Below are 60,948 nucleotides of genomic sequence, written 5' to 3' on the forward strand. Positions count from 1 at the left end.
ATCAAAATACAAAAAATGGCAGCGTTGCTAAGTTAATGCGCCCGGCTCCACGACTTCTCGGACCAGAAATTTTTCGGTTTTTAGCGTGTAGTATCCGAATCATTCGCAGGCTATTCAAAGCGTAATTTAGAGATGACATCTCAATATTGATACGGAACGATCTTTGAAGATTTGTTCCAAAAGCTTACTACGGTGCTTGGTTTTGCGAGGTGATCACATATGTTGGTAGGAACCTCTTATGGTAAGACCCGGTGAACTTTATTCTCTCGGCACTTGCATCTTATTTTTATATATAGCTGCATTTTCTTTGAGACCGGATGGAGAACAAGTGTTCTCCATCAACATTGACAATGAACCAATGGAGATTACGGGTTCTTGCTAGCATTTGTTCTTGGACTTGCTATGCGTGAGATACAAGACCCATGGTGCTATTAGATTCGATAATATGCATGTCTACACCTATGAGTCTTTTGCACGGGAGGCTTATGGGGCAGGCATTTTCCATATTGAGGACCAAAGGGGACTATAGCGTTGCCGCTTGGTAGCTTTGTCCATGAACATAGGAAAGGCATTATGTTTTGGATAATGCTAAACATTTTTAGGGAATGGCGTTTTTCTTCGTGAATGGCGCCACTTGCGGCGTTTTCCTTGCTTTAGCCAATGGGCCTTGGTTCTATGACCTTCCCGGGACTTTGATGTCTAGTTTATACGAGCCTATACTATGAGGCATAAGTACCTTCTTATGCACATTCTAATTTCACGTATTATGCTATGTTTCTTTCTGTTTTTGTACCGTTTCGCGGATTGGATTAAGGTAGACGGTGCGACCCACCAATAGTATTATCCGATCTTTCAGGTGCAATGACTTGGCATGGGTGGCGGATACAACCTCACCGGTTGCACCCTACACCCCGGACCAAGTGGCACTTAATAGGTTAGCAACCATAGATGATAAATGGCGTGAAGAAGCCGGCAAATTATCATAGCATGGCGGGGCCTTGAAGGAACCTCACTTCTTTATAGAAGTAGAGGATGGCGAATGAATCGAATATGGCGGGAAGTGGAGGTAAGTTTTAGTTTCGGGTTAGTATGCGCTTATGTCCCGAAGCAATTTAATTATTTAACCCGTAATGGGTGGAACTCTTATAGAGTTCGCGTCGGTTTTTATTTCATATATTAGTACGTTGTATGTTTTAACCTTGTTTTGCGGATGTTCACGAAATTCAGCGTTTCAATGGTATTTTCCTACACTCTTTTATTTAAATGCTTTGAGGGACAAAGCATGCTTTTTGTTTGGGGGGCATAGAATCGCGTGTAATTAAGATTATCTGTTAGGATATAGATATATATATAATATGCATTTGTTTTCTAGTTAAAATTTCAAAAATTTAAAAATATAAATAAATAAGTTTATGCTATACACTTAGGAATATTGGTATTGTTTTCTTTCTCCATGCTCTTAACAATCTAGAAGTCTCATATAGGCACATTTGCATCGAGGAATAATTGTTAGAAACTTAGGTTATCGTAGGTAATAATCTTTGCATCTATCTATAAATATATTACATGAGTAGTGTCATGATTATTATTGATAAGTTTCGAAATCTAGGCTAGAGTACTTATTCTACAAATCCTGTGAGAATATAGCCTAAAGCCTTTATATGAGTGAAACATTTGAGAAATGACACAAGGAGAAGTAAAATCCGGGATAGAAATCACCGTCCACTTGCTTGATCACTAAACCATATCTAAGTGAGAATTTAGGCGCTCTTTGGATCGATATAGCGAAATTCAAACTATGAATTATTTTCCGCTAGTCACCACTCTGAGCCTTTTCTTTAGCCTTCCATACACCACAATTCCTTTACCTGTTACAAAACAAAAAAAAAAAAAAAAAAAAGAATAAATCAACTACCCCGATTTAGAATAAGTCCGAGGAATAGAATGAGTGAAGAAGAAGAAAGAGAAAAACACGGGTAAACAAAAATTGTTACTTGCTTGAGAAAATAAAGAAAGAAGTTTCCATCCAAAGAAATAAAAAAATAGAAATAAAATAAAAAAAAAAAACTCGAAAAAAAAAATAGAATAAAAAAGGAGTCAAAAGCCAAAAGAAAGAAAAAAAAAAAAATATGGCTGGGATGGAAACAAAGTATAGAAGCAAAAGAAAATAACAAGGTTTTCTCTAAGTTACATAATCTGAAGACTCTATTATTATCTCGGACTTGTCCTTTTGAATATCCATTTCCTTCCTTCTTAAACCATCTCCTAATCCTCGTAACACCTAATAAAGACCTCAAGCTCGATTAGGAATAGGTTAGTGTGATAGTAAGTGGCGGATGTGTTTGATTTGACCCGAACTTCCTTGTTGTCATTGAGATTGTAAGGTAAAGTGTGCCCTGTGTACTTTGGAGTAGCGAAACTTGAGTGCAAAAAATCGGAGTGTTGTTTCTTGACTATTATTGTGAGAACCTACTTGGGGCCGCTATTTAGGAGTTACCGAAACAAACACGCTAAACATTTGATAGTACTACTCATTGTATATATATGTTTATTGTAGATGATTGATTATTATGCATATATTAACTTAGGGTTTTGGTGGTTATTCTTATGTAATTGCTAGAGATGTATAGATAGTTGAGCATGAATAAAGGAAACAATAGTTTTATTTTCTTAGTCGTTGTAGTATAGATGAAGTTTGTGAGTACGCTTCTTTGGAAAAACTCTCGCGAGGCTATAACTTCGTCCACTAGGGAATTCCTAGTGGTTTAAAGCGCCTTGTTGCATATGGTCAATGCAATCGCTCAGTGAAACGAGATTAGGTAGAACTCCATTTTTGGTCACTTATTCTAATTTTCTCATCTTTGCTTGAGGACAAGCAAAATCTTTGTTTTGGGGTGGTTTGATAAGAGCCCAAACTGTAGTTTTAACCCCTAATAATCATCTTGTTAGACCAATTATGTGAATAATAAGTAAGAGTTAACACGATTCACGCGTTTTTATGCATTTCGGGCTTCAAAGTCCATTATAATGCGAAATGTACCACTTTAAGCGAGATAAAGGAGCAAAAGTCGTGAGAACTTCAAAGCCGTATCTTTGGACTCGGACCACCGAATTGGGCATACCTTATGTCAAAACGACCGGCTCGGAAAGAGCTTTGCAATGGTCAAGCCTTGACCCAATCAGAGGAGCAGAAGTGGACGAAAAGTCTGTGGAAGTCAACTGCAGCTGAAGAGGCCTTTTTGAATTTGAAAGAATTGGGTTTTGGGCACGATTCTCGGCCCAAAACATGGCTCCAAGCCCATGCACGAATTTTGGATCTGAATGTATAAGAACAAAAGCTTAAGTCTTTGTTAATGGTAGCATATGGTAGATAGTTAGGTTAGAAGATAGATTAGATTAGTTAGCTCCATTAAACCTTAATTCTAGATCTAGTTTTCATTAGATTAATTAAGTTTAATTTCATTTCAATTCGGTTTTAGATTAAAAATCTACGAATCATTGTTCTTGATTGATTAGATAAATAAAGTAGTATTCTTTATCCATTTCGATTTTTGTCAATTCCGATTCTAGATCAATTTCAATTCATGTCCTTGGTTGATTTAGTCATTAAATTAGATTTCATTATTGTTTAATTAAATAAATTTCAATGCTTTATATTATGTTTAGTTTTAATATAAATGGAAATGATTGCGGAATGATTCAAGGCTAAACCTCCATTAGAGGGGTTGTGAAGCCTTGATGAAAGCTCGAGTCCGATTATCGTAAATTAGGTAATTATTTTCTATTCCACTCTAGAAATGATTAGTTCACCATGAGAATGGGTTTAATTGTTCACATGCTAGTTATAAATTGGTAGAAATGCCATATATAATTAGGGATTAGGAATAACCAATTGTTTGCTGACCCATGGCGATTCAATTCGGATTCTGACGATTCGTGCGTTAGTGGATTAAGTTGAGTTAAGGTGGAATCAATCCCCCTAACTCCTTATCATAGAATCAACGTAGCATTCCCTTAGTTGGTGATAAAGCGACTAGTTGCATCTTGTGGGTAGTTGCATCGTAGTCTAATTTCCCTTCGTAAAACTCTCATAGACTTAAAAACGACTAGTTAGATTAGAAAACATCCATGCTAGAGCACTAGGAGTGGAACGAACTTATCTACTCCACTATATCTCAATTGGTTGAGAGTAGAAATAAATCTTTGATAAAGAAGAGAGCATCAAGTAAAAAGTTTAGTTTACTTACGTTGTGGATTCGTAGTTCATTTCGTAGGTAGACTATACATTTTACGTTTATCATTGACGAAGGGAGTCCTAGAGCCTAAAAAATTTCACAGCTGACGACCGATGTGAATAGGTCTTTGGATTCTCAATTTTTTTTTTTTAGTAGGAAATTCAGCAGGAACCATCTGTAAGGAGGAAATTCAGTAGGAACTATCTATCTCAATTCTTGAATATGTAGAGAAAGGTTAAAAAAATATCTTATTATAGTTCGAAGAATAGTAGTTGATACAATATTTGAGTTTCTATAAATAAATGAATGATCACTAGTACTCTTTAAAAGTTAAGATCATGTTCGACATTGTTCTTTCTTATCTTAATGAAATAAGTTCTTCAAAGAATTTACTTATGTTAGGTTGCTTTTGTTAATTGGTGTTAATGTTTATGAATATGAAAGGGAATATATGTGGTGGTTTGGGACAGGTTTTTATTTGCTGATTAATTGTCCAACAAAAAATGACAAAGGGTGGGATAAAAGGTTGTCTAACAATCTCTTTTTGACAAAGGGTGAGATAAAAGGTTGTCTAACAATCTCTTTTTGACAAAGGGTGAGATAAAAGGTTGTCTAACAATCTCCCTTTTCAAAAGATTTTATCACGGTTATTTTTTAATAATATCTCGATTTCAATAAAAAAAATATCTCAGTTTTCTTCTATACTAATTGGTTTCAATCAACAATTTATCTCGGTTTTATTCTATATAATATCGGTTTTATTTAGAAAATGGAGATAATATATTTAGATAAGATGTCAAACTTCTGAGATAATTTAGTAGTTTATTATCTCGGTTTTATAGAACTTTATTATCTCAGTGGGTTTTACCTCAGTTGTTTTTTCCTAGAAGACCGAGGTAAAAACTCGAACATCTCACATTTTAACTGAGCTTATAAACAATTTTTTTAGTAGTGTATAGAGATAAAAAGATTATGAAAATAATTAATTAACTGAGAAATAGAAGAAGAAATCTTCACCTTGTATCGATAAGTTCATATTGATATTTTTTTTTTGCTTCTTCTTCTGCCTACTTGTTTTGACCTTTTGCTGATTTCATGGATTAAGTCGCACGAAGGAGATTGGAGATAGCCCAACAAAAAAAAAGTAAAATGTTAGATTTCGAGGTTAGAGAAAAGTGGATGAATGGTTGTGTTTAGGGAAGAGTCCGATATTTCATTATTTTATTTCTTTCTTTAGGAAAACTGCTAATTAAGCATATTTTCTTGTAATTGGAATTAGTGTTTTGAAAAGTTGGAGACTCTGTGAAGCCTTGAAAAATAAAGCCAAGAGGGTATACCTATAATATATATCTAATGATTTAAATTGTTTCTTTAGAATAAAAATAACTCGTGTATTTTGGGCTTTTTTTACTTAACCCCTCAAAGTATGTACCCCTTTTTGTGAAAACCCTCCATTTCGGAAATCATTACAGATTGCACGCCATTATGTTTTTTTATCTATTACCCAAATGTTGATATTTTACATATTGACAATTTTACCCATATTTTACACATTGACAATTTTACCCTTATAATTGTATTTTTTTCCCCCTGCTAGTATTTAAGACCAAACTTGGACTAAACTTATACCAAACTCTTGCTCTCAAAACTGTCGTCTTCTCCAACAAGATCTTTCTACTTTTATGTCTAATTCATCTTCCTCCATACCTTTATCTCTTTCTTTTAAGTTTGGCTAAATGGTCAAATGTGCGTGTAAAAAAAATAGTGGGTTTAGACAAAAAACATGGTTAAATTATGGCACGTGTTTTAATAACTCTAAGTTTATTGGATTTTTTTTGGTAACTGTATTTATTTATGTATCAAACATTACGAAATGTACATATATCAGTAAGATCGTTAAATAATAACCTAGTTATACATAAAGGTGGTTGTTGAAACCATATAGACATAACATCTAAAGATATACTAAGAAGATTATCAGAAAGATTTAGTAGATAAATTGTTGGATGAAACCACTTTTCTGGATTAGCAGCCTGGTTAGAAGCCATCTTTGCAAAAACGTCAGCCACAAAATTGCCTTTTGTATATGTCCATTAAAGTTGAAAATTAAGTGGAAAGTGGAGTACTATACTGATGTAACAATTATTTGATATCAGAAATAAGAGTAACTTTAAGTTTATTGTTATAATAGCATCTTTAGGTGAGATACTATCCTAGCATCAAATACCAAATTTTCAAGAATTTGGTGTTTTTTCATCTTCAGGAGAGACACATGTTGATGAAAACACCAAAAAAACACCAAACCAAACACCAAATTGGCCAAAATTTGGTGTTTGCTTTGGTGTTGTATCAAATCTCTATCGCGGTTTTTCCAACACCGCATGGGCTTGGGCTAGACAGTGAGCTTCTATGGCGCGGTTTTGCGAAAATCGCGCGAGAGATTTGAAAAGAGAAAAAAAAAAAAAGTTGATGTGCGACACATCGCGCTGTTTCTGGAAAACCGCGTGGGCTTGGGCTTCAGTGACGCGGTTTTGAAGAAAGCCGCGTGGGCTATTCAGCGCGATTTATCTAAAATTGCATCATTTGATGTCAACTATTTGATATCGCTCCCGAAGTTGGTTGGTGTTTTTTTGGTTTGGTATTTGTTTGGTTAAAAAATTTGATATTTTCTTGGTTTCTCTCTTAAAGATGCTCTAAGAGATACTTTATCATCATAGACGCACCTAATTACCTAAAGTCTATATTAGGGGTATTATATTCTCATAATCATATAGATTAACCTGACAAAAATCACCGCCATTATTATAAAATAAAATTTTAAGCCTATGAAGTGAAGATGAATGGCACATACAATTAGATTATAAATTGATTTCTCGGGTGCTAATGATCTCTACATCTACACTAATCCTGCCAAACGAAACATGTCTATATGCACCCAGTTGTTTTGACTCCCTCACAAATTGTTTAGATATCTATATCTTAATATTAAAGCTTCCACAAGGGGTATTTTTCGAACTCTATTAAAATTCAACGTCATCTCCTATTAAAACGAAAATTTCCCTCCTATTTGAAAAACGAGATTTATTTTTTTACAACTGGAATTCATCTCCTATTATAATGGGAATTATTTTCTTATTAAAACAAATTATAACATTTCTAATTAAAGCGGGAATCATTCTCCTATTAAAATGGAAATTCCTCCCTTATTGAAAAGAGAAAATCTAGTATATATAATTAAAACGGAAATTATTCTCCTATTAAAACAGAATCTCTCTCCCAATTGAAAAAACAGGTTTTTAAAATTTAATTAAAACTTCATTTAAAACAATTTGTTAGAAAATTAAAACGGGTTAGCGACTAAAACAGTAGTCCCAATTTTCTAAAAAAGATCTAAATATTTTCAAAATAGTCGGTGCGTATGCACGGGCTTACAAGCTAGTCTTAATATTAAAGCTCCCACAAGGGGTATTTTTCGAGCTCTATTAAAACTCCACGTCATCATCTCATATTAAAATGGGAATTCCTCTCCTATTGAAAAAATAAATTTTTGGCACTTCTAATTAAAATGGGAATCATTTTCTTATTAAAACGGAAATTCCTCCTCTATTAGAAAAGATAAATTTTAGCACTTCTGATTAAAATAAGAATATTTCTCCTATTAAAACGGAATCACACTTTTAAATTAAATCAACTATTAAAACGGGATCCCTATCCCAATTAAAAAATAGGGTTTTAAAACTTAATTAAAATAATTTGTTGAGAGATTAAAATTGATTTTTAAGACTTGATTAAAACAATTTGTTAGAAAATTAAAACTCCCACAAGGAGTATTTTTTTTAGCTCTATCAAAATTCCACATCATCAATTCCTATTAAAATGAGAATTCCTCCTCTATTAGAAAAGATAAATTCTAGCACTTCTGATTAAAACAATAATCATTATCCTATTAAAACGGAATCACACTTTTAAATTAAATCAACTATTAAAACGGGATCTCTATCCCAATTAAAAAATGGGTTTTTAAAACTTAATTAAAATAATTTGTTGAGAGATTAAAATAAATTTTTAAGGCTTGATAAAAACAATTTGTTAGGAAATTAAAGCTCCCACAAGGAGTATTATTTTTAGCTCTCTTAAAATTATACGTCATCAATTCCTATTAAAACGGAAAATTCTCTCCTATTGAAAAGAGAAATTTTAACACTTATAATTAAAACGGGAATCATAATTCTAAATTAAAATCGGATCCCTCTCCCAATTAAAAAATGGGTTTTTAAAACTTAATTAAAACAATTTGTTGAGAAATTAAAACGGGTTTTTAAAACTTGATTAAAATAATTTGTTATGAAATTAAAACCGGTTAGCAACGAAAACAGAAATTACGAATTAATTAGTTAATTATAAAATATCTATATGTATAGTTATGATTGTTGGGTAAGTTTTTAAAAACAAGAAATTGGGCCTAACACCCAATTTTGGAGAAAATAAAGTCTAGAGAACACGATTTTTGGTGAGTAACTCACAAGGACAAATTCTAGCAATTAGTAACTCACGAACCCACGATTTTAAATTTAGTAACCCTCAAGGACAAAATAAGTTGGCCCGACCATTTTACTTTTTTTAAATGCCAGTTATACCCTTTCGTGAAAATAACCCTCAAAGACAAATGACCCGTATTTAAAATAAATATTTTCCAATTTTACTCTTTCTGTCATTTTACTATGAACAATGAGTGTTCATATCTTCTGCTGGTGTATGAACAATGATTGTTCATATCCAAATAGGTGAATGTACCTTATACAATATATTGAAGTATGAACATTGATGTTGGGGACTATGAACATTGATGTTAAATACCCAAAGACTACTTTTAACATTCAATGTTCATACCCTATCAATGTTCATACCAAAAGACTATGAACATTCAATGTTCATCAAAATTTATGAGCGTTGAATGTTACATACAAACAACGAAAAGTATGAGCGTTAACATCAAAATGTTCAGAAATTATGAACATTGAATGTTCATAATGGCGACTATAAACGTGAATGTTCATATTTTAAATTATGAACATTGAATGTTCATACCCAATCAATATTCATGCGATCATTGTGAACATTGAATGTTCATACCGAAAAATTTATAAATATTGAATGTTCATACTTAATCAATGTTAAATGCCGAATATCCACTATGAACATTCAATGTTCATGCTAAATACGTGGTGGTTTTAGATGCGGGCGGCACTAATTATTTTTGTCGAGGAGTATCTTGACATTTCATCTACCCGATCCATTTTTATTTTCGCGTCGAGGGTATACTTGAACTTTCATCTATCCGGTCCTTGAGAGTTACAAAAATATAAAGGTGTCCTTGAGAGTTACTTTTTCGGCATTTTTGTCCTTGAGAGTCACTCCCTGTTTTAAAAATGCCGGGGTCTAATTTCTAGTATATATGTATGAAAGTAATAAAAATCTTATTTTCTCGTCTACACGATCATCATTATCACATCCTCATGAGTGTATATCCAAAATTAGCATTCCACTTATCTCTAATCTGTAAACCCAATTAAGAGAGCACGGGGGGCATATCTGTAACTTGACCTAAAATTAACGTCAATTAAATTTGAGGCGTCAACTAAATACAGCCCGCTGAAAATTTCCTCATCCGTGTTTTGGAAACCCTAACAACAATTTTTTTTTTCAAAATTGGAGAATTAAAACATTGAATTCGTTACACGGAACTTGCCATGCGACTTTGGTCCACTTTAATTTCCCTCTGCAGAGAGGAATTTTATAAAAATCAGACATCTACTCAAAATTTCATTAATAATAATAATGCCTGGAGGAGGACATCATGGGCCTAGTTCTAAAGGTCTTCTTTGCAACGCTGGTGCTGGTGCTGCCGCTGGTACTGTTTAAATTTTATACCTTTTTCAGTATTTGACCTGTATTTTTTTACTGTATAATTTGATTGATGGAATTGGGGGTTTTTGTGTAGGAGTTATTGCTGCCACGTTTGTTTGTCCATTGGATGTAATTAAAACTAGATTTCAGGTTCATGGTTTGCCTAAACTTGGTGATGGAGCTGTTAAAGGTTTGCTCTTTATCTGTAGTTACATAATAATTGGTACTATAAGTTCAAATAATATGAGTTAATAGAAAAATGGTATTAGGTGCCCTGTTTTGTTGGTATATTTTATTTTGTGCTATGGAACAGTTATATGGGGAATAAAAAAGAAACGTGAGCAACGTGTTCATGTAGCAGAAATGAGGTTGTTAAGATGGATGATAGGAGTAACTAGAAGAGATAAGGATGAGGGAAAGGCTAATAGGCGGATAAGAGAAAGTAGGCTTAGATGGTCTGGACATGTACACAGTAGACCTAGTAATGCACCGGTATAGAGAGGAAGTTAGTGTGCATAGATGGTAAGAGGCAATGAGAGCGACCAACAATTTAACGATGGACGGAGTTGTTAGGAATGATGTAAAAAAGTTAAACATAATAGGTGAGATGGCTCAAAATAGAAAAGATTGGAAATTGAGAATTCATGTGACCAACCCTATTCATATGGGATAAAGGGAATGATGATGGAACTCTAAACTATCTCCAAGTATACACAAGTTATTGTTGTTTGGTTTTAAAAGCAAGTATACATGAGACCTGCTGGTCAAGCGTTGGGTACAATTCACACCTTCGCCTGGGTGTTGGGATGTTAAGGTTTAAGAATTATGATAACTCCTACCAATATAATAAAACTTGAGAAAATGGAATTCGGCCGTGTGGGATTGTTGAGAACTGCTTAAAAACTTGGGGGAACCAGATATTGTTTGTGAAAAACTAATTACTGTTCTCATAAGTGCGGCATTTATATTTATAGTTATCTTGAACTCAAGGCAGTACTACCATTGAATTATAAATGGCAGTGCACTGTGATTTAGAAGAAAAGGTACTACTATGATATCTTCTGAGTATTTTGTTTAGAAGAAAAGGTGTTATAATGCGCTGAAGTTCTTAATACATCTGTCATACTGCTTACAGTGAGGGTTTTATTTTCCATGTAACCAGGAAGTCTCATTATTGGGAGTCTGCAACAAATATTTCACAAAGAGGGGATACGTGGCATGTACAGGGGATTATCTCCCACAGTTTTGGCATTACTCCCAAACTGGGCAGTGAGTCACTAATCTTCTGTTAGTTCTGTATTCTTTTTATGTTGAGCATTAATACTGAACACTTGGTTCTGGGTAAATTTCTTAGCAGGCTGTTAATTAATTATATCGGTCTGCAGTGGAATCCATCTGTGAAGTTCGATATAGTATTTGTTTATTTTTACTGTAACAAGTATGGATTGTAGATAATTTGTTGAAACAAAATTTCTGACAAATAATCTCTTTATTATTAGTTTTTTTTAAAAGATTCTTAAGCATATAGGTGATCTTATGTTAAAATCTTGACTGACAAGTCAGCTGTCGTTAATTTTGCAGGTTTATTTCACAATGTATGAGCAGCTAAAAAGTCTGCTTTCTTCAGATGGTTAGTTAAAAGCTGTGTGTGTGTGTGTGTGTGTGTGTGTGTGTGTGTGTGTGTGTGTGTGTGTGTGTGTGCTTATCTATATACTGGGTAATATTATCATAAATTCAGAATTATATGGCGTCTATATAATTTGAATATTGCTTCTTGAAATAGCTTTCTCCATATTCTTAAAATATCTCATACTTCAAAGCTTTCGACGCACTTTGATGTTTTGTAGATGGGAACCACCAGCTTTCGGTAGGGGCAAACATTATAGCTGCTGCTGGTGCTGGAGCTGCAACAACCATTGTGACAAACCCTCTTTGGGTTGTCAAGACAAGATTTCAAGTATGTTACTCATGAACTGATTTGGATTGTTTGGCATGGTCAGCCGACAAAACTAGGAAGTAATATAACACTGGGTTTAAGAAAAAGACAATGAGAAAAGGACCGAGTTAAACTATTTTTTCTGAAATTCCTCTTGTAATCTAAGAGCACTTCTTCCACAGAATCTCTTCTCATGAATTACTGGTTTTTGTTTGGATATGCCCGAGAATTATCTATTAAGTATTAACCACTATTCCCCTTCTTTGGCTTGTAAAAGGTGTTCTAGCATTTACCAGTTCTGTTACCTAATTGTTGTCACATTCCATGGTGCAGACATGCCGACACAGACCCACAAAAGTTGATTCTTGAATAAGCGTATGGTTTTGATTATTGGATGTTAAAAATCTGAAGTGTACGGTTGTATTTAATAATAATAGAAAGGATTTTTTTTTTTAAAACAAGGCACCCATGTTTTATTCAACTAAAATACGTTAGCAATCCTAGCAAATAGTTTTGACTATTGTCAGATTATTGTTCGCAATCGTAAGTGGCAACTTCTGCATCATACGTTATATCTACTCATGTTCTCTGTATTGGTTATCCGAAGATGTTTTAAGATTTTAAATGTTCTTATCTGTATAACAGTGTGCATTTAGGTGCACTTATAAAACATCTTTCAAGAGTGGAATTGATATTACAGCTAATAATGCCCATATAAATAAAGTTTAAATGCCAAGTAGTTAAAGCTAGACATATGCATCTTCACCTACGATTTTGTTAAAGATTGGAGTTATGATGAACTAGTTAAAGCTAGACATAACTCCGTAATTTATATACTTCTTCTCTTTCTGATTTACATATTCTAGCTAATCTTATTTCCAATCATAAACTTTACGATAAAACATTTTTTGAGTCGTAGTGGACGCAGAACTTGAATCTGTATTACAGTTGATTAAATTGTACCACTTCCTGCATGGATTAGCTGCAGATAGCATTTGGAGTTGGGGAGTTTTGTATTTCCTTCTGTAGGCTCATGGTTGTATTTGCAGTCCTAAATATTTTGGTTCCTCCACGCATTTTTCTTTGTGGTGTCATTTGTTAAGTGATGTCCTAAATATTTTGGTTCCTGCATGCATTTTTCTTTGCGGTGTCATTTGTTTAAGTGTGACATATCTTAGTTCTCCTAAGATTATATCTTGTGTTTGGTCTTTCTTTTGTAGACCCAAGGAATGAGGGCAGGGGTGGTTCCATATAGGAGTACACTGTCTGCTTTAAGGAGAATAGCTCAGCAGGAGGGTATTCGTGGATTATACAGGTGTACTCTCTATTCCCAAAGATCAGCTGGTAACCTACCAATGTAATTTGTAAAACTGTCTAACTTTTGTGTTGGCCTATAGTGGTCTTGTGCCTGCATTGGCGGGAGTCAGCCACGTTGCTATTCAATTTCCGACGTATGAGAAGATCAAAATCTATCTGGCGAAGCGAGGTATATATCTTTTGTTTGGTGTAGTTGTTGGTTATTGATTTTTTGTGTTTGTTTTTATTTCCCCTATTTTGGTACCCCTCCTTCTCTGTTGCGCGGGTGCTTCATATTTTGTGTCGTGTCCTGTGTCCCACGCCGACATGGACACACGATTCAGATACGGCACCGACGCTTCTAGATGAAGAGGTGGATGATAATGTATACCTTAAATAAGATATGAGCCAAAGAAACATAAAATATTAAAATCGGAATCCTGTAACCACCAAACTATACGTATCTTTTCTATAACCTTCTTGTCAAATAGTTCTTTAAAAAAACAAGTTAAAATTAAATTGAATGTGTCTACGAACCTGATTTTCAATTTTTTAGACGATGCGTGTCCGAATCTCCACCGGTGTCTAGATCGGACTCTCGTACCCGTACCCATGCTCCCTTTGTACCTTATTTTTATAGTTTTTTCATGTAATTTCTTCCTCTTTTTATTATCAAGATGTTTACTTCTTGAGTTCTGTGATGGATACAGATAATAAAACCCCTGATACACTCGGTGCACGTGATGTTGCTCTTGCCTCTTCAGTCTCCAAAATAGCTGCATCTACATTGACGTATCCACATGAGGTATGCATTCATAGGAACTCCCGTGTTGTTTCACTCTCTTTATGTTTTGATTGTCTCTTGTGTAAGACTATAGTCCATATGGCAGTTATTACTACTGTGACCTCTTGTCACTATTGCTTGGATATCACGCTTTCTGCATCCAATAAAGCACACGCCAACACATATTTTGTACCAAACCTTTTTTATAATCTTAATAAAGATTTCCTTTTTCTGTATACTTTAGTATTGTGTTAGTGTTGTTGGTATCTCTGTAGCGTTGGACCTCCTTTTCTCCAGTTATTAGTTTTAGTGTGAGAATATTTTTCTATACTGTATGAGCTGAAACAATATGGATAGTTGAATTGTATGCTTGTGCATACAGCATGCATGAGTTGCTTGACCATAAAATGGGTTTTTATTTTTATTTGATTCTAAGTTATGCTGAAGCAAAAGGTTGTCTTCTCTTTCTGCTTGTTCTTCAGTACTCCGACAACTTCTTTTTTAAGTTAGGAGTAGCATACGTTAATGTAAAGAGCTAAAAGCTGTTCTTGTAGTTGTGTTTTGATTCTCTCTATTTTTCCCTTTAATTTTATTTTTTAACTTGTTGAGAGTTAATTCATTTATACAGAGTAAGTGATGTCCTTTACCACCTCAGGCAAAGTGCAGTAAAAGCGTTTTCCTTTATTATTATTTTTCCCTTTTAATTTGTTTTAAATAACTTTTTATGTGCAACAAAATTCAAATCCTTTCAGAACATTATAAATGTCATTTTATAATTTTAGTTGTGATCATCTGAAGCGGTGCTTTGATCAGATAATTAAAAAGGAACCCCCTGAAAGGGAAATATAATTTTCGTAGATGGCTTCCAAGTTATGTAATTCTGCAGAATGTTTCCCCTTGGGTTGTTAGTCACACTCCCACATCCTTGTTGATTTAATAGTTCAATTTCATTTTTCACTGTTTATCAGCATTTTTCATCACTGTAATTCTGACATCTTACTCTTGATTTTCTTCAGGTTGTGCGTTCAAGGCTTCAAGAACAGGGTCACTACTCTGAGAAACGGTATTTGGGCGTTATTGACTGCACTAAGAAAGTTTTTCAGAAAGAGGGCCTTTCAGGATTTTACCGTGGTTGTGCCACCAATCTGCTCAGAACCACCCCTGCTGCTGTAATTACGTTTACCAGCTTTGAGATGATTCACAGGTTTCTTATTTCATCATTCCCTCCTGAACCACAGCCTCACACGCTATAGAGATAGATGGAAATCCTTTCTCGAACCACATATGCATTGTAGTGTGGGTCAATGCATCCTTGCACCACACAATCATAAGAAGGCAAGGTATTCAGACCGGCCTTTGTTTGTTCCAATTGATGATTGAAATTGAAGACTGGATTTACATATTGATTGTGATAAGATAGTCAACAGCAAGCTCAACAGAATATTTCCCCCCTTCAGATTACCAGAAGTGGGGTGTGATCTTCTGTATCATTGAGGAATAGAGTATTTTTTGCTCGTGCAAAGGGTCAACACAATGCAAAGTGATAATGACGATAATGCAAAGTTTTGATGTCAGTTGACATTTGATTATTGTACAACAATTGTTAGTATGGACTGGCAATATCATATTTTTCACGACTATGAAGATTCTTCTTGGATGATTCTTAATTTCTTATCTTGTTCAGTTTCTTTTCTGTCTTTGGTTTCGGACTTTTGACTCATGCATTAACTGTCGAACAATAATATAGTTAACAGTAGCATTGGTCAACTTTTATGCAGTTGAAATTGTTCATGAAACGATGAAAGGGAATCCCCTCTTGCTTCAAGCTGTCAATGGCTTGGGATGTAATTGGTCATTGGCTGCTCTGGTTTGCTCTTGAAGAGCTTTATATGGATTAGCAGGAAGTTTGACGGGGATGCTCATCAGCTTGCTGGCTGGGTAAACCACCAACAACCTATGCGTGATCTTCCAAAGTGTATGCAAGATGTTGAACTGGTTCCTTATTTTCTTATCTATTTTCTTTAGGTCTGATCTGTCCTTTTTTCACAAACTACGTTGGTTCCCCACTATATATCTTCATGAGAGCAACTTACACCTTTTGTTCGTATGGAATTCAAATTGGCCATTACAAAAGTTAAAGTAGTTTCTAGGTCCATTTATCAATTTGACTTCTTCACTCTGGATTCTTCCTAGTGAGAATACCATTTTAAACTAACAAACTACTGCTCTAAATGGTATAAATCAGAACGACAGAGTTGTAATTCATGTTGATGTCCCCTTCTGATATATAACTATATAAGTAGCACAATCAATTGCTCATAGTTCAATCCACAGCTTCTGCCTTTTCCGTGATTTTAACGTGCATACCATTTGGAAATATTAGACCAGGTCTTCTGGCTATCTTTCACCTGATAATTGAAAATAATTTAGAGTTGAGACCTTCTGTTTGAGTCTAGTCTGTTACAGTGTGATACTGTGATGTGTACATTTGCCATCTTTATTTGCAAAGATGTTAATACCTATACTTGGTGACCAAGCAATGGAAAAATATTGCCATCTGTAGCTTTGCCATGTCTGCTCCTACACAATATCTCAAGCCACCACCGAAAGCAATAAAGTTTTTAGAACCGCCAGTTAATTCTACACCCTGCTGCAGTTATCAACGACAACAATTTGTGACATCATAGTTGGAAATCAAAACCTGAAACGTCTTCAACAATTTAAGTGTTTCTAATGTAAGTACTATTTCACTTACATCCCATCTCCATGGATTGAAACAAAGAGGATCTTCATACTTTAAGGGGTTCAGATGAACTGCAGGAGGACAGACCATGACGGCCCACCCTTCTGGGATTGTATATCCTGAAAATTTTGCAATAATACTTCAGTACAAGCTGTATAAGAATTAGATCAAAGATAGGTAATGAAGGTTAGCTAGCTAAGCTAATGCATTTAGACATGCCATTTAGCTGAACATCTGTAATTGTTTTTCTGAAAACCCCTGGTACGATATTAGCCAGCCTTATTATTTCGTTGATAACCTGCAACAGATATAACAGACAGGTTTAGTTTGAATAGAGAAATGCGAGAACGATAAAATGTGTTTACATACATTATCATACTCACCATAAATGTGAAGGTCATTGATTTGTATTCTTTCCATGTGATTCCTGTGTCCATAGTTTCACGATTTCTTATAATAGACTCATGCTCTTTCTGTTCTTGAGTTAACAAAATCCGTTGGTTGGTTAATACGCTTTATGCAATAATTAATGGTCTAAAACAGGCTTTACAAACCGTTAACTCGTCCAGGACAGAAGGATGTTCAACGAGAAACTTCATGCCTAGAGTGAGAGAAGAGGAAGTTGTCTCAAAGCTAGCAAAGAGAAGCACAAACAACAAATCTAGAGCAAACCCTTCACTCAAGATGGAATCCTCTTTCTTCAACTCTTCAATGATAAGATCAAGGAAGTCGCCACAGTGCATCTCAGGTGATGAACTCCTCTCATCTAATGTAGACTTTAGGAACTTCATTGCCTTCTTCCGTCCCTAGTGAGTCAGATGAGTTTGAGACGGATAGTAAGTAGATTGTAGAAAGCTGTATATAGTTTTTCTTGTATAGAGCGCGACCTGCACTCAAGATAAAGCCTGAAGGAGCGCGACCTGCGCCTCAGGCATTACCGATGTCCAGTAGCTAGATGCTCGTCTCCAGTGCAAGCAGAGCGCGACCCGCACCCCGTGTTTCTCAAGCCACCGACTGTTTTGTTTCTTTGTTTTGTAACCTCTATATAAACACTTGTAACCACTTTAGAATTCAATCAAGTAAATATACAACTGAATTGAATTGAATCCTCTAGTTCTACATTGTATCAGAGCTAAACCATTGAAATCCGCTGCGTATTACAACCTTGAATCCTTGAATCTCAAACCCAATTTTTTTCCAAAACCTAAATCTCAAACCCAATTTTTTTTTTCTACAATGGCTGAATCTGACACCAATTCCTCAAACGTCATTCATCACCACTACACCCCACAAGACAACTCTGCGTTCCCAAAAACTCTTTCATTAGATGAGTCCAACTATACCATATGGGCTCCTCTCATGCGGATGCGTATTGGAGCACGGGGAAATATTGGTTTTTTGACTGGCACAAAGGTTGAACCGGATATGAATTCACCCAACTATGAAGTTTGGGAACAGATAATGAAAAGGTGAAAAATTGGCTTATTGATTCTATGGAGATTTCTCTTATGAATCGATATATTAAATCTTCCTACCGCAAAGAGACATTTGGGAGGTCGTGGAGAAGACCTTCTATGATGACTCGATGAAACTTGAATTTTTGAATTGAATACTTAAATGCTTTGAAGCCGAAGCGAATGGAAGACTTATTCCTTCCTATTACAACGAATTGGTGGCCATGTTCCAGGAAATTGATCAAAAGGTGACATTCCAGAATAGCAATGTTGCTGCTGTAGTTCATGAGACGTCAACAATGTCTAGATTTCAAGTTCATATGTTTTTGCGTGGACTGGATTCGGAGTATAATCAGGTGCGTGGAGAGATTTTTCGCAAGGAGCCTAAATTTTTCTTGGAGCAAAGCTATGCTTACATTCGCAAGGTGCAATCGGAGAACAGGCTATGGGGTGTTCTGTATCCACTGAATCCTCTGTCTTGGCTGTTCATAGCAAGACCAGTACTCCACCCGGTTTCGTTGGTCCTTCACGCCACCCTAAAGGTAAATCCAATCCTTATGCAGATAAAAAGTGCAGTGTTTGTGGAGAATTGGGTCATAGCAAGGAGAGATGTTATGAAGTGATTGACTACCTTGATTGGTGGGACTTCAAAAGAGGCCACGAAAAAGAATATAAGCAAGGCTATCATTGCTAATGCTGTCCATGGACATCCAGACCATGTTTCAGCAAATATAACTCAATCAGGTATGAATGGTAATGTTATTTGAATAGTACATGGATAATTGATTCAGTGCATCTAACCATATGACAAATGACCCTACCTTTGTGGAAAGTCTTAGAGTTTCACCTCAAACCGCTATTTTTACTGCAAATGGTACTCCAACTCCGGTTAGTGGAGAAGGTTCTATTATGTTATCTAAAACCCTCACTCTTGAATCTGTCTTAGTTGTTCCATCCCTTGCTTAAATCATTCTAGCACTTGCATGTACTGTGACGTTTTATCCATCCTTCTGTGTTTTTCAGGACATTCTGATTCGACAAGTCCTTGGTTATGGTGTTAGAAGGGGGAAACTGTACTATCTGGATTTGACAGAAACTGGAGAGAAACAGAAGTATTCTCTGGGGCAAGCTAATCAGGTCAATAGAGTCGAGAATGCAAAAAAAGTTGTGTGGTTATGGCATCGTCGGTTAGGTCATCTTTCGTTTAGTTATCTTAAGAGGTTGCAACCTCAGTTATTTTCAATTATTAATGATTTTGAGTTTCATTGTGACATTTGTGAACTGGCCAAGAGCTACCGTATTTCTTATTCACCAAGTATTAATAGATGTCATGTTCCTTTTATAAAAATTCACTCTGATGTTTGGGGTCCTGCCAAAGTTTCTTCATTTTCTGGAGTTCGTTATTATGTGACCTGTAACGCCCGTATTTAAAATACATATTTTTCTATTTATTAATTAATTAAATTATTTATTTAAAAATCGGCTGGATTGGATTTGAGATACGCAGGCTTGATTCTGGGCCCGAGTCTGTATTGGGCTTGGATTTCAAACCCAAGTATATAATCATATTGTTCTAGAGAATAGGGTTTTTAGAGAATAAAATAATAAAAATGGAGGCGGCTTGTTTGCTCGAGCGTTGGAGCGCGATGACTCAGACTAGAAGGAATTCGTAGGAGCTGTTAATACAGGTGAGTAGCTATTTTTGCTATTTCACCAAATTTATAGTTTTCGTGTATTGGTGTATACTGTCTAAGTTCTGCCTATTGATACTACTTATTATCTTGTTTTATTCTACGTCGTGCCTGTCGTATTATTAAACTTCGTTAAATATCGGAAATTGGGATTTAACTGTCGAAGCTTTATGGGTCGTTAATGGCGGCGAAAGCCCAATAAAGAAAGGAATCGTACTGTATATCGTTATGTATATGATTTGAACCTGTGGTATGTTTATATTGTTGTTGTTTTGGGCTGTTGGTTGATGTCGGGGGAGTAAAGAATTGATGTTGGCTGTTGGTTGATCGAGTGGGTGCTGTGAAGGTGGAAGGAGACGTTAATGGCGTCGACAGTTGTGAGCCTGGAGGTTTTGTTTGGGTGTTGATTACACTCCAAAGGTTTGGTTGTGAGGGGGATCGAAACCCAACCGTTTGGTGGTGGTTGGGGGTTGGCGGAAGTGCTGTTGGAAGCTCCCAAAACGCGTTAATGGCGGCTCGCCCAAACATCCTCTGTAAAATAATTCAAACTGTTTTTGGTTGATTTTGTTGGTTGTTTGATAATGGGTTGAAGTGGGATAGTGTAGGGTGTGTGAGGGCTGTCGGAGGTTGTAGAAGCCATTAATGGCGGCGCGAAATCTAGATCTAGTTTTGAGGAAGTATATGAATTGAATGATTTGGGGTTTTTGGTTTTGTTAAATTTGTAGGGGTTGTTAGGGGGATTACAATCGGTTGGTTGAAATGGGTGGGCGATCGGAATTGGTGGCGAGCTGGTGGTGGTGGTAACTGGTGGAGAAGATGACCGGCTAGGCTTGGGCTTTGGGCCAAAGCCTTTTGGTTTTTGTTACTTGGGCCGAAATGGTTAAGTTTTGGTTGGGCCAAAACTCTATTAGTTGTGTTGGGGCCGGACCTTAGTTTGGTTTTGTTTGGGGTCCAATAATCTATTTTAGTTTTGGGCCGGTTTTGATATTAGTTGTTGGGCCGGACCAGTTTAATTAAGTTTTGGACCAGTTTTAGTTTTAAGTTCTATGGGCCAGTTTCATTTGTTTTGATTGGGCCCGATTTTGTTTTAATTTAGGGCCAGTTCAGTTTAAAGTTTTTGGGCCGATTTCTAATATTGCTTGGGGCCAGTCCATAGGACTTAATAGAGATCCAAATGAGTCTTCCAATATTTAGACTTTTGGGTTCTAAGGTTTGGGTTTTGGGCTCTATTTAGTTGGTCCCGAACCATTACCTTAGTCATGAGCCCATGAATCATGTACTTTTGCCCTTAGCCATGAACCATGGCTATGACCCTGAACCTGTTGAACATGGAAACGACAGTTTGACTTTGACAATGATGTGTTGATTTTGACTTTGACTTTGACCATTGACCGTTGACTGTGGAATGTTGACTTTTTCCAGATTTTTCACATATTTAAGAATATGGACAAATGTAGTAATAAAATATTGTCGAAGCTTGTATAAATTTGGTTGTCATTATCTAGGAAAGATTTGACGTTGATATTAGGTATATTTTGACACGTGATGAGATAGAAACTTTAGGAGATACAATATTCCTAAAACGCTATAAAAATGTTATGCGATACGTTTGAAGCAATTGTGACATTATATAATATATAGGGATATATATATTAAATGCAATAGTTTTTGAGAAATAAATGGATATAAACGCTCCATTATTATATATGTGAGATGCTATTATGAGGTAGTATAGTATGTGTGGATATTTTCCCACGGGATTGTGGCTTAGTGCAATAATATATTGGCACGTGAAAGAATGAAAGCTGTTATGAGATGTATTGAAATAATTCTACATATATTTGGCTTAGTGCAATAATGTATTTGACATGCACGTGATATAATGATAATGTGGATTGTATTATAACGAGAAACGTTGAGCTTCAATACAATTAAGTATACTGGCATGAGATAGGATAAGAATTATTCTGAGATATAAAGGTATGACACCTGAATAAATTACGTAACGAAAATCCTAGAACCTAGCTACCACAACTTATGTGCTATGATTGGCCCTTCTGGCGTTTCAGTGAATTGGCCCCTTCGGCGTAAAGTAATTTGGCCCTTTTGAATGGCCCTTTGGCGTAAGTAATGTGATTGGCCCTTCCGGCGTTTCAAGAATCTGAATGGCCCTTCCGCATAGTGAATAATGGCTTGATTATTCCGTCAAGCAAAACTAGAACAAAACGTAGCGATATTTTATGTCAGATAATATAATACTTACATAATGGCTTTTCGCGGTGAGGGTTACCTAGTGCGCGGCATCCCGCCAGTGGTAGTTACACCACGAAAGTGGTTCATTATGTAAGGGGAGGCATGTGGATGTACATGTTCGGCGTTGGGAAGCGATTGTGGTAGCCAGGGAAACTAGGTAAGACATAGATACGACGTAATTTTAGGGACACGCAAAGAAAGCCTTAATTAATATAATTATGGTAATATGTTAGTTAATGATATATCTTTAGATAGATGATTGTATATGGTTTTGCATAAAGGTGAGTCAAACTAATTATTTGTGCAGAGACGACCCACTCTGTAATTGAGCATGAAATGCGGTAAGTATAGAATATGCTTGGCTGGTTATTAGTTTAGTTAGAACCTAAGACGCCTCGTGGAGGAACTAAATGCCTTTTTATTATGCGTATGGTTTGTTGTGTGGTTAGTGGGAAGTTAAGGCCTAAATTGGAGGAACTACCGCCTTTACTTATTGTAGTTAAGAATGTCAGATTAGTTGTTGGAAGTTAATGCTACTCGGTGGAGGAACTAACCGCCTTTATGGATTGTGTATGTATATGTATAAGTATATGTTGTATTTTAGAGCTACTCACACCAAGTATTTTTATAATGTCACCCGATTTGCATATTTGCTTATCGGGTGTGTTCATTAAATGAACATAGTTGATAAGTCTTGACAGTTTAGTGTTGAAGAAGGTTGGTTCTTTGCTTGTGGTTCATGTTAGCATTGCATTTCGTGATATGTTTTGTTTCCCTCGAGGTGATATAGATTTTTCAGTTGAGATAATGTTATTTGTATTTTCATTTGTAAATTTAAATAAAGAGTTATTGAAAGGAGATTTGTAACTTAATCAGATTTGTGAATTTTTGTAATGAAGAGGACTTTTGTTTAAGTTAAAAATTTTATTGGTTTTTAATTATCCGCATATTTAAACTGTTTATGGGTTTTTGGGAGTTGAGAGTGCGTCACACCTCGAAGATTGAAGAGTCGGGAACAAATATTGTTTTTCCGAATTCTGTCGAAATTCGGGGTGTGACATGACCTTTATTGATGATTGCACTCGCATGATCTAGGTGTCATTATTGAAACACAAAAGTGATGTATATGGGATGTTTATTGGTTTTTACAAAATGGTGGCGACACATTATCAACAATCTATCAGGGCTTTTCAGTCTGATAATGGTGGCGAATTTGTGAATGGCCTCATGTCTGAATTTTGTCGGTCAATTGGAATTCATCATCAAACCTCCAATTCTGGTACCCCCCAACAAAATGGTTTAGCAAAACGGAAGAATAGGCAGTTGTTAGAAGTTGTTCGTGCCTCCTTGTTTGGCATGAATGTACCTCGATCCTATTAGGGTGAAGCAGTGAAATTAACAGCCTATGTTATAAACCGTACTCCCTCACGGGTAATTGAGTTCCAGAATCCTTATCAGAAACTCCATACACTTTTGTCCATCCCATCCATGCTTAACTTGGAGCCTCGGGTGTTTGGATGTACAGCTTATGTCCATATCCCACAACCAGAACGAAGTAAACTTGATCCTCGTGCGAAGAAGTGTATTTTTGTGGGTTATGCAAAGTTTCAGAAAGGGTATAGGTGTTATGATCCCATTACTGACAAGATGTATATATCTCTTGATGTCTCATTCCATGAATCCGACCCGTATTACTCAAGGGGAGTTTCCCAGTCTTCCCATCAGGGGGAGAGTGAAGGTGAAGGGAATCTTGATGTCTTTGGGGAATTGGAACGATTTGAAGTTCCTGAAGCAGAAATTGATCCTATAGAAGTAGAGACAGAAACACATGATCCGGATGTATTTGAAACTGTAGCACATGAGCCGGATGTATCTGAAACGGTAGAACATGATATTTCCCCTTCTACATCAATAACTGAAGATCTCGATCAGCATGATCCACCTCAGGTACCTCCTATAACTGTTAATGAATCTGTTGGGTTAGAAAGTCTTGAACCTAGACAATCACAAAGAGTTAGTAAGGGAGTTCCTAAGAAACAATATGAACCAGAAATCAAAGCCAATGCCAAATATCCTATAACTAACTCTATATCTAACCATAGCCTTTCTGAGTCACATGCACTTGTCATAAATCAATTATCTACTGTATCTATTCCTAGTAATGTGCAGGATGCTTTAATTTGAAAGATCCAAAATGGAAGAAAGCAATGAATGAAGAATTGGAAGCCCTTCAAAAGAATGTAATATGGGAGGTAGTTGATATGCCTGTTGGAATAAAGATTGTTGGATGTCGTTGGGTGTTTACTGTGAAGCTTAATGCAGATGAAACTATTAATATATATAAGGCGAGATTGGTTGCCAAGGGATACACACAGCGTTATGGAATTGATTATGAGGAGACTTTCGCACCTGTGGAAAAAATCAATACGGTCCGAATTTTAATTTTGCTTGCAGCAAATAAAGATTGGCCCTTGCACCAGCTTGATGTGAAGAATGCATTCATAAATGGGAATTTGGAGGAAGAAGTATACATGGATATGCCTCCCGGTGTGAAGAACCATCCCAAAGATGTTGGGAAGGTGTGTAAACTGAAGAAGGCTTTGTATGGCCTGAAACAGTCTCCAAGAGCTTGGTTTGGAATACATACACAGTCAATGAGAGTTTTTGGGTACAAACAGAGCAATTCTGACCATACCTTGTTTATCAAACACAAGAATGGTAAGATTACAGCTCTAATTGTGTATGTTGATGACATGATCGTTACAGGGGATGATCCGAAGGAAATAAATGAATTGCAGAAGTATTTGTTGGAAGAATTTGAAATGAATGATTTAGGACAACTGAAGTATTTTCTGGGTATTGAAGTTACAAGGTCTAAAAAAGGGATTTCACTCTCACAGAGGAAGTATGTTCTAGATTTGCTTGCTGAAACAGGAATGTTGGATTGCAAACCAATGGAGACACCCATTGAGATGAATCATGGACTCGCAATTCATCCTGATCAAGTTCCTACTGATAAAAGAAGGGATCAGCATCTTGTAGGAAGGTTAATTTATCTCTCTCATACTAGACCTGATATTGCTTATACTGTGAGTGTGGTTAGTCAATTTATGCATTGTCCTAGTGAAGAACATATGGATGCAGTCTCTCGTATCTTGAAGTATTTGAAGGCACCTGGAAATGGTTTACTGTTTGGAAAGTATGATGTATTGGATATTGTTGAATACACAGATGCAAATTGGGCTGGTGATAAAACTGATAGACGTTCTACATCAGGATATTTCACTTTTGTCGGTGGAAATCTTGTAACTTGGCGTAGTAAGAAGCAGAAAGTTTTTGCCAGATCGAGTGCAGAAGCTGAATTTCGAGGTATGGCACAGGGAGTATGTGAATTGTTATGGATCCGTTCTGTTTTGATGGAATTGGGCTTTAAGTTTCAAAAGCCTATGGATTTACATTGTGATAATCAAGCAGCCATTCAAATTGCACATAACCCACTTCAGCATGATCGAACAAAGCATGTGGAGGTTGATCGTCATTTTATTAAAGAAAATCTTGACAGGAAGGTTATTCGTTTTCCATTCGTAACCTCAGAGGAGCAATTAGCTGATGTTTTTACCAAAGGTGTATCTCACAAGGTGTTTGAAACTCGGTTGACAAGTTGGGCATGATGACATCTATGCACCAACTTGAGGGGTCAAGATAAGCTTTTCTTGTAAGGAGCGACTGCGCCTCGAAAGCATTACTTCAAGATGTCCAAGAGTTAGACGCTCGTCTCTAGTGCAAACAGAGCACGACCCGCTCCCCGTGTTTCTCAAGCCACCGACTGTTTTGTTTATTTGTTTTGTAACCTCTATATAAACACTTGTAACCACTTTAGAATTCAATCAAGTAAATATACAACTGAATTGAATTGAATCCTCTAGTTCTACAGAGTTGAATTTCATAATTTTCGTGTTCAACGTACTTTAATTTAATGATCGAGCAAGGAATTTTCATGAGTTATGGTAAGTGCTTCAGACTTCATGAGAAGAATGTCATTGACACTGTACCTGTAAACATTTATAGTAAGCAGTCCCAGGAATGTTGAGAGGAAATGAGATTAAACCCTTAATGAAATCTACAAAATTCTCTCTTAGTTTAGCAGATGACTTTGCTTCGTCATAGCTGAGCATCTTCTTAGCAATCAAATCAAATATCATCTGTAAAAGTTAGAGAATTGTTTCAGAAAGGGAATTCAGTGGAACATAGAACCAATGACAAGAGAAACTGATCCTTAAAACAAAGTTTACAGTTGAAATTCCATCTTTTAGTTCCACGCTGTTCATGCTAGACCACAACTGCAAATATCTGCGAGATGTCTCTTCCACTTCAGGGAGAAGGTTTTTCTTTAGATTTTCAGGACCAAATAGATTCAAAATCAAGCTTCTGAAGTACTTATGAACAAAACTATGTGCAGATGGCACAGTCTGGCTACCAAAAAGCTCTGTAAAACTGTCCATGTACCAACTCTTGAATAATCGGCCTTCTTGTTGGAAAATAAATTGGTTGATCTCTGGGTCTGTCGAGACAACAACACATTGACCAACCAGGCTAGTGCGGAAGAGTGTACCATATCTGAAGAATGATATGATGCAGCTCATCAGTTAATAACTATTGTCTTTTTTACAAAATTTCAAAACTAAAATCGATAATGTGTTGTTGTCCCTACCGTTTCATCCTCTCTCTGATGAAAGGCGGAATGTCAAAAGATGAGTTTGAGGAGAAGAACTGAAGAGTTTCCCCAATCATTGGAAAACCCATTGAACCTGGTGGGAGGGTTCCGCTGCATTTGGGATTCCTCCACTTGTGAAGCCAATTTGTAGTGTATATATTAGAAGACAGCTACAATGAGCAAAACGACTGACTACATGTTTCACTTGTATATTACCTACGGATATATTGTTTTTATCAGTCTTCTAGTTATGGAAGAAAATATGCTTATGTTTGCAGGAATTCCTAGAGAAGAAGTTTGTTGAACGATGATCAGCCTTGGCTGCCTTGCGTATTCTAGTGTGGCACTTAAATACAGTAGATAGGGAAACAAAGACGGGACTAATTAACTAAATATACATAGAATTTTGGAACTTGTGTATGAGGTTGCCTTTCGATCCCTTATATACTAGAATAATTGATGTCCTAATCTCCCCATATAGTTCTATGTTTCAAAGTTTATGCCTTGTCTGTTGCAGTTGTTCTTTCTCACAAAATAATGATGCGGTGTGCCTATTTACTCGAAGCTGGAGCAATGATACTCTCTAGGTGAAGGCTTGACAAAACAGTACTAGAATCCGAGTAGAATGTGATGAATCCCAGGATAATTTTTCAATACTTGGAGGAGTCTCCAAAGCTCACATCAGTAAAAAAACACATTACAAGTAAAATCTTAGTGTCTACTGTCTACATCTTGATTTATACTAATAAACTCCAAATTTATTGGTATTCTGCTTGGCTCACTTCATCATGGTAGTTATGAGAATGGTTCTTTATAAAAAAATCAGCGTTCTTCTAATCCATCTTTCTTCCAGCATAAGCTTCTTAAAGATCTTAGCTCCATCCCCCAGTATTCATCAACTCCATCACACTCTCAGGATGCTTATCACTCCTATGCTTATTTTGCACAGCGTCATAATAAGAAAGGATCTTTTGCAGCTTCACAACCGTGTGTCCAGGCGATATTAAAACAACCAATTAGGACAATAATGATATATGGAATATGTGTCCTTCATGACAATTACTGAGGCCGAAGGCTAGTTTTAGTCTGCTTTCATGACCATATTTTCTGCATTCCTAGGAAGGAGATAGGTTAAATCATACATTATGCATTATCGATTTCCTAGTTTCTATACGGACAAACTCTGATCCATTAGTGAATTTGTAACGAGGACATTCGAGGCTTGTTCAGTTCTTGATCCTGTTGTCTGCAAAAGTCACTGACAGTGTTCCTCAGCTACCATACATATTCTTAGCAAGCCCCTTTCAGTATGGAGAATGTTGATAGGGTGAATTGCTTCATGTCCTTTCATAGGCCCCCTAACTCGAATATAACGAGCCAATACTTCCCAAAAGTCAAAGCTGTGAAGGAATAGAAAGCTATTATTACACCATGCTTCCAAAGAGCGACTTCCTCGCCCAGTCCTGCAGTCCTGCTATGATGCCAGTCCTCCTGACTCGCATATCAGTATTCAGTGATAGTAATATGCCCATGCATCATACCAATATATGTTAATCTAGCCTCAAGATTTCCCCTGTCAAGGTTCAGACCTATCCTAGGCAGTGATACCAAAAGCGTGATGTCATCTAGCCGAAAGCTAATTATTAATCAACAATCCTAAATAGCAAGGTGTCACCTAAAAATGATCAGGGGTCAACTCTTTATTAGAGTTTTTGACAGACTGACAAATTTTAGAATTGGCTAATCTTCTGCGTATAGATACCATCTCCAAGCAAAGTCAGATTATTCAGCAATTTATCCAAACCAAATTGAACCTCCTCTAATCAACGTTGAAGTGAATGGACACCGATGCTTCAATTTGTGAACAACTTTTCGTAGGGGTACAATTTCATATTTCACTTATTTTGTTATGAAAATCATTCCCACAAAGACATCAGTGGAATCCAAAATGTGCTAAAGAGAACGAGTTTGTTCATGTGTCAAATCTCCACGAACCCTAGGAAGTAGGAATCCTCGCTGTTCAGTTATTCAAAATCCTCTTCCGCAGTTCCTTAGATACTTTTTATGGATTATAGACATACCAGTATGTATGTTTTTTATGGATTATAGACAAACCAGTATGTATGTTTTTTTTTTTTTTTTTCTTCAAAGCCACATTGACATATCTAGAGCTGTGAAAAGGAAAAGTATGGAACCTTTTAATTTATTACACGTCAGAGTTCAGATCATCATATTGTATTACAAAGAATAACAACAACTAGTTTTCATGCCAAACTGCTTTTTGCTGTATATATATATAATATGGTTTTCCCTTAATACTTTGTTTATATTTTATAATACTCGTAATCTGTAATCTATAAGACGACGCAAAACATTTTCGTAAGTTGGCCAGTTTTGGATCATACAACTTATATATTAGTAACACAAACTGTTCTAGATAATAATGTACCCGTGCAGTTCATAATCATCTTCAATTCAAAATTGTGTATATCCCTCCACCTCCCCTTTCTCTCTGTCATGATATTCACACATGGTGCATAAAGTCAGTACCATGTTTCTCAATAGACAACTCACAACTCCTTTATTTCTCTAAATAGGATCTTAAGCGACTTGAGTTGTCCAACTCCAATTCAATGATGAATAACCACATGTCTCGTCATTAATATTAATTTTTCTTGTTTATGTAATGGCGGAAAATTGGAGGACCATTGTAATGCATAGTTTTTCCTCAAACAAAGGCATTAGTGGGAAGAGATGGAATAACTAAAGTTGTGATATCCCTTCATAGATTACAACTCTGCTCCAAAAAGAAGAACATCCCATTCAAAAGCTTTGGGAGTATGCCTTTAATTAGTTTGATTAGTTATCTTCTTCTTTCTTTACACTAATAATCCAATACTAAACAAAATTGACTAGTAAATAAAGGGTGAACAAGGACCTACAGTTTGGCAACTCATTATGCACAGAAAAAGGGTTCGAATTCATGCATGGAGCTTTTATCTTCTATTGGAAGATTAAGACAACCTTGTTGTCCGTTACTCCATTATATGAATATGGGGACAATCTAGAAAAAAATGTGAAATGAGTTACAGGATCTTCTGTAAAATGTAGAAAAGCAAGAAATATCTACACCATTGAGTTCATGGAAAATGATCATATGATCTTGAAATGTCTAGACACATGGGGCAACACTAGAAAGCACGGGCGAAATAATTGGAACTGTAAGATTATCCAGCAAACACGTCAGTTGTCGATGGATGCTAATGCAACATGCTTGTTTCATGGTAATAAAAGGTACCAAATTCCCCCCACTCCTCTCGACATTTTAGATGTGAAAACATACAATTGAGGGGACTAAAGGTATATAGCTGAAAAAAGAAATGTACAAGAATGAGATATTTTGATGTGGAACTATCTTTTTTACCGTACATACGGGGCCAAGGCCCCCGCACTCTCATCCCGGCCATTATACTTTGTTTAAACTTTAAAGTCATCAGGGACTGATTGGAGTTCATGATTTCTAGGTAATGACTAAGAGCTGCACTAACAAAGAGATATGATGATGGTGGTCTTCTTTTGGTTACTGTATTTTCCAAAGTTTAGTAGATTAACCAAGGAGACTTCATAGACAAACTACCAGCTTCCTGGTTTGAGGTCTCCCACTCTCCCCCATTTAGAAGTCTTTTAACTGTTAACTACCAACACTCTTAGATTTACTTCAAAGCCAAGTTTCAACTTTTCTATCCAGCTAATTTTGATGTTTGATTGCCTAACTAATTCTCAATATAGAAGAAGCTCTGCATCATTGTACACTTGTATATAAATAATTAATTATTGTCTCATAAAGTTGAATTACCACCCTTTCTTTTGAAACCAAGTTACCAACTTCTCAAGTTTATTTCAGTTTAACTGACTTATCTGATGTTTCACCGACCCCCAAACTAAGAGATTGTGCACGTCAATTTATTATTATTTTTTTTTTTTATTTATTATTATTTTTTTTGTAATAATCTAGTATTGTGTTTGCATCCCTAGAAACATAGACTTACTATCAAGCGCAGCTAACCAACATCATTCCAACTGTGTTCAAGTGTGCACAGCTCAAAATGGAACCTGCAATAATAGCTAGGCAAACAGAAATGCAAGCAGGCAAAGCTGTGCATTGAGCTGCACTCATGCCCCCACTAATCCACTTTTCATTAGGATGAAGGGGCCTGCTTATGTTATTCGCTTAACTTGCTCTGAATTTGTTGTCATATTTTTTCATTAAGTACACATCATAAGCGCAGCAATAGGTAGGTTGGTAGGGGTAGATATATGAAGATAAAAATAGTTCTTGTACGTTGTAACTCTAATTTAATCAGCAGTGTGCCAAAAAATGACAAATCTTTACTTTTGTCTTGTTTAGATTTGTAATGAAGCTAATTGCTCCGACTCCACAAGACTGCTAAAAGCATTTTTAAGACAATCTAGCGTCCTTGGATATGGAAGCCTGCAGATTTGTCCCAGTTTCATCTAGTCAACCAAATAGAGCATTTTGCTTTTGTCACGAAAATGATGATGAATTCATAGGGAAAAAGAAAATAAGTGACATAGAAGATAACCAACAGTTCGTTATCAAAGAATAAGGGGAGACCAACTTTTTGATGCTCCTAATAACTAATACTAAATATTTTCCTGAGTCGAGCTGGTGAACTTTCCTTGTTGGTACATGAACCATTCTGAAATCTATACTGAAAGTTAACACATTCCTTGTTGAACTTATGAACCATATTCATAGCATTTGATCCTTTATAACCGTGTGGACCATCTGTTTTTGAACTCCTTCAACAACAGTAATTAGAAAAAAAGAAAAAAAGAAAAAAAAAAAAAAAAAAAAAAAAATATATATATATATATATATATATATATATATATATACCCTATATATATATATATATATATACAAATTTAAAATCTCTAGAGACTGGAGCTGGATAACAAATCAGTATATATATATATTTTCATTATCGTTGGTTCAATGCGAGTAGCATACATCTGTAAGATCAGATACTAAAACCAGGCACCACGCCACAACACAATTTGCTAGTCTGGTGGTCTAGATGCAACTCTAAAAGGGATTAGTTATGAAATTCCATTAATAAAATTCGGAAACATTTGTTCCCACATCTGTTAATTGATTTGTACTTACAGTTCTACAAAGCAGTATTTGATTATTTTGGGCTTGCGGGTAAGTTCACATAGTCATGAAGGGGGCCCATTGGCTGAGTGTCTAAAAGAGGCCGGCACTAAGTATCCCATGCCGGCTTATTATGCCCTTTTTCGTGGGCCCAAGCTATAAAGGCGTGCCACGTGGGGTCCTTCTTTCTTTTATTTATTTTTATCTTTTCAGAAAGTCAGAAAATATTATACTGCCGAGCCTATGAGGTTCGGATACGAACCTATGATTTGAATCCTTTTGACCGTTGGAGTATAACAGTGACAACTTGATGACAAAAACATTCAACTAAGTTTCATTGAAATTCATCTCCTGATTTTTAACGGTATTGACATTAAAATCTGTGCAAATCAAGGGCAATTCACATAACCATCATATTTTGCGAAAATTGTTGTGTAAACTTATTTCTCGTGATAATATGACATCAAAATTTCCAAATTAGCTAGGCTCAGTTTTTACGGTGACATAGAACAAGTTTGTTGAAAGTTTTAGGTTGTCAACAAAATCTATATTTGATGCTTAAGCAATATTTTCCAAATGAGACCGGTAGACAGAATGGTTTATGTGGCACTTTCGTTCTTTGTTTTTTTTGTTTTGGTCATAAAGGGATAGACTAGCTAGCCTGTTATATGAGTAAGTCTAGTTATTGTTTTATTATATCCTAAAACTTTAGATGGCTTTCTAAGGTTTAGAAAGGAGAAGAAAAAACTAAATATATCTTAAAAACCCGTTTTCAAATAATTACTTTTAATATTTATCGTATTTAAAGCGTATTGCTCGATATGAAATATATCGTGTATCGTATTGCTCCTTGTATCGTGTGATACATGAAACTTTTGATACTCTAATGTAGTGTGATACGTATCGATTTGCTTTCGATATAATACGTATATTATATCTATACCCTCACCAATCTATTTTTTGGAGCACTCATAGAGATTGAAGTTTTTTCTAAACTCTATTACTAATTACAAAAAAGTATGATATAAATAAATAAACAATCTCATCTAGAGTTTCACAGAGTCTCAAACTTTTCCCAAACACTATAGCTAATTATGGAAAAAAAAAAAAAAAACAAAAAACAAAAAACAAAAAACAAAATTACTAAAAACAATAGTTTCAATAAAAAACGATTTTCCTAAAACCCTTACGCCACAAAGAATAGCGTACACTGGACTCGGTATTTATTTATGTTGGAGGGACGAAAGTCTCCTTGCTTAATAATATGTATGTACGTCTTCAGTGATCGACAGTAATAATGGAGAAGTAAACGAGATTATGCTTTGTCTTCAAGTTACCAAATTGTTAGGTTTAGAAGAGAGAACATCGGGAATTATTAATGATAATAAGATAAATTGTAGGCGTCTAAATGGTGAAGAATTCAAGGCAACACCTAAATGACATTTGAAAGCTATCATTGAGGAAATTTTGGAGTTACAAATGAGTCAAAATTTTCAGGTGTCATGTGAAGAAGGAAATGGGAAATATGATAGTGGATGATTTACCTGCTTTGGCTCATGAATTGAAGAAAGACGATATTATATGATATTATATAATGAAAGCAGATTTTGAGAAGTCAGTTATACCCTCACCAGTCTATTTTTTGGAGCACTAAGAGAGACTTCAGTTTTTTCTAAACTCTATTACTAATTACGAAAAAGTATGATATAAATAAAGAAACAATCACATCTAGAGTTTCACATGGTCTTAAACTTTTCCTAAACACTATAACTAATTACGGAAAACAAAAATGAGACATTAACGGATAATTAAAAAAAAAAAATCATGTTTAAGAGAAAAATAAATACACGATTTCAATTAATCCCTCAATCCCTGAGAACCCACCTCTTTATTAAACTCTTTGACAAATACTTACCCCACTCGTTACAAACAATTAAAAAAAACAAAAAATACTAAACCAACTCACAATTAAAAAACTGAAACTTTTATCTATATCTAAAAAATAAATAAAACTTCTCTGTCAAATAACAAAATCATGTCACTCGCTCTCTCTTGGATTATATTGAGTAACACAAGTAAAAAAAAATTGATAACATTAACGAATATAGGGCCACATTATATTGTCTTGCTTTAGGCCATTAAAAAGTCAGGGCCGACATTGGTTTTGGAGAAGTGGAGAACTAAGCTTTATTTATTTATAACACGTTGCTTAACTTACGTACATATGTCCATGGGCATTAGTAAGTAAATCTAATAATCTAAAGGGGATGGTTATATGAACCATAGTACAAAATATCAGGATATGAATATTTATCGATATTCAATTTTTGGATATGTATCGTGGATATATCCCTCTCTTTAGGGATATTTGGCATTGTTTCACATACAAATATCGTAGATATATCTAAAATATCGAAAAATATCGTAGATATTGTAGATATTTCTTGATATATCATGATACATTATTTATATTTATTTGAAATATAATGGTAAATATTAAATAAAATTATTATATACACAAAATATCTCCAAATATCGCAAAATATCCCAAAATATTGCAAATATCACAAATATATTTGAAATATCACCGATATTTGCAGTCGTATATATTTCTGAACATATCGTGATATTTATATATCTTTTTCTAGAATATGGATAGATATCCTCAAATATCGGGATATATCGGGATATTTTGTACTATGATATGAACTCCATTTTATAGTGACTCCAAAATGATCCACCACTAAATACAATGAATTAAAAGCTGACTTTTGGTAGAGATAATATAATATTCTCCACACAATAGATATCATCTTCACAAAAAATCTCTTCATTTGAAGATGTACAGTCTCGTAAAAAAAATTGTTTATAATGTAATTAAATTATCTAACGGTCTAGATTTTTTTAATTTTATAACAATTTTTGACAAAGTTAAGCATATTCAATTGAGCTAATTTTTTGTAGATGAGTTCTCCATCATGTAATGTATATCTCCAAAAAAAAAAAATAGCCCCCAATTCATCTCGTAATAAGGTGGAGTTTATATAACTATCCCCTAATCTAAATACACAATGTACACAAAGCTAAGGTGTTATGTTCCACTATATATATATATGAAAAAAGAGGAAAAAAAGCTAAATTCTCCATGGCGTGTATGTTGCACTGAAAATTGCCAAAAACTACCTCAAATATAATGTCATGAGTAGCGCGCGTCACGCTAGTCCGAACATGCCCTACATTTGCCTTTGATGGTGTAATGACTCACAAATAATTAGGTCTGTAAGCAGATTTGTTGAGCCATTTGTACTCTATTCCTTCATTTAGTAGGAGAGCAAATAATTGTCATCGTAAAAGCAGAAAAATAATAATAATAAAAAATAACAAAGAATTAAGAAATTCCAAAGCTCTTATTTGGATCTCAAGCAATGGCCTGATTTATTTGTTGGTCTAATTTGATCCATATAAGGTCGGCAACCATCTTTCACAACCCTATTGACTGACAATGATATTTTACCAACTTCCTGTTAGAGCTTTTTTTCACTTGATAATAATTTGAAATTTAAGTTTCGTCGAAATTTAGAAAGATTGTGTTTTTCCCATATTTTTTTAATCTTAAAATTATAAAAAAAAAAAAAATCGTCTGAAACTTGGTCCCACCTGTGTTGTGAAATATGGTTACGTAGTTTACTAGGTTCACTTGTAAATGCAAAGATGGTCTATACTCTATACTTTTGAAGAAAATGCATCTTCTGCTCCATGATTTGAAATGGTTTTACCAAACCAGGGATTTAATCAACTACTGTTAATAATAAGATATCCTAATTAAAAAAGAAGAGCCACATTGTTTGAATTACAAAAACATCTTGTATAGAATCGAAATAGACAAACTCCGTAGTCCACATAGGTCAGGCGTCAAGAGTCAAGACTAATGATATGAATTTGAATTTAAACGGAGGGATTTTGTGACTGCTGATAACAACAATGGTAAATCCTAATACAAGGACACATTACGCTGCCAGCCGTCGGATCTACAAAGTTATTTTAGGAAATTTCACGTTAAACTTGGATTTAGGAAAGCCTAAATTTTAACTTTTGCCTAAATAAGACTGAAATAGCTAGTCCGATCAATAATAATGTTTACACTCCTGTTAATTTCTATTTATATATGTTTTTCTCCTTCTCTTTGTATGGATGCGTTCTTTAAAAAATAGAAATGAGACTTTTTTCAACTCAAACATGCAATACTAATAACAAGTTCATAATTTATATACTGAGTAACTGACCGGATCATTATCCATGCTTTCAGAATCATGACATATTTCATTTTACAATATCTTTTGCATCGTTTGTTTGCTTTGCTCAAAGTTCCAACGTTACTACACATATTGGAATGGTTTGAACCGTTCAGCTGTTCCATGTACACAAGATTTCAAATATATGTCTGTTGTAGAGACAGAAAACGAGGGATTTGATTACCCGTTAAAGTCAGACCATTTATTTTGCTATCTCAACAGAGGACGTGGACTCTTTGATGATGTATGCTCCCAAGTATTTGTTATGCCTGATGTAACTTTAATTTCTTTATGGTGTACAAAATAAATTAGTTTTACAGGAAGAATGCTGTCTTCTCAAGAAATCACCATACCCACTAAAACTTTAAAAGTACAGAGACATGTAGGGTAATTAATCCTGCAAAGAGTGCCCAAAACATAGGGAGAAAACGGCGTAATACTAAAATGCATTTTGATATTGAGTGAATCTATGAACGTTTTTGAAATTAAGATTCCGTAGGCAAAAAGTCTAGTTTGCAACTTATTAGTACTACACTACTACTACAGATTTTCCCTGCCCCTGTTCTTGAAGACCCAAATTGAGTCACAAAAGGCATCAGAACCAAGCCCATTCGGTTTGCAGTTTGCACATCAGGTGTAGTCGAACTGCCAATTTGGTGAAACGCAACTCTCCAAGGGACATGAATGTAATATAAAATAAAAAAATAAAGTGACAAAAATGGGAGGGTCACTAGATTTGAAACCAGGGGGTGATGCGGCGTATCTGTGTCGTACTCTGAAAATATTAGTAGAGACGGATGTGTGTCGTACCGAGAGCGGATACGTGTCAGGGGCGCCGAAAATGCACGTATCGGGAGCGGATGCGCGTATATATGTAGCGTACGGCACGGGCAAATAGTAGTAAAGTGACAAAAATGGGAGGGTGAAACCAGGTGTCTGTCTTAAAGGATAGAAAATAATATTTGCACCAAACCAAAACCAAAAGGAGGTTCGGGGAATCAGGTTCGGTATAACCCATTAGCCCTTTTGAAAATGATATTAGAACCATTTTTTCCTGACAACAAAGAACAACAACAACAACACCACCACCACCAAAGCTAGCTCAGCTTTCCTTCTTTGGCAACCAAACAAAAGTAGCATATACACACAAAAATCACAAGATTTTTTTTTTATGTCGGATAATTGATACTAGAGGAATATAGCGTGTTAAAAAAAAAATGGCAACGAATGAAGGAGGTGTTGGAGGAATGTTGTCATTTTCAATGACGTCTGTTGTAGAAGATGTTTTACAACAACATGGTACTAGATTAAGCGATATAGATTTAGCTTCTAGAAAAGCCGAAGAAGCAGGTACTATATTTACACCAATGCATGATCTTGTGATATTGGAATGTTGGTGTGAGATTATATATTTGTTTACATTGTATATTTTTGTGTAGCTTTGAGAAGATATGAGGCAGCTGGGTGGCTTAGAAAAATGGTTGGAGTGGTTGGAGCGAAAGATTTAGCGGCGGAGCCTTCTGAGGAAGAATTTAGACTTGGTTTGAGAAGTGGACTAATTCTTTGTAATGTTCTTAATAGGGTTCAACCTGGTGCAGTCCCCAAGGTGGGTGGGATCATATCTTGTTTTTTTTTTTTTTCGTTTGGATGTTGTGTTGTGTTATGTTGACAGGGTTATTTAAATTGTGTTTTGTTTACTGATCCTAGGTTGTAGAAAGTCCGAGTGATTCGATTGTTGTTCCTGATGGAGCAGCTTTGTCTGCATATCAGTATTTTGAGAATGTGAGGAATTTCCTTGTAGCTGTGGAAGAAATGGGACTTCCCAATTTCGAAGCATCTGATCTGGAACAGGTAGACACAATTTTGAGAAATTTCGGTTTTCATGGATGTACATTGTTGCTTAGATAGCTGAATTTGGACTATGGGGGATTGGATCATTTGTTGATAATATATTTATGTGAATTTTCAGGGTGGAAAATCTGCGAGGATTGTAAATTGTGTGTTGGCGCTTAAATCCTATAGTGACAGGAAACAGACAGGCGGATGTGGTATGTCAAGATTTGGTGGGAGTCTAAAACCTAGCAATTCTGGAAAATATTTCACAAGGAAAAATTCAGAACCTTTTACGAATTCCTTGGCAAGGAATGCATCCATGAACGAGAAATCATTTGGTGCGGAACTGAATTCAAATGGTGATCTTGCCCATGATACTGATATGGTTTGTAGACTATAATTATTTTTCGGTTTGTGCTCATAGTTTTCCATGTTATGTAGTGAGTTCAAAAGTTAAAATATCTGCAAATTAAATTGGTGCAGAATAATCGTTCGTTGAACATGCTTGTCCATACTCTTCTTTCAGAGAAGAAACCAGAAGATGTCCCAATTGTAAGAGTTCTTTCTCTGGTTCAGTTATTTCCTTTCAGTATATTAGTACAACTGTTGTCAGGATTAGGAGGAAAGTTTTTCCAATGTCCTTATATGATGTTCAGTGACATGAATTTGTTGTTCAAAGAACAAATATTAAGGGGGACAAAAACAAGAATAAAAAATAGGAAAGAAAAAAGAGAAATGAGACATCTGAGCTCGTTCATTCTTTTGGATGGTATTTGAAGCATGTACCATGATTGTCAAAGCTCTTGCGAAGTGCATGTTTAATGGACATTGATAGTAGTTGATCATCTTCTAGAATGATGATTTTTTCCTGTGTCCTGCTATGAGAATTCCCAAATGCATACTACTTTCTTTATTGTGATTAATTTTTATGGATTTTTGTTGCATAATCTTCTTAAAACAGCTGGTGGAATCCATGCTAAATAAAGTCATTGAGGAGTTTGAGCGTCGTCTTGCAAGCCATAATGAATCGGTGAGTTGTTTATATATCTCTAGGCCCTACCAGTTTATAACAATGTTCTCTTCGGAACAAGTTAAAGGTGGCATACCTTGTCAATGTGTTAACGATTTAAGTTATTTGTTTATGATGCTTACAAAGTTCTTATTCAACAGATGAAAACTGCTATGAAGGACATGGTTGTATGTGAAGGCGGCAAATCCCTTCCAAGAACTGCTTCTGGTGAAATGAAAGTATGTCATTGTTTTCTAACTTCTTAATCGTGTCACTTAATGAAATATGACAAGTTAATCTACAGAATTTTGTAGATGAAGCCTTTGATTCTAAATTTTTCTTGAGGTGGTTTTGGAGCGAATTAACTGAAGTCTATTTTCCTTTATAATATGTAGAGGAAGGTAGAAGTAAAAAGTGTTAATGGGACAAGGGAAACACAATACTGTCAAGATAATTTTTCCGATGACAAGGAATCAAGTACCCGGCTCTTGAAGCAGCAAACTCTCTTTGATAAACAAAAAAGTGATATTCAGGTACTATACACACTTCCGCAACAATGGCAACATCCCTTGCTTCATATATTCCTAACACGCTAGATGCGTCAATTGGCACTTATTTATCTGTATCCTGTGTAGGAACTGAAACATACTCTTCATACTACAAAAACAGGAATGCAGTTTATGCAAATGAAATACCACGAAGAGTTCAGCAATCTTGGTAAGAATTTGAATAGTTTATCTTGATTTTTCTTGAGCTTGTTGATATCTGAAAATTTTCTCATTCTTAGTTTACTTCTTTCTTGACAGGTAAATACCTGAATGGTCTATCTCATGCTGCTTCTGGATACCATAGAGTTCTTGAGGAAAACCGCAAGCTATACAATCAAGTGCAAGACCTTAAAGGTAATGCCGCCAATAAGCAGAGATTAATGTCTTTTTCTTTAGCAATCTAATATTGGTCCTCAAGATTATTTACTTTGACCCTTTTCTACCAATTTAGGAAGTATTAGAGTCTATTGTCGAGTAAGGCCATTCTTGCCTGGGCAACCGAACCGAACAAGCAGTGTAGATCATATTGAAGAAGGTAATATTACAATCACCACTCCTGCAAAGTATGGGAAAGAAGGGCGGAGATCTTTCAACTTCAACAAAGTGTTTGGCCCGTATGCGAGTCAAGGTTATGTAATGTTTGTATTCAACTTTCATGTTCCCTCTGCATCTGTTTTTCTATTTAGCATTTTAACATTTCTTAGTTTTGATTGCAGACGAGGTCTTTTCAGATACCCAACCACTGATTCGTTCTGTTCTCGATGGTTATAATGTCTGTATATTTGCATATGGCCAGACTGGATCTGGAAAAACTTATACCATGGTAAGCTACTACTATTATTATTTATAAATTTTTACTACCAATTTACATTATAGATTCTTTGTTGCTTCTACGTACAACTTTCTCATAGCATTCTTCGATTTTCTAGTAGTATTTGTTGATTCATGTTATTTCTTATTCAGACTGGACCGAAAGAGCTCACAGAGAGAAGTCAAGGGGTAAATTACAGGGCATTGAGCGACTTGTTTCTTCTATCAGAGCAAAGAAAGAACACATTTTGCTATGATATTTCGGTTCAGATGATTGAGATTTATAATGAGCAAGTCAGAGACCTTCTTGTTACTGATGGTCTTAATAGAAGATATCCTTTATGAACTCTCTCTCTCTCTCTCTTTGTAGAGTGAGATATAGGTCATTGTATAAAAAGTGTTGTATATGGATCCCTCCCCTATTATATAGAGTTATGTATTTACACTTTTTCACTGACATCTTCAAAAATTCCTTAACTTCTAAACACATTAGAAATACGAAATAATTCACAGAATGGAGTTAATGTACCTGATGCGAACCTTGTACCCGTTTCATCAACTTCTGATGTTCTTGAACTGATGTTTATTGGACAAAAGAACCGCGCAGTTGGTGCAACAGCCCTCAATGATCGCAGTAGTCGCTCTCACAGGTAGGACCATGAATCTATTAGAGCAAATTTCTTAAAGGCTTATCATGAAAGAAGAAAATCCTGAAGGCAGCTCTAAATTCTGTTTGCATTTATTTTCAGCTGCCTGACTGTTCATGTTCAAGGAAGAGATTTAACATCTGGAACAATTCTTCGTGGGTGCATGCATTTGGTTGACCTAGCGGGAAGCGAGAGAGTTGACAAATCTGAGGTAACTGGAGATAGACTGAAGGAGGCTCAACATATTAACAGATCACTTTCAGCTTTAGGAGATGTGATCGCTTCACTTGCCCAAAAGAATTCTCATGTCCCTTACAGGAATAGTAAACTTACACAGTTGCTACAAGATTCTCTTGGTAATGATCAAACTGATGTTTACTTTCTTTTAGTAGACATGAGAATTGTTGCTATTTTTAGTTTTTATTTTAACTTGTTATTTGGATTTTGATATTCTTCAGGCGGGCAAGCCAAGACTCTGATGTTTGTTCACATAAGCCCTGAACCAGATGCTGTTGGAGAAACACTTAGTACACTCAAATTCGCTGAACGGGTTGCTACTGTTGAGCTTGGCGCTGCCAAATCAAACAAAGAGACTAGTGGAGATGTGAAAGAGCTAAAAGAACAGGTAAGAGTGAGCTTGTTGTTTCTCGTTTATGCTATGATCTTGTTAAAATCACTTCTCTTAGTCCCTCTTGCAGCTCGTTTTATCTCTTATTATGCTTAGAACACAGAGTTTCACCATGCTTGGAATGTTTGTGCAGATCAGTAGTCTTAAGGTAGCTCTTGCCAGGAAGGAAGGTGCATCAGTAAGCCTTCAACATTCCTTGTCTATCAGCCCAGAAAGACACAGAATGAGAGCTGGCGGGTCATCACCTTCACTTTCTAACAAACAAGTCGGTGGAGATGTATTGGGTTGTCTTAGCAACCAGAGGCAGCCAATGGAAGATGTAGGAAACACTGAGGTAATATCACTCTAGATGACAAGACGTTATCAACATGATCTACATACACTTTTTTGTTTCCACTTGCACAAGAATATGGTGTTTTGATACAATGAACTAATGAAGTATCATACAAAGGGGAATTAGTTTTAGGGTTGATGATCTACAAACACTTTTAATTGGGGGCGTAGATGATTTCACAAAGGAGTATGAATATATTGATAATGATTTACATTAATTTTTTGATAAAGTAATCCATATTAACCATGTGGAATATGTAAGGGAGTGTTGTATCCTTTCTGCTAAATAACCAAATCAAATACATGGTGTTGTAGGTTTGGAACAACTCTCCTTTGAGGCAGAATAGACCAAACTTTGACCTGCAAGAGCTATTGATGGACTCACCTCCTTGGCCTCCAGTCAACGGTCTTGGGTTAGATTTCCAAAAGGAGGATGAGAAAGATATGGGATATGGAGACTGGGTTGATAAGGTGATGGTGAACAAGCTAGATGGTGTAAATAGAAATGAAAAGCCATTAGGACACGTTGATGGAGAGAATGATCTTCTCTTTCAAAGGCATGTTCTCGATTCAAGAGTATATCCAGAGCAACCATATAATAAGCTCACATCAACCAAAATGGACACCCGCGCTTATGATATACAGAGAAGCCGGTTTGATATAGCTACTACAGATGACTCGGATGAACTTGAGGTTGCAACTAGTGATTCTTCCGAGCCAGATTTGCTCTGGCAGTTCAATTTACCTAAAGTTACAAGTTTATCAAATGGGGTTGGGTCAAAGATCAAGAAACCTCATTCAAAGCTTGTAAAGAGTCCAGATATAAGGTAATTTTTATGCATTAACTAGAACAGTTGATCATTCTTCAGATTTTGTTTTGCTTAGGTTTGCTAATATATTATATATATACTAATGACGTTGGAATGTTTTTAACAGTGCTGTAAATAGGAGTTCAGTACCCACTTTCGGTCCATCACCTTCACGGAAATTGTTAAATGGCGTTGCCCAATCTTCACACAGGAATGGGAGACCAGTTTCTGGCAATGTGAAGCGAAAAACTGGAAATGGGAAGTAAATTATAATATATATTTTTTTTCTTTTTTTTACGGCCAGTGAGGTTGTGGTTTTATTGTTTTACTTTGCCTTTGTTTGAAAGGAAGAGAGGGGTTTCCACTTATCCAAGACAACAATTATTCCAGTTGGTCTTGTGATCTCGAGCGGTGTTGTATCCACCTATTCGTTTGCCATTTGTTAATATGGTCATTGTATTTGTATGTTCATTATTTCAGTGTTCTTATATAAAAGAGAAAGAAACAATTGAAAGGAAAAGTAAAGATTTTGCATCTCCATTCTGCATACTTCATCTGTTATGTCCTGTGTTTTTCTACAATTTCACTTGGCTTGAAATGCTATTATACTTGAAAATGTATTCTGAATCAGTTACAACCATCCTTCAACTCATTGGGCTTGAACGTGGTTGAAGACAGGTGACCAGCCATGTGACAGTTCACCTCAAAAAGGTCATCTCCAGATACTCACTCAATATGGGTTTGTAGTTGAGTAAGCTTTTTCTCATGGTCCCCTTCTGAACAACCATTAGAAAAATGGTCTCTTTCAAAGTGCTTATTCTGAACTGGAACAAAGTAATTTGCAGGGAATGTGTATTTGTAGTGTTGCAGATTTCATTCATGGCCACTCTACTATAAAATGTACAACTATATTCGCCTTGTCGAGCATGATTACTGGGAGACGAAGATTATAAAGATGTGATGATAGTAGTGCAGTGAGACAGCAAGCTACGGGACCTCTTCTAAGTTGTATTTCCATGATGGATGTCAGCCAAGTTATGATTAAATGAAAGGTTTAAGGTCTATTAGTGTTCAAAAACAATGATACACAGACTGGAACAAGAAAATCCATGACTAAATACATAAAAATTGATCGGTCCCCTCCCCTGCATACCCCTTTTTGGACACACTTTCGGCTTACGAGATATTATGATGACTGACTACATTTGATCCTACAGTACTCGAATTTATTAGCAAAATAATTTATCCATTGGATATCCATTTGCACCCCTGAGCGCGACTACTCATCCAAGTGGCACAAAATCTCGATCTGCCAAAAGAATGTTGTTTGATGGCCGTCCAGAGAATTTTCTCTATTGGATGTCCTCAGCGTAGTCTCCAAAATATACAATATCCAGTCTGAAGATTTAATATCCACTGTTATCTCACGTCTAGGGGTGTAATACGGGGCGGGGTAGGTCAACCGCGGGTCAAATAGTGATGGGGCGGGACGGGGTTAGGGGATACAAATCCAATTAATTAAACGGGTCGGTTGAAGTACGTTTTTAAATTTCATTACCACTTTGTTTGGGTGGGAGAACTTTTCGGGTTTTTGGTAAAGGTCATCTAGTCGGATAAAAATTATCATTTTAACCCATTTTCAAAAAAAAAAACTTTCTAATTTCTCGCAGTAATATATTTCCAATTCACAAAGATAGAAAAAATGGAATCAATCAATAAAAATAAAAAAAAAAAAAAACTTGAATTTGAATCCAAAACCATATTTGTAAATTTGAAACTTATTTATTGTGATTTTACCATTTCAGAATTGATTATTTTCCATAAAGATAATAAAATGAAGATGGAAATGAGGATCTAGTGACAAAACAATAAAATATAAACTAAAAGAATTCAAAATGAATACTGAGGATGAATGATTTATCTTCTCCAAAATTCAAAAGTTGAATTTGAATTTTTGATATTTTCCCAATGTTCAAACTCAATATGTGAAATTGATATCAACTCATAAGTTTCAGATTCATATATCTCAAATTTCTACAAAAGTTAAAATAAATTATAAACAAAATACAAAAATATTAGAGTTAGAGTCTTGAAATCATGCGGTTTTTGACTTTGGCAGACGGCGGGTTAAGGCGGCTTGACGGGCGGGTTTTTGAATATAACCTACACTCCATAACCCACCCACATAAAACGGTGGTGGCTGGTCTATTTTTCGTCGGTGCGGGTTTGGATGGCGGGTGAAGACCGGGTACTTTACCGGATGATGGGTCAACGGTTTTTTTGTACACTCCTACTCACGTCCTCAACCAGCTACTTTGAACTCGTGCAAATGAGTGGCTTCACCTTAATTAGGTCCTACAAACACATGGCCACATCAGTAATGGACTAATGGTGTTCATATATATCCAAGTTGGGGTTGCGATTATAAGCTTTTTTGGTGACTACTTGAATACTTTGGAGAAAAGAACCCGGTTAATTTGGGCGTGCTTATTTTATGTGGCAAAGTCAGTTATGCCACAAAGTAGCTTCTGCCATATTAGTTCCTGTCCAAATATGTAAATTTGGTTACTAGTTTAACTTTTTTCCTTACAAATCTGTCTAAATCTTTGAAGTGTAAAGCATAACCTGTACTTGTGTACTAATTCCCCTCAGGACCATTGGGCAAGGCAGTACCAACAGGGGCGGATTCAGGATTGCCACTCAAGGGGCTGCTAGCATGTTACAACTAACATTCACTACAAATATTTTTTTAGAGTAAATTATACACTATTATAATTAGTATTTTTTTTTTTTTTGATTGGAAAGTTGGATGTGCTGCAGTACACCCCGCCCCTAGATCCGCCCTTGAGTAAATTTCCAATTAGAGTCCTGGATTAGTCGAGAGGTGCGTGTAAACTGGCCGGACACCCAGTTAACAAAAAAAAAAAAAAAAAAATAAAAATAAATAATATATATATATGCGTATATCGGTTTGTCTAGGGTGCCACTCTTAGAGTGCCACCCTTATCTCACTCTTCTCTTGAGCCGTCGGATCCGACCTCAAGATCTGAAGATCCAAACCACTGATAAACCGATATTTCAATATTTCGCGGTATTTCAAAAAAAAAAACGAAAATCACAAAAATCACGAAATTCAAAACTCTCTCTCTCTCAGTTTCTTCTTCTCCAGTTTGAACCAAGCTTCTGGATTAGGGTTTAGGGTACTCTCTCTCTCTCTCTCTGCTTCTTCTTCTCCAGTTTGAACCAAGTTTCTGGATTAAGGTATTTTTCCACTTTTAATTCGTTTGATTTGTTATTTAATTAGCTTGGATTCGTTTGATTTGTTATTTAATTAGCTTGGATTCGTTTGAAATAAACCTAGTAAACTTTAGCAGTGGTTGTTGTTTATATTGTTGTTTAAAACGCGAAATTGGGTATGAACTAACCTAGTAAACTTTATTCTTGAATGTTGTTTATATTGTTGTTTAAAACGCGAAATTGGGTATGAACTTAGACAAGTAAACAAGTTTAAAACGCTTGGTTAACGCTTGGTTCAATTGTTTATGAACTTAGACAAGTAAACAAGTATGAATTGGGTATGAAATTGTTTATATTGTTGTTTAAAACGCGATATAGTTTGGTGAACTCTGCCAGGATTCAGATTGAAGTAAACTTTGTCAGATTTCGCCGAGTTCGGTGAACTGCTGTCGAGCTTTCAACTCGTCGATTCTTCACGCCAGTGGAGTTTTGAACTCGTCGAGTTCGGTGACCTCTGTCGAGTTTTGAACTCGGCAGTAGTATTCTTCATGCCGATTCTGTTGAGTTCGTGAAGTTCGTGAACTCTATCGAGTTTTGAATCTGTCCGGATTTCGTGAAGTAGCATATTCGTTTTGAACTCGGTCGAGTTTTAAAAAGTAGCATATTAAATTGAACTCTGTCGAGTTTTGAACTCGCCGATTTTTCAATTCGTCGAGTTTTGAACTATGTCGAGTTTTAAATTCGCCGAAGTTCTAAATTCCCGAGTTTTGAATTCTGTCAAAGTTTTGAATTCGTCGAGTTTTGAACTCTGTCGAAGTTTTAAATCTGTCGAGTTCTAAATTCGTCGAGTTTTGAATTTCCGCCGAAGTTTTGAATTGTCGAGTTTTGAACTCTGTCGAGTTCTAAATTTCGTCGATTTTTGAACTTTGTCGAAGTTTTGAATTTGTCGAGTTTTGAACTCTGTCGAGTTCGTGAATTGAATTCGAGTTTTGAACTCACGTAATTTTAAATTCGTCGAGTATATTTGGTGAACTCGACAGAGTTCGTGAACTCTGCCGAGTTTCAATGTTTAAGTTATTTACACTGTTTATGTACATTGGGATTTTTGACTGTTTAAGTTATTTATATTTTTAATTTTTTCGATTTATAGAAATGGAGACAGAGACATCAATGTTATGTTTATCCAAGTTCAAAATAAATAAATTATTAAATCAAACAATGAAGTTATGAATTTATTGTCTCTCCTGTTGATATCACTAGATTTTTATTTGAGGCCATATCGACCGAGACCGCTTTGCTTTTGATTCAAAATAAATATATAGCTCGTTTTCGTAACTGTTCTATCTTTCTATTTTTTTATATATATATAATGTTATGTTTGATTCAATTCTTTTGAATTCTAGACACCCATTTTGTACTTTCCCCGTTGATATCACCCATTCGGTTGATATCACCCATTCTTAAAATGAAGTTAAAATGCATGAAAACCAAAATAAAGCTGAACCTAGCTAGTGGTCATCCATCTAACACAAGTTTCACAAGATTTCGAAAGTATAACAAAATTTATATTTTCAAGTATAGCAGATATATATAGATATCGTTCCCAGTAAGATCCACATCAAATGATATCAAGTTTTGCATTCACCAAACTCGGGAAGGATAAATCAGTTGATAATCGAGAAGTGAAGTTAGACAAGCTTTTGTGACACCATTTAGAATGGTGTAATAGGAAGTAAATACAAGCACAAACTAAGAGAAAACAAAGAACTCGTTGCCCTATGGAAATCCACCAAAGGGATAAGAGTTGTGTTACTAGAACTCACCACTTTATGGAATCCACCAAAGAGATAAGAGTTGATTCACCAAGAAGAACCACTTCTTCTCAATAAAAGTCCTATATCTTCATTCAAATACTGCTCTACTTCCATTACAAGTCTTAGAGAATTTATAGCTAAATACAAACTTCGGATGCGAAGAGACAAGCATTAAAACTATTCCTGATTTTCTTCTAAGTTCAAAGTCAAACTTGAATCTGAACAGGACGTTTCTCCATACATAACACACACCACTAGAAAGCTCATGAAGTCTAGTTTCCAACCAAATTTACGGTTCGCAAAACAAAGGTTTCTAGAGAAAGTTATGATCATTTTGTCGTATGTTGTCAAACTGGATTGCCAATCCAAATTAGACTTATTTGGGCTATATCTTGGACTTTCGATTGAATGTTTCGTCATCACTTTGGCTTATCGCGAGGAGTCAATCCTGCTACTTGGGCGTACTTCCTTATCAGGAACGGTGAATAAAGCTAGGTACTACGAGTACAACAAACCCTTATGTGAACTAATGACCAATTCATTGTCCCGAATCAAGCCAAAGCCGTCAGGCTTTATATACAACCAATATACTTAGATGCTTATTGTGTTTCAGTTAACCGATCGGCACCAATACATAGTAAATCGAACACTTCAACGCCGATAAACTCTCAAAGGTAACTAATCGAAGTTACTACTCTTCAAATTCTCATCGATTACTAGTTTTATGGTACCGATCTCAAAACTAAATTAAATCTTTAAGTTGTACAAAGTCACAAACCTTATTCCGAAATATTTCTCAAAAAGCTAACCGAATCTAAAGTCTAAATCTTCCAACAAAGATGTGATCAAGAGAAATGTAGAAACGAAACCAAATTCAACATAGAGTTCATACAGATCGATCAAAGGTGAAAAGATGACAAGACACCACTTGAGCACTAATTCGACATCACATATATTATTTATTTGGGATATTTTCAGTAATATAGGGTAACATTCTAGCAAAGCCAAGACCGACATTATAGGATGGCATTCATGGCGAGGAAGGATATCATAGAACAAAGATCCTTTTCACACACCAAATGTAAACACTCATTCTTTTATGTTAGTACATTATTAGTAAAGAAAAACGTTTGTTAAGCAAAGTAGATTTAGGTAACTCACACATAGAGAACAAGAGAAATCCAATAGCAGATCCAACTAAGCAAACACCCCAAAAATCTTATCCACACAATACAATCTTGATACATAATATCCCACTATTTAGCAACAAAGTGCAGAAAATTGAGTTTTCCAAAGTCAGTAGCTAAATACACTAATTAATAGAAGAGTTATTCGGTTTCCTTTTTCTCTTTTGTGTGTGTATGTGTATCACTAGATTTTTATTTGAGGCCATATCGACCGATCTTGCTTGCTTGATTCAAAATAAATATATAGCTCGTTTTCGTAACTTTCTATCTTTCTATTTTTTTTTTTTATATATATAATGTTATGTTTGATTCAATTTAGTTTTTGAGTTAGAGACTTAAGATCGAGTATCGACAGGTTGTTCCCCTTTGATTAGGGGTGGTCAAGTCGAGTCGAGCGAGTATTGGCATGCTCAGATTCGGCTCGTGAGTTTTCGAGTCGAGTTCGAGCCGAGGTCAAACTCAATGTCGAGCTCCACTTTGTGCTCAAACTTGACTCGATTTGAATTATAATTAGCTCGAGCTCGACTCGACTCGACTCGTTTTACAAAACGAGCTCGAGTGAAGCTCGACTGCTCGAGCTCGAGACTCGTAGGTCATGAGCTTGCATCTGGAAACAGTGGCATATATACTCAAAATTGTTGAATAAACCCCATTTTTGTATGATTTAAGTACAAAAATTCCAAAAAACGTAACCAAGGTCTGATTCTAAGTCACAGTTAGAACTGGTGCTTACACCGGGCGGTTGTCGTTGCCTTAAAGTTACTAACTACAAGTAAAAGAGAGAGTCCCCTGTGGAACTTGATGAGGATTATATTCACTTTAGCTGGGTATTGCGGACATACCAAAGATGGGGATGAAAACAAAAAGGGAAAGAGTCGTCTTACTCGGGAGCGCCAAGCCTTAGTAAAACAAGATGTGATTTGATCTCAACCTCGATCTCTATAGTTACTCATCACACTACAAAAGACCAATCTCTTGTTACTAATATTCGTAATCCGGGGACCACATCATTTATGTATGCTCTCGCCAAGAAGGGTACTACCTCTCACAACATCCCCGCGAGGGGTAGGTGGTAGTTTGGTTTAGCTTTACCCCCAACCCGCACCCGAACTTATATCTAATTTAGGCAGGGGCTGGGTAGGTGCGTAAAGTCGTCTTTCGGGGACATGCTTTGTTGAAGACATCTCTATACCCATTCAGGAGTGAAGGGCCTAGTAGGCTCCTCCTCTTGGAGAGATAAGTACTAATTGAGATAGGGCAGGTCCTTGTAGAATTGGTTGGCTTTGAGGTCCTCGTAGCTAGGCATGAAGGATCGAATCTCTTCTTGTGATGGACTTCTTCCCCGCTTCATCACCCTAGGAGAGAGCAAGATCTTCCTCCTCTGGTAGGTTTATAGGAAGCTAGGATAGATTTTAACCTATTAGATGTAGCCATCCGGTTCTTCCCCGTAATCCAAGATTGCAACTATCGAAGAGCGTAAGAAAGGAAAAGAAGTAAGAAAGGGTATGCAAGCAAGGAGAATCTCTTTATCTTCCTATAGTGCATTGTGATGAGTAGCTTCATTTCTTATCGCGATCTATTCTAGAAGGAGATGCAAGCTATCTTCCTATGGATTTTAAACTTCTTCTTTCCTGTTAGTTATTGCCCTGTAAGCTCTCTAAGGTGGTTATTCCTTCTTAAATGGATGTTCCTAGTGAGTTGTAGTACTTAGATTAACTTCCTTGAGTTCTTTGTAGTTTCTCTTTTTAAGTTTATAAAGGATAAGGAAAGACAAGAATGTATTAGATTGGGCTTTCCCTTTTGGGAAGTAGGATGTAGCCTCACTTCGTAACTAGCTTGCAGTTCTCTAAGGGGAGTGAAGCGAGGTCCCTCCTCTATCTAGAGGGAGGAGCGAACGTCTAAGAGTATGATCTACTTTTTTCTTTTGATAGCTCGATAGTGAAACCCGAGGCAAGTAGCTAACCCGCGAAAGTGCTTTCAGATTCAAATAGCCCCGGTTTCTCATTCAAGAAGTATCTTAAGCGAAGTTCGTTAAGGCGGCGAGGAGGTTGTTGTTCGTGTTGAGAGAGCTTCGACCGTCGCCATGCTTCTTAGATCGAGTCAACGCGCCTTTATTTCTTGGTGCCTATGTTATCTAGGAATCTAAGATTCCGCTTTTAACATTTATCACTTTCGCTTATGAGTCGGAGTAGACAAATGTTCCATCCATCCGATTTTGTACGGCAATGACCAAGTATAGTCCCATTCGAATTAAGAGGAATGACGATGTTGGCCGAGACCCTATTTCTTATCTTGTCTTGAAGGTCATTTTGCTACTGGCAGATGGAAGTTGCCAAGAGTTACGCTCACCATGGCGGAGTGATCCTCTTCCTATTGATCAAAAGCGCCACCTGGTTTAGAATTCTATTCTAAGGGCACCCCAAAGATCTCAAGTGATTAGGCAGGCTTTCAAAGAAATAACGAACTTCGCCCGCAGCTTTCAAAGTTGGTTTATTGATGCTTGATGACATACCTTAATTGCTAGCAAGAAGATTCCACAAAGCTTTAAAGGCTTTGAAAAAGTCCCACCCCTTAATAAAAGCTTATGGCCTAAGAAATTCTTTTAAGTTTAGATGTTGTAAAATTTCAACTCACACGCTGCATACAAACTAAAAGAGGTTACCCGACTTGCTAGTTTTCCAAATCACGATGTCTTATATTGTCTTTTCTTCTTATGCGTCGACTATTTTCGCTTTTACAAATGTGCTTCTTTTTTCGATGTTCATTATCTCCATGGCGGCTTTAAAGTTTTACATGAGTCGTTCTCGCAAAGTTTTCCTAGTCGATTTAAGATGCTTGAATTAGATTGGGTTTTTTTTGTTAGTGTGTGGAGGGGGGATTTAATAGAGGAGTATAGTTTGCCTAGATACATGCACACCTTAGATATAGATTGGCATGCATGATCTTTGCACTTTTCAGTGTTTTTAGAAGTTGACTTACTACGTGCTAAAACTCAATAATTCCTTACTCACTATTTTTTTTCTTTGAGAATGTCAGTCTAGTTCGAGTAGGGATTTCGTTCCAACTTCTAAGACAAGAATTTAAATGATCACAACTGGAATCTACACTTTGGAGAACTAAGTGAGAAGGATTTTATAGATAGATTTTTTTTTACACAAGTTATCTAAAATTTGTAAGTTTGTTTATAGTTAAATGAAAGAGAGAGAGAGAGATAGGGAAGGATTAATCCTACTCATGCAAGGCCTAGCTACAAGTCTTTTAGAAACAGGTCACTACCATCTCAAATCCCTAACATAATATACCTATCTCTAAACATATCATGCTAGCATGTAGAATTGAAATGATATTTCATCTCTAAAATATCATTCCAACTCCTAGTTCTATTTTACAACAATTGATCAGATAATTGTCAATCTCTGTCATTTTGGGACAGGATGAAAAATAGAACCTAAGTCTTTTAAGTAGTGATTTTGGAATCCTAAATTTGTAGCATGATCCTCACATGAGCATCATTAACCCTCCCCTTGGGAGAGTTTTAGCTCATGATCCTAGGATTGAATTAAACTACAAGAAGATATGTGAAATGAAAAAGAAAGAGAATGAAACAAGAAAACTACAACCTGTTTACCTAAATGAAGAAGAGTTTATTAAAAACTAGAGAGAGTTCTCCCATTAACAAGTTACAAGCTTTTCTCTAAAAACTAAGAACTAAAAAAACAAAATTAAAGACATGGATGTAAATGAAAAGTAAAAGTCAAAGAAGTAAAAGCCTCCAACTCCCAAAATCAGCCCCCCTTTACATAAGAGAGCCTTTTTCTCTTCTCCCACGTGAAACACTCTCCTCTCATTTATTTTTCACTTATCCACAACTAACTCCCATTTGACACCTTTCATTTTTTTAGATAATCATCACCTAAATCCAACTAACTCATTAACTTCATGCAAGGTGTCAAAATTGCACCAATTATTTGCACCTTTGTCTTGACTTGCATGATGACTCATCAAATCTTATGGGCCCGCTTAGTGGGTCCACGTACAGTGTCCAGTGGCAGTCCGGTCTTTTGGCATTTTTACAACTTCCCGCCTATTTGTAGAGTTCATCGCGACCGATCGTCGGAGCAGCTCACTCGTCGCGATTCGAGTCCCGGGTTCAAGAGATATGAGCTTCGGAAGTTTGATGCTTAAATGCATGTAATCCCGTTTTTCGATGGATTCTCGTACTATTTGAGTCTTTGGGCTTTAGTCCGAATTTGTTGGGCTTCATATGGGCTTGATCGGAAGGCATGTGTATACTCCCTATCCGCGCTTAAATGCGGCTTTATCATAATTTTTACATTAGTTGCTCCAACCCCGCAAAAACACGAAGATGCGATTATTTCATGATTATTAAGCACAAAATTGACCGAAATGTTATGTCTCTACAGGTTTTTATAATACATTTTTGGGTGCTTATCACACCACTCCCAAACAGCATTTTGCTTGTCCTCAAGCAAAGAAGAGACATTAAAACAGATAAGTGGCCAAACCGCGGCATTCTAAGCTAAGTCTCGTTTCGCAGAGTGCGGTTGCATTGACCATATGCAACAAGGCCTTAAACCACTAGGAATTCCCTAGTGGACGAGTTATAGCCTCGTGAGAGTTTTCCAGAGAAGATACTCACAAACTTCATTTATACTACAATGACTTAGTAACAAAAGCTTGTTTCCTAAATTAATCTCAGATATCTATACATCTCCTTAGCGGGGAACGAGGATTAATTCTTTCGAAACTCAAGTTAATATGCATACAATAATTAAAACATCTACATATGAGTATGCATTCAGTGAATTTACATTGAATTGCAAAAGCTGTGGGCTGTTTTCGGATTCTTTGGAGAGTGTACCTAAATGGGTTCTCACATGTATGTGTAGAAACACAAATTCGCTTCATAATTTTCCCACTCGGGTTTTGTTAACTCCAAAGCAGCAAGTGTGGGCACACTTTTCCTCACATACCGATGACAAATGAGGAGCCGAGGTAGATCAATCACATCTACTACTTATTATCACACCATCCTACTCCTAATTGAGCTAGAGGTCTTTATTAGGTATTATGGGGCTTAGGTGATAGTGTAGAAAGAAATGGAAGTGGAAGATCAAAAATGATAAGTATAAGAGAATAAGGTCTTCAAGATATTTACACTTGAGAAATCCTTGTTTTTTTTCCCGCCCTACCGAAGTTTTTTCCTACCTTGCTCTTAAGCCTTATTTTTTTTTTTTATTTTTTTTTTTTTTAGGCTTAAGAAACATGATCCCGTTTATTTATTTATTTTTTTTTTTTGAAGCAGGTAACTAACTTTTATTTGGAACAAGTCTTCTTTGATTTTTCTACATTTCATCCCTATTTTCATACTCATCACTTAGGTAGGTTCTTTTATTTGGGGTTAATATATGGGTAAGGAATTTTTGGTGAAAGTGAAAGGTTTGATGAAAGGTTCAAATTGGAGTGACTAGCGGTAAAATTTGTAACAGGTAATAATTTATAGCTATGTCGATCCAAAGAATGCCTAAATTCTCGCCTAGGTTGGATGGTGATCAAGTAAGTCGACGCGTGATTTTCTATTCGAAAACTACTCCTCTCGTGGTCATTACTCACAAATCACTCATATCGAGGCTTTTGGTTAGATTCTCACAGATTGATAGTTTAAGTAGACTAACCGTGGTTTTAAACTTATTGTCATGTACAATCAATGATACTCAGTGCATGAATACTCATAAAAAGATATAAAACTATTCAATGCAGACGATTAGCTTAAGTTTCTTTAAAACGAATCATAATTCAATGCTAATGTGAGACTTCTAGATAATTTTCATCATTGAAAAAAGAAATAATACATTTATATATAAGAAAATTACATTTACTAACAAGAAAAATAGAAACGATATATATATATATATATATATATATATATATATATATATATATATATATATATATATATATATATACTCCCAAACAGAGTGATGATTAGTCTTCAAATAGAAATAGATAAAGAAAGGAATTACCCGATAACCGAAACAAAATTAGATTTTGGATTGCCGGAACGTAAAATTGTGGTAACATAATATATTATACGAAAAAAAAAAAAAAACAAAGAAAAACAATAGCACACTATATACAATTATATACGTTAGATATATGTACAATTCCTTACTCAAGTTTACCATCCGGGATGTGGTGAAGGTCCGGCCTCTTTTTCGTTGAAATGCATTTCCTTAGTATATCGCCAAAAGATAACGATTCCCAAATGGTGGCCCATTCTTGTTCACCGTGATTCGCTCAAATGTTTCATCATTTTATCATCGCTTGATAACAAATCTAACATGTCTCAAGTATCGCGCGGGACGCTTCCATTGCCTAAACCTTAATGAACGAATTATCTTGTTTGTCGGGCACATAGAATCTATTTTGACCTACCATGAAAAGTAGCTGAAAACCGTGGGAAATGTGTCTTCATAATTCGCAAGCGATTACATGTAAAAGTATATACTAATCCCGAAAAAGTACGAGCTCGTTTCAAATTGGAGATAAATAGTTTAAGATATCAAAGAATGTATGACTCCTCGCAAGCAAGCGATTAAAGACTACACATGCAAAGATCATTCGGTAGAAAAATGCCAATCTCCCATGATGTTAAGAAGGACAAACAACATCGCATTTCCCATGTTCATGGTCATGCCGGGCTAAGGGAATGGTGATGTCCGCCATCCGCCAAGTTTAGTTCCTTCATCTTTAATTTCAAGACCGCCACCAGATGCGCGCTTAAAAAGCAGCCATGAAAAGGAACGAGTAGAGTTGTGATAAATGTATGGCCATGTTGTTGCCGGCTTCGTGATATGGAAGATCTAAAGTCAGGGCAAGTGTTGCCTCCGAAAAGACATGGTTTGTGCCACCAACTTTGATTGTGAATCCATCTAAGAAAAAAAACCATGAGCGTTGAATGCTTTGGTGTATCTTCCATATTAGCATAAAAGTAGGCCGCCAAACTTGGAGAATAAGTTTGGTCGTATTAATAACAAGGGAAGACCACCCGATGTTAGTAATGCAATCACGGAAATGAAGTCCATAAGTATTGGAATCCATCATGGCCTGAAATGATTGCTCAGTGGATGAGTTTCGAGGTGTCCCGCTTGATGAAGATGCTACGCTCGATGAAGATGCCATGTTTGATGGAGTGGAGTGATGGGGAAAGATATGAGAAGAAATATGTCCAAGAAAATTTTGATTGGATGGAGGAATGAGTATGCAAGAAGATAAAACCTCCCCGTAATCAAGTTTAAAAGAACACGTTAAAATTGTTATTATCACAACTTGAAATATGACAATCCTAGTAGGCATTTCTTACAAAAGAAGATACAAAGATAACAGAAATACTTAATAATAATAATTTTATTTTATTTATTTTGGGGAAAGTTGAGTTTTGTAAAAACAGAACGCAACCTTTTTTTTTTTTTTTTACCATTATTATTATTATTATTTTTTTTATGGTTCAGAATGATGATAAGGATGGTGATGGGAATGCAGATTGTGGACAACACTGTTCAGTTCATTAATTTGTTGGCTAAGCTGGATTTGAAGGGTTCCCTGGTTGCCAGAGATCGTAGTTTGATTCTCTATTAGAAGAGTGTGATTTTCTAATGACTGAGAGTGAGTTTCCAATAGTGCCTCTTGATCAAAGATCATGCATCGCTTTGACGCTCTTGGAAATCCATAAGACTTTTGATGATGATTTCCCGACGCGGCGTGGAGTTCCCTCATTCCTTGATGAAGAATTTGAATACCTTCCATGGGATTAAAATGTTCTCGCGATGGCACTTTCATCAAAGAAATGTGCAGAGTTTGAGTTTTGGCCATCCATTTCATTTGGCAGTAGTATCCAAGGCCCAAGAACCACCGCACGCCTTTGTGAAGTATTGTAACAAGTGCTCTTTGAAGAGGTATTTCGAGAAACCGGCCGGATAACCCCAACGCATCATAATTTTCGTGACTAAAAAAGGCAGAGGTGCTAACCTTTTTTGTTCTTCCGGTGATTGCTCCAGAGGTGTTGGATTATACAAAAATCATCTCTTTGATTCTCGCGATAATCCAAAGTAGGTGTAATTGAGGCTTGGTGACTTCAGATTGGTGTGACGCACTCCACCACATTCGGTCCCAAACCGGTGGAGCACAACTCGTTGATTTTGTTTCAAAAGAGTTGAAGAACAACGTGATTTTTATTTCCGACTTCGCCATGAGATACGGTGGCCCGTAGTAATTTTTTGACGGAATTAAATGGGGACTCGAAAAGATCGAACCCCGAGTCATTCATTGAATTTGAAGTATGTCGGAGATAACTTCCTTAGTTAATTCAAAGCGTTGTCCATAGGCATGGAAACAGAATTTTCCATTTTCAGGTCCGCTTAAATTGGTAGAACATCAAGACCAAATCTCTCGAATAGGCGCGCTCGCATGATATAGAAGAGGCATCCATCCTCGACGCATAATTTCTCGTGGTCATAAAAAGGAGAAAATCGCCATCATCAAAAATTTTCAAGTAGTTCTTCTCGGTACTATCTTTCTTGGTTGATCCATTTGGAAGGATAATTGATGGAAGGATAGTGTAGAAACCTGTGGTAATGAGAATGGCTGAAATGAAGAGATTTATAGCAAATATAGGATCCGTACTTAATCAGGATGTCAAGTGCATCTAGATCTCAACTTACAAGTGAAACATGTGATGTTGGTATCCCTAATTATGTACAAGCAGCTATGGGTATCCATAGTATGTCTTTTTCATGTCGTGTCCAAAACAATTAATGAGGTCTTAAAATGATAGAGAATTCGGAGGAAGTTTTTCACAGGTGGCAGTTAGACCTTCACGTAATTTCAAAATTTATGATCATACCTCAATAATAGAAGATAGATAGAATAATTGAGCTGCGTGCGTGACAAGTGTTAGGCGTACCGTGTAGCGTGCGCAATCTTCTCTGAAAACAATAAGTTGAGTTTGATTTATTTTATTGCGTTATTGATTTTTCTTATTTGTTATGGTTTTGATAACTATTTTATGTTTATGATAAGGTAAAAATACAACTAATATACCCAATTTATTAAAAGGATGCTCCTCCATTTAGCACGTGAACCCGCATAAAATGGTTGAGAATTATTTAACACACCATAGTAATATACAAAGCGACAAAGGGAAAGAGATATGGAGGTTACATAGATCTAGATATTCCGGATGAAGTTATGCATGATCGACAGTAGAATAATGACAAATACTGTTATCACGAATAATCGCGGACATGACCATTCATTCACGTTGTTCCTTTTCCAATCGCCGATCGGATCCATTGTTTGGAATGAAAAGATAATATGTGAAGATTAAGCTTTGGATAGTGAGAGAATGAGGTGAGTGAAGGGTGATGAGGAGGTCGGAATTTATAGGCAAAAAATCGACCGCTTTTGGATATCCGACCGCTTGTGGATATCCGATTTTTTTTTTTTTTTAATAATTACGATGGAGATAACATTTGGGTTTTGTGACCGCATTAATTGATTTGGGTCGGTTCTAATTTTGGTCCAAGCCCAAATGAATTCGAAATTTCGCTTTTATGTCCAAAAATTTCAAACACGAATTTCGATTCATTTCAATTCCAAATTAAACTAATCGAATGCTAAAATGATCGGCATTAAAAATGCCATCCATCGGAATATGAAGAAGGCACCTTCAACCTTTTTTTTTTTTTTTTTTTTTTTTTTTTTTTTATTTTTTTATTTTTTTTTAATTTTTTATTTTTTTATTTTTTTATTTTTTTTTTTTTATATACAAATGTACAAGTGGAGATGAACGCGGGCAATGTACAAGGGAAGATGTATGTGTCATTATACAAAAGAACGTGACAACAACACCGACTACAAGAAGAAAATCATTACAATAAAAAATCGGCAACCGCCATGTCGGCTGGGGCTTAACCTAATCCAGCCTAGACCGCGGGCTTAACCTTTATGTTTTGGGGGCCTAGGGTTCGTGATCGGTACCATCCCCGACCAATGTGCAATGGTCTAATAATAATATTACCCTTAGTACATATGGTATAGTTTTTCAAACCGCCCGAACGGCCATCAAATAGAAAACTATTCGGGTTGGCTCGGTGAAATCCATTGCCCGCGCTTAACGTGGGACTATCCGTGTTGTTCATCACGACTCTCTTTGTGCACAATGCAAGGGTGAAAATAAAATACAAGTATATACATGTGGAGTCTTTTAACGCCGATCCTCTTTTAATGTGAGTCTTTTAACGCCGATCCTCAAGACTAATGTGAGTCTTTTAACGCCGATCCTCAAGATTTAATCCCACCCGTGGGAGTAACGGACGACGACGAAGTTTATCTTGGCCGAGCTGGTGTCGCATAATAATATACCTTATACCGCTCATATCGGATAGTAAATCAAGACTGGACGTAAAGGTGTTTGACAATTCATACACCACCCCATCCTTCGCGACGCCGCTGAAAGCAAAAAGTATCGCTAACCATTACCTATTCGAGATGGGTGAGATTTACACCAAATGATGAGCTGGAGTTCGCGAGGAAGAGAATAGAAAAGGGAAGAGAAGGAAGGCCGGGAAATTTTGGTACCCATTGTTTACCGTAAGGCACGCTTTGCTCGATGAACGTAAGACATTTATACTCGGGCCTGAAATAGAGTTTTTGTGGACTAAGGTTCCGGGCGCTTTGCAACCACACACTCTAGGAGCTTTTTTAGAGAAGAAAATAGAAGAGGGCCCGGCTACCCTAATGGTGTACTTTCCTTGTTTTAAACACGGAAAAAAAATACACCAAATGAATCTTTAGTCTTTATAGACTGGATCTTTGAGAAGAGTCTTTTCGACATCTGGAGAACGCAACTCATGATAATGTTTAAGGCGTTGGCCATTTACTTGAAATTCCCTGTCATCGTTTTCATTTTTCAAAGAGATAGCCCCATAAGGTTTGACAGCAGAGACAGTGAAAGGACCAGACCATCGAGTTTTTAGTTTTCCTGGAAAAATGTGTAATCTCGAGTTGTACAACAAAACTTTTTGACCAATTTTGAATTCTTTTCTTAATATGTGCTTATCATGCACTCTTTTCATGTTGGCTTTATAGGATTTCGAGAGATCATAGGCATCACTCCGAATCTCTTCAAGCTCATTTAACTGCAATTTTCGCTTCTCGCCTGCCGCATCGGTATTATAATTTAGGCTTTTGATAGCCCATAGAGCACGATGCTCGAGTTCAACTGGAAGATGACAAGGTTTACCAAAAACGAGGCGGTAAGGGGACATGCCTATAGGTGTCTTAAAAGTCGCTCTATATGCCCACAAGGCATCGATAATCGAAGAGACCGCCTTTTCTAGATGGATTAACTGTCTTTTCTAAAATTGATTTAATCTCTATTAGAGACTTCTACTTGGCCACTGGTCTGAGGATGATACGGAGTTGCCACTTTGTGAGTAACTCCATATTTCTTTACTAATGATTCAAAAATTTTATTATAGAAATGTTTTCCCCCATCACTAATTATAGCTTTGGGAACGCCAAATCGA

At 36.0% G+C, this 60,948-nt stretch overlaps 2 protein-coding genes and 1 pseudogene across 3 annotated transcripts; 2 read left to right on the forward strand and 1 right to left on the reverse strand.

The window, feature by feature from the left end:
* Positions 1-9,816: 9,816 nt before the first annotated feature.
* On the forward strand, positions 9,817-15,825 carry LOC147498687 (nicotinamide adenine dinucleotide transporter 1, chloroplastic-like). The gene is made up of 9 exons (XM_086560616.1): positions 9,817-10,146; positions 10,237-10,332; positions 11,305-11,411; positions 11,724-11,772; positions 11,990-12,099; positions 13,299-13,393; positions 13,476-13,564; positions 14,085-14,179; positions 15,175-15,825. Exons 1-9 carry the CDS (start codon positions 10,074-10,076, stop codon positions 15,409-15,411), a joined length of 951 nt encoding a protein of 316 aa, XP_086416742.1. The 5' UTR covers positions 9,817-10,073; the 3' UTR covers positions 15,412-15,825.
* On the reverse strand, positions 15,336-28,515 carry LOC147498688 (cytochrome P450 87A3-like; annotated as a pseudogene). The gene is made up of 10 exons (XR_015196955.1): positions 28,444-28,515; positions 27,011-27,183; positions 26,592-26,916; positions 26,352-26,501; positions 17,456-17,707; positions 17,285-17,374; positions 17,121-17,199; positions 16,914-17,020; positions 16,678-16,805; positions 15,336-16,566 (listed from the first exon to the last, which is right to left on the reverse strand). The product of XR_015196955.1 is annotated as a cytochrome P450 87A3-like (transcript).
* A 9,009-nt stretch (positions 28,516-37,524) lies between these two features.
* LOC147498689 (kinesin-like protein KIN-14I) lies at positions 37,525-43,621 on the forward strand. Its single transcript, XM_086560617.1, has 19 exons — positions 37,525-37,834; positions 37,924-38,090; positions 38,192-38,335; positions 38,454-38,702; positions 38,801-38,869; positions 39,279-39,347; positions 39,488-39,565; positions 39,722-39,859; positions 39,962-40,043; positions 40,133-40,228; positions 40,326-40,502; positions 40,591-40,697; positions 40,838-41,016; positions 41,173-41,334; positions 41,434-41,687; positions 41,790-41,956; positions 42,093-42,293; positions 42,608-43,119; positions 43,229-43,621. The coding sequence occupies exons 1-19, from the start codon at positions 37,702-37,704 to the stop codon at positions 43,365-43,367; spliced, it is 3,123 nt and encodes a 1,040-aa protein (XP_086416743.1). The 5' UTR covers positions 37,525-37,701; the 3' UTR covers positions 43,368-43,621.
* Positions 43,622-60,948: the final 17,327 nt, after the last annotated feature.

Source organism: Coptis chinensis, chromosome 5, assembly GCF_015680905.1.
Source record: "Coptis chinensis isolate HL-2020 chromosome 5, ASM1568090v1, whole genome shotgun sequence".
Classification (NCBI taxonomy): Eukaryota; Viridiplantae; Streptophyta; class Magnoliopsida; order Ranunculales; family Ranunculaceae; genus Coptis; species Coptis chinensis.

Bases quoted from the DNA above. Each gene is read 5' to 3' on its own strand.
- LOC147498687 (XM_086560616.1), top strand. From the start codon at position 10,074: ATGCCTGGAGGAGGACATCATGGGCCTAGTTCTAAAGGTCTTCTTTGC. The intron at 11,412-11,723 runs GTGAGTCACTAA...TTAATTTTGCAG, and splicing joins CATTACTCCCAAACTGGGCA to GTTTATTTCACAATGTATGA. The intron at 12,100-13,298 runs GTATGTTACTCA...TTTCTTTTGTAG, and splicing joins TTGTCAAGACAAGATTTCAA to ACCCAAGGAATGAGGGCAGG.
- LOC147498689 (XM_086560617.1), top strand. From the start codon at position 37,702: ATGGCAACGAATGAAGGAGGTGTTGGAGGAATGTTGTCATTTTCAATG. The intron at 38,870-39,278 runs GTAAGAGTTCTT...TTCTTAAAACAG, and splicing joins AACCAGAAGATGTCCCAATT to CTGGTGGAATCCATGCTAAA. The intron at 43,120-43,228 runs GTAATTTTTATG...TGTTTTTAACAG, and splicing joins GTAAAGAGTCCAGATATAAG to TGCTGTAAATAGGAGTTCAG.